This window comes from Oreochromis aureus, linkage group 3 (genome assembly GCF_013358895.1).
Source record: "Oreochromis aureus strain Israel breed Guangdong linkage group 3, ZZ_aureus, whole genome shotgun sequence".
NCBI lineage: Eukaryota > Metazoa > Chordata > Actinopteri > Cichliformes > Cichlidae > Oreochromis > Oreochromis aureus.
Genome location: NC_052944.1, coordinates 77207806 through 77279894, shown reverse-complemented (window position 1 = coordinate 77279894; position 72089 = coordinate 77207806). Strand labels below are relative to the sequence as shown.

The 72089-nt window shown below is 42.2% G+C and overlaps 1 protein-coding gene and 2 long non-coding RNA genes across 4 annotated transcripts; all 3 read right to left on the bottom strand.

The window, feature by feature from the left end:
• Window positions 1-13616: 13616 nt before the first annotated feature.
• Window positions 13617-14277, bottom strand: LOC120438292. The gene is made up of 2 exons (XR_005611780.1): window positions 14184-14277; window positions 13617-13735 (listed from the first exon to the last, which is right to left on the bottom strand). It is a non-coding gene; the product is annotated as an uncharacterized LOC120438292 (long non-coding RNA).
• A 23028-nt stretch (window positions 14278-37305) lies between these two features.
• On the bottom strand, window positions 37306-45914 carry LOC120438278. Its single transcript, XR_005611763.1, has 3 exons — window positions 45688-45914; window positions 41815-41952; window positions 37306-37366 (listed from the first exon to the last, which is right to left on the bottom strand). It is a non-coding gene; the product is annotated as an uncharacterized LOC120438278 (long non-coding RNA).
• Window positions 45915-52381: 6467 nt separating this feature from the next.
• On the bottom strand, window positions 52382-63096 carry LOC120438229 (zinc finger protein 708-like). 2 transcript variants are annotated; one of them, XM_039608667.1, is made up of 3 exons: window positions 63035-63096; window positions 56688-56793; window positions 52382-53772 (listed from the first exon to the last, which is right to left on the bottom strand). In XM_039608667.1, the coding sequence occupies exons 2-3, from the start codon at window positions 56703-56705 to the stop codon at window positions 52528-52530; spliced, it is 1263 nt and encodes a 420-aa protein (XP_039464601.1). In that variant the 5' UTR covers window positions 56706-56793; window positions 63035-63096; the 3' UTR covers window positions 52382-52527. The 2 variants fall into 2 exon arrangements, with proteins under 2 accessions (XP_039464601.1, XP_039464602.1); XM_039608668.1 differs by lacking the exon at window positions 63035-63096 and adding an exon at window positions 62575-62944.
• Between the last annotated feature and the right edge of the window lie 8993 nt (window positions 63097-72089).

Here is a 72089-nt window from a genome sequence, read left to right as displayed (position 1 = left end):
TCAAAGGAACATCAGCATCCCCAGATTTAAGTCTTCCACTTCTCCTGTTTGTCAACCTTTTATTTATTTCCCCTTGGTCCAACCACTCACATTCACTCCCATGCATTCACATGATATTTTTGCTGATCTGCAGCCTTTCGCAAGACGTCATCAGATGCTCCACATCAGCAAAATGAGCTCAATCATTCGTTTTATTTCGTTTTCCTGTTTAGAAAAATAGTTCTCTATACTTTTGACTGGATTGAATCGATACAATCCATTTTTAGACAGAGACTTGCCGCCAATCAATCTCTGATTGTAATCAATTATAATTCTGTAAAGCCCACCTGATTTTCGTACTTGGTAATTTTGTCAACGCCGTCCGTTCACTCTCTTCCAGGCCTGCTTAGAACAAAAATGAAAAAGAGAGCTGATTATTAGCTCATCAAAGTACAAAACAAAATCACCTGACAGGTTTTTTTCCTGAGTGCACTACTACAAAAATTTTGGGGCCCCTCTCAGACATATCCATGTCTTAATTAAACACCCTCTCTGGAAATAAAACAACAGCCTCAAAAATCTGAAACAATCTTAAATTTCCCCGTTCAACACATCGAAAACCTCGTCAAAAGATCAAAGACCGTTTGCACAATGTCACCCTTCCTCACTTTACCATGTGTTCATTCAGCACAAGATAAAAACCAATTTCAACCACATATCATCCTTAAATTATAAATTTCCTGTCCAAATCTGCCCCTCTGAACAGACCTGACCACCGTAATCAAATATCCTGATACTTTACCATTATATATTTCTCCCAATACTCTTCAACAGCCCCGATCTCTCTTGAACTGAACAGAAAGCCTCCGACACACACACACACACAGGAAGTGTCTTTGTCACTCACTCACTCCAGCTAATTTGCATAAACCCACAGCTCAACAGCCAACTTAACAAGAGGAATACATGTTTAAACCTTATCACATTATTGAATTATTTTCCTTTTCTTTCTATACTAATCACTTACTCTGATCAATCAGTGCAAGAGCACTCCTAAGTAATCACTTCTCTTTTGTTTTGTTTTTTCCATAACTCACTACCTTGTCATACAGCTTCGTTTGAGTTATTCCACAACAACTCTATTTTATCCAAGTGTGTTTTAAGTGTATTTTCTTCAACATTCACACCATTTTAACCCTCATGAAATTAGCAGGCTGATTTAATTACATATGTTTGTGTTCTTAGCCAAGTTTTAATCACTATCTATGCATTACCCTTCATGAGCTTATCTCTGTAAGGTTAGTGCATTTTCTGTTTGTATGTGTGGTTTTTATAAATGTTTCTTTATGATCTTTGTGATCTTGTAAATGTTTCTTTTGCAGTGTTTCAAACTCCTTTTGACAGGGTGTATTTTCTCTCTCTGGTTCATCACTGATCCTTGTTAATGACATTTCCCCTTCGTCTGTGCCCAGTGGCCTTACCTGTTAAATCCCGTCTCCTCCAGTGACTCCAAGGTCACTCCGGGACTTAGGTTCGAGCAATCGTGACTGCGCCTTGCCTTAGGTTGTCCCAGGGTTTCGAGGTGGGATCTTACCCGTCATGGGCTGTCCAGCCTTCCATGCCCGCCTACTACAGGAGCCAACTGGGCAAGGGTGTTATCAGGCCTAGGGGACACACTGGTTCTGGAAATTGAAGGAGTGTAAACTGCTTTCTTTATTAAACTTTCCAACAATAATTTCACATGTAACAGTTTGTGTATGTGCATTTTCAATTCATTAATGTAATTGTTAGTTCCTGTATTTATTTCTCTCAGTCTGTCTCTTTTCTAAAACCTGTAATTAATATAATTTTATTACTTTATTACTTTTTCTTAAAACATGCATCCGCTTCATCTTCTTAGAATTTAACTCTGTCTATTTCTCTGGGTGCTCCCCTGACATCATCAGTCACACACACACACCTTCCTCTCACACACACTTTTAAATAGAGCTCTTCCAAACATCAGGACAACTAACACTTCTCCACGGACAGGACCATTCTTTAGGTCAGTTTTATAGCATCAGTCACCCAATAATCTCTTAACTGGGTTTCCCAAGTATATATACTTATGTATTTTCAATCGGAAAAAATACACTCAACCTGTCATAACATCTCTCATGGATTTCTTGAATTAAAAGCACTTTCAAACTTTAAAACATCCTACTTTTCCTCACACAAGAAATATATTTCACACTCCTTTATTCCATACACACCTTTAAAAGTTCTAACCTCTTTAGTCATTCAGTAATCGTCTCACACACACTGCCTTTTCTCTCTCAAACTTCCATTTTCCACTCACTCAGACAAATCATGCAGAGTCACTCAAATCAAATACTGACAGCATTCACACGGTTAAAATCACACAAAATACGCTTTCATACGAGTATTTTGGACATGCCTTCCATGATCAGAAAGAGCAAGTCAAAAGAAAAAAGAAAAAGAAAACTGAAACCTCTCATCGTCTCGCAGCTTCTCCCCACACACATAACTGAAAATAAACCACACCAACATTTATGGCTCACGAACTATACATCTATCAAAATTCAGTCATTTACTATACATCCACACTAATATATTCACACTGTATTTACACTCTCATAATAAGCAAAACCAACCTCTTATATACAGGCATTTAGCAAAAAGCTCAGTCCTCTCGAAAACTGAAACCACCCTCTCTGCGCGTCACTGCTGCTCATTTGCATTTACACACACAATCAGTGCACATCCGGCTGTGCATGACTGACACAGAGACTGATCCTACTCATAGATCTCATATTTTATATTACAGACGTCTTAAATTACAACTGCACAGATTTTTTAGGCCTCTTAAATCCTATAAATTTCGACAAATTTATCCATAACGGTCCAACCGATAAAAGTCCCTGACTTTTTTGCGACCAATTTTAGCCAGTATTCCGTCCCTGACGGTGGCCCGATTGCTAATGCCCTAACCAAATTTATCGTAGCCAAAAAGCGCAAATAGGAGACTCTAACTCCTAGCAATTTCAGAGGTTCCCAAGTTCTCTCCCGCTGTCGACGGTACTATCCCTACTGTCCTAGTAGGTCTAAGATCAGCGTCCTGTCTTAGCGCAAGCGTTACCAAGGAGAAAATGCGCTTCTTAAGGGTCCCAGACTCCTCGTCCTCAAGTAATTTTAGAATAATTTGAAACAACAATCTACACCCAAAACAGGATTAAGATTAAGGACAACCCTCAACAGTTTTGGAGATTCCCGAGTCCTCCTCGAATGTTGCCCGAAACTATCCCTAGTCATCGCTAGGTGAAGGATAAATTTCTCTATCCAGCAGGGGCGCCACCTCCGAGAAAGTTCTTAAGGGTTGCATAACCAATGGGACTTGAACCCACACAATGACCAAATTCCCTATCATTCTAAAGTTCACTTCGCAGTCCAACTGCTTTAATTCTCTTTTCATTCCTTTATTCTCATTACTCAGTACTGTCACTTATACTTCCTTATCATTACTTCAACCGGTAAACTTCATGAAAACTTCAATTAAAATTTAAAACAGACATTCACCAGTAATTTTCAGTGAGTAGACTTTTAATTTGACATGCCCAATGTGACACCTTTTGGAAATATATTTCAACAGGCAGTGTCTTACCTTTAAATGCCCCGGGAATGCCTACTCACTTTCACCACTGATTACCGTCTGCCCGTCCAATTACCACGGACCCTGGATCTCTCCATCTACACCAAAATTAATTCCCTCTCTTCACCGGAACGAGCCCCCAAATGTTAGGGTTCAATGTTGAGAGAAGAATCCATAAAAACCACAGATCCAGGCGTGTGCAATTTAGACGGCATTTTAATGAACACATGTGTGAGTTCAACAACCCAATCAGTGTTGAACTGAACTTACAATCATGAGACAAAGTTTTATATGGGTACAATAACAAAGCCCCCTCTTTTACAAAAATAGACAATAGTACAGCTTACGTCAATCCAAACCACAAAATGTTCCATGACCTTTAACATTGCTCTAAAAACATTGTCTTGGTCGGTGCTTCCCTCTTCGCTGTCGCCGTCGGGTGCACTTCCTCTAAGTACTTTGGCACACTTCTGCATTTCTGCCCTACCAAAATAGATCTGTTATGGTGTGTGTGTGAGTGCGTGCGCGTGCAAGGGCGCGTGCATGTTGTGTACTGGCGACGTGTCATGACCTCTCACTATTTGTCTGTCTGTACTGCATCTGCTTTTCTGAACCTTAGTTGACCTTAACTTAAGCAACTTGAACTTTCCCCTATCAGTGATCCCTATAGGTGTACTCTACTGAATTAATGTTTTGATCAAAAGCCTCTACTAAAAGCTTAAATCAAAGATAAATGCATACTAACTCTTTGGCTCTTTGGCTTGCACTCGCTCTGCTTTCGGTTTCACTTCTGCAAAACATGCTCTGCAGACGCGTTTCGTTTCCTGTCTCATTTTGGCACAGAGAGTATTTTCCTGTCTCTGCCCTCTACACAGAGATCATAAAAGCATTAATAACTTTTAAATTATAGATTCAACTCAACCCTTTAAAATGGTTCTTCTTTGGACCTGTAATAAAGACTAATATAATACCAATATATTTGAACATCTGAATGCATCTGAATGCAACACCACATGAAATGGTAATGATGATTATAAAATAGCAGCAAATAATAGCAATAAAATATTTCTATTCCCCACAGCAGCTTCTGGATTTTTGTTCACAAGTCCAGTAATGATGTCATACAGTTCTTCCATAGCTGTAGCTTTATCAGCGTGTGGGGGAACGTAAACGGTAGATAGCAAGGAAACATTGAGACAATATTGAGTCAATATCAGGCGACATCATTGAATCAACGTTGAAGTGTGACGTTGACCTAACGTCACTCTTGCACCCATTTTTAACGTTGAAACAACGTCAGGTTTTGATGTTGAATCAATGTTGAAACCTGACGTTGATTCGACGTTATATTTTCTAATACTGTTGACATTGAAACAATGTCAGATTCTGATATTGAAACACTGTTGAGCTATGGTGTTGATTTTCCACCTCTTTCGCACAGTTGTTTTTCATTAAAACGACAGTTAAATCATGACTGGAAATTTATCTTTCTTTATAGTTATTTTAACCACTACTAAACTACTGCATGTTTCCATCAATACTTAAACCACCTAAACACATAATTGCACTTATTCCTCAAACTGGACACCCTTTATAACTCAAATGTCTCACAATGTATCATGTCAATATTAATATCCTAAAATAAGAAAGCATTGCATGTGATGTAACAGAGAAAAAAAAACTAAACAAAAAAAGGTCAATAGACATGTTTCGTTTGCTAAATACTTTATTAAAACACAGTTTTCTATTTACATTTATATTTTAACATAACTTTGTAGTTTTTACTCCGGGATGGGGACGGATGATGTGCGTCCTGCGCCACCCAAACGATCTGGGGCGTATCAGAGCCATTTCTGCACTGCTTGTGCAAAGACATAGGCTACGTTCACACTGCAGGTCTTAATGCTCAATTCCGATTTTTTGATCAAATCCGATTTTTTTGTCTGCTTGTTCACACTACACATAAAATGCGACATCAAACGCTCTCCAGTGTGAACGCTCAAAGCGGCCCGCATGCGCAAAAGAAGATGTCACACAGAACTCGCTCTGTTTAGACCCAGAGCAAACAATATTGTTTGACTGATTGCCCTTAATATAAAGACTTCGAACTTTATGTTTCCAGATTTTTGCTTTAAGTTATTTTGTTATTTACATAATAATGTAGATAACCTAATAATGATCGTTTTTGCTGTTTTAGAGGAGCGGTGCTTCAAAGGATAGTTGCAGATTTCTGTCAGAATCTGCAGAAAATACAGTAAAAATAAATTTGTTCACATTTCTCCAACATTGTCTTCCCAACAGTTTCACCGGATGGTAGGAAATCGTTCGCAATGTCCTATCGGGCGCTTCTCCGGCGCTGATAATCGGCGTCTGTCTTGTGTCAGTGACGTAAAAGACGGATTTAATGCGACTTGACCGTTCACACAGCAGTCGCTTTCTAAAACATCGGATACGTATCGGATTCAGTACCACATACGAAAGTGACCCAGATCGGATTTGAAAATATCGGATTTGTGCCGTTCACACTGTCATACCAAGATCGGATACGGGTCGCATAGGGGCGAAAAAATCGGATTTGATGCGCTTTCGCCTGCAGTGTGAACGTAGCCATAGAGTTTGCCCCCAACTGCTGCGTCAGGCCATCTAGGACAAAGATACACAAACACATACACGAACCAAAAAAGTGAATTAGAGCACATGAATAAGCTCTTGTTATCTGTCTTCAGCAGGGAGAAAGTATGTAAACTCCTAGGCTGATAAACATGAAAGTCACCAGGCATAAATCTGCAAACTGCCGCATTTGATTCCCAAAGAGCTATGACCGGAAAAAGTGATAAGTCTTAGCATGGTGTGCCATGTATCCTTTAAAACAAAATAAACATGGAGTCCTCGGGCTGTACAAACTACAACCTGAGGACTAAACAAGCCAAAGACCAAAGACTCCATCTCCAGATTAACCAGACATGAAAGTCTTGTTATTAAAAAAGACAAAGTAATATAGGAAAAACCGGACATAGGACATGTGAAACACACCCAGCAGATCAATCGATCCCTTTATTGTTCACTTTAGGCTCATAAAACTACAATAAACGGTAAAACTTACCAAATATGCATCTGCACAGCGCTGTCTCTTTAAATGCCCTTTTTTGCTTTGTCTGGTCCTTTGTTTTTTTCCCTTGCCCAGTTTAGTACTGAGGCCAGCTCGTTTGTGATGGCATAAGCCATTACACGGCGGACTCGCACCTCCAGTGTGGTCCCTCCAATCAAGGCAAAGCGTCTCATCTATAGACACATTTTAAGAGATGGAATTAGCGTGTCTCATGTCTTAAATGTTTATGCAAGTGCTTGTGTGTATGCCATTGTTATGCATTTAAATCACATCTGACAGCTATTACACTTTATAGTTACAAAGTGTACATAAGCTTTATATACTTACCATTGCCTTATTTGCCTCTTGCGATTGAAGAGCTGCCTCTGCATTGTTTAGCTCCTCAATGTTGTGCAAGGGCAAATCCAAAGGGAGTACCCCAGCATCTACCGATTCATTGGAGCCGGTATTGCGGATGGCTCTGACCTCCTCACAGAGTTCGTTAAGAGATCTCGTCAGGTCTGACAGCATAGTTAATATCTTTTGTGAGGTCGCATCTGTTTCAAAGAACAATTCCAGAAAGATTAATGGCTTAAGCAGTCAGAGGCGAAAAACTAATATATCCATAAGTGATGGTGTAACATTCTGCATTCAAGTATTGGTTGTTTTAACTGCTAAAAGTGTTTGCTAGTTTTTGCCTCTCACATATATACAGTGTTGGGAAGGTTACTTTTAAAATGTATTCTATTACAGAATACTGAATACATGCCCCAAAATGTATTCTGTAACGTATTCCGTTACGTTACTCAATGAGAGTAACGTATTCTGAATACTTTGGAATACTTAATATATTATCGTGCTGTTTACAACTACGTTAATGTACTATTGCTGTGATTTATTACTGTTACTGAAGGTCCGAAACGTAGTAAAGGGACCTCTGGCTAATACGTCGGGTTAGTGTCGGGCTGGTAGCCGAAAACTAGCTTTGCTTGCCGGAGACAGAGAGAGGCGTTGAAAGGCTGCTCCAACGGAACTTATTGTTTCCGGAGGAAAACACGAACACAGTGTACAGTTGAGTCTTAATAGCTTACTTACAAATGGGCTCCTCAGGCACTCTTCTTGGCTGCAGTGGTTATTATTGTATTTACATGCTTCCAGCTCCCGTTTTTGCTCCATGACAGCTCGGACTTTTCCTTTCTCTCCCTCCCTCGCTCACAGACACATAACGTGTATGGTAGTCCATTCTCCCTGCAGCACGGACTACACTGCCCATCAGGCTACATGCTTTAGAGCTATGCCTGTAGCATTCTGCCTTTTAGCATAGCACAACAACAACAACAACAAAAAAGCGCTCTCTCACCCAGGAAACACGCAGAGAGAGAGCGCGTCACCCTGTAACCATGGCAACCGTAACGCTGCCGCCTGGAACAACAGAACGTAGCTGTCAAACAAACCCAAACAGTCCTGACCCGCGACAATATGAAACAGGGAAGTACCGCCGTGTATTCCATTTATTTCACCAAAGTAACTGTATTCTGAATACCACCTTTTTAAACGGTAACTGTAACGGAATACAGTTACTCATATTTTGTATTCTGAATACGTAACGGCGGTACATGTATTCCGTTACTCCCCAACACTGCATATATATGATATTTGTATATGTAGCTTGCCATCACCAGTGCGTGAATGTGTGTGTGAATGGGTGGATGACTGAATGTGTAAAGCACTTTGGGGCCTTAGGGACTAGTTAAAGTGCTGTACAAATATAGGCCATTTACCATTTATACCATGTAAAATCTGAAATTCCAAGATGTTCGAACTTGCCTTGTAATAGTGGCCTCACAGAGTCTCTGGAATCTACAGAAAAACAAATCACAACACGATGACATTCAGGAGTATAAACTGGTGTTTTGAAGATAAGTGCACAATGACATTGTGATTCAGCTTTAAAACAATTATAAAAGCATACCATCTATAGGGAAGGCCTCGACATCAGACTCTGCATGCTGGGGAGATCGCAAAGCTGTGTCGTTTGGAGTGTTCTGCCGGAGTGGCGAAAGGTGCCGGAAGCTGGGAGGGGCATTATGATGCTTGCTGTCAGTGGGCTGGGGGGAAGACTGTGGAGTGGTGAGGGCTGTTTAGAAAAAGATAATTTTTTTAAAGTATTAAAGAATACAGACAACTTGTCCAAAAAGTTTCCATGTGTCACACACAGATATGTACACAGACACTAGACATTATTTTATTACCTGGTATTTTCACTCGAGGTGCCTGGGGAAACCGTTTTTTTGTGGGCTACTCATCCTCTGAGTCACTATATGTGTACTGGGGATTTGGTCTTAAGAAATAAGTAGAAAAAGTTCATAGGTAATTACAAATGTGCTTTTGGCATATTTTTTCCTAAAGTTACAGTTTGATTTATAATAACAAACATACAGGAAACCGAGATCTGCAAGAAGGTGCAGTATACAATGAATTTTTGAAGTGCACAAGTGTACAAATTTACACTTTTTGGACTATATTATGTGGTTATATTGCAGTATTCAAGCATCACAGATATGTACAAAAAACAAGATTATAAACTATTAACAATCAAAGATATGTTTGTGAATAAAAAAAAGTTACTTGTGTTTTCTTTTATGACTGGTCTGAGTTTAAGCTTCGGACTGAAGGTCAGACGTATCACAGTGTTCACTTAGTCCTATGTGTGAAGGGACAGTTACTGTGTGTATATATGTAAGTATTTAAAAACTGAATATACTAAAATTAACAGTATTTTGTCCAAGTCTGCCATTGTAGGAATTCATGGCACCGAGACAAAAACAGGCGCAGACTTTTGACGCTGCGTTTTCTCCGTTTTTCTCGTCCACACATAAATGCAAAAACGGCGTTTTCGAAAATATCCACCCTGGCATGCGTTTTTAGAAATCTAGATTTTCAGTGACCAAAAACGCTGTTTACGTGTGGACAAAAGGTGCAAACGCAATTGGTAGGTGAGCGTGCAACGTAAAGTTTGAATTGAGTGCGAATTGAAGCGGGTGCTCTCCAATCATTAAAAGTAACAAAGTCCTTGAACACATTTATACAGTTACCATTACGTTTATCAATCATATATCACAGATTTAGAATTTTTTGTAGTACTGAGCAACTACAGAGCGAAAGTCTGGTACAAGCGCAGAGGCGACGGCAAGAACAAAGGAACCCTCGAAGCGTTAAAGCTAGCTTTGTAAGGGAATACAACGAAGAAATTATGAAACGAAAGTGTTTTCTTTGTTGATAGACTTTGTTCGCAGCGCAATTTATTTGTTCCCGGATTGTAAGAAGTAGACACAATTTCGGGCTCCCACATTTTGTGGGAGCAATGTAAATAACAGTAAAAAACTTGTTAATGTACAACATTAACAAGTTTTTTACTGTTATTCAAATGCCAACATGGAAATAACGAGTAGAAAAAAATCATTCATTCTTACCTTATACTAATCATGGTGCAGGCCAGTGCAGTGCATGAACTGATGCCTTCTCCGGTCAATTCCGCTGAGAGTAAATCAAATGTCCCGCTCTACTGTACGAGACAATGGTTACCTGGAGGGGTGTACCAATGTGAGAGGGGTGCTGCGGAATAGTCCAAGTGATCGCTGCTTTAATTTCCCGGTCAACTATACATAAATTGCACGTAGACACGATTTTTTAAAGCTGGTGAACTAGACCAAGTCATTGATAACAAATGAGCAATAAATCTACTTTCTCTGGTACTTTATACCCGATCAGTTGCAATGCAATTTAATGCTCAACTACAAATCGATGGTTTTTGATGGTGACCGGAGCCGAATGATCGTCAACTTAAATAGACGTTTTCTCGAGGTTGTTGTTGTCACCTGGTCGACTACAAACAGATCAAATATCAATGACAAAAAAACAACGTTAAATCAACATTGTTACAACGTCCCTATAGTAAGACCGTCGGTTTACCACAGTATTTCAATGTTGTTACAACATTGGCATTTCAACCCCGACCATATACGACGGATCGGATGAAAAATCAACATAGATTCAATGTCGTCTTGCTATCTGTGGAGAGGAGAACTAAGCTGAACTCCCTCGGGAGGTAAAATGGCCTGACTTTAATGGTCAGTAGGTCGAGGCTCTGAGAGCAGTAAGTTTTTAAGATACACACATCTCTAGCCCCCAATGAGTTAACCATAAAGCACACCCCTCCTCCCCTTTTCTTGTCTGAGTCCTTTGTTCGCTCTCCCTGGTAAACAGTGAATTAATCCGGCGTGATGGCGCAGTCGGGGACGCTGGGCTCCAGCCATGTCTCTGTGAAGGCCAGCAGCAGTTCCTGATGTCTTGTTGGTGTTTAATATGTGCACGTAGCTCGTCAAGTTTGTTGTCCAGAGACTGGAGATTCACAAGCAGGATGCTGGGGAGAGGTGGCTCTGTCGCGTTCGGCACAAAACACCGGCGCATTTCCCCCTCTTTGGATTCCCTCGACGTCGAGCAAGTAAACAAAGGATCCCAGGTCGCAGAGCGTCCACGGAGTCGAAACCCGCTGTAAAGTCCGAACTGGCTGACGAACGTAGATCGAGAAGCGTTTGTCTGTCATGTATGATTGCGCTGTGCGCACAGAAATAGAAAGCAGTACAAAAAAAATAATAACATTTTTGCTCAGTGCAGCAATCTTGCGAAGCAACTGGAAGTCCTGCTTCCAGTTGCGCCATAAGATGGCCGTGTGATCTGTGCCAGAACACTCTGAAGAGAAGTGAATGCACTCCCCTCTTCATGCTACACAAAGTTGTTACAGACCTCCTAGGATGAGACATTTTTTCAATATGCCACCAACTATATACTTCTAAACACAAATGATTACATGTTTCTCAATACAAATGACAATAATAAAATATAAATCAATCACAGGGCTCAAACAACTTGTTGTGAGACCAATTCTTTATTTTTCACGCCAAACTGTTTAATAAGATAAACTTTACAAGTGTAACCAGTTAATTCAAATATAACTAATTCTTTAACATTATCAGGATTTCATAATAAAAACTACAGATTCCATCTGAACTCTGTGGAGCCTGATCTCAAGGTTTTTAAGTCTAACCCTGAAACCAGAAGAGGATCTCTCTTTCTTCAGATTCATTGTGATCCAGTGATTTCTGTCCTGCATGATCAGGCTGATGTTTGCACAGAGCAGATAATGAAATGAATGTTTTTGAACACTGGTAACAGTGAAACAGTTTATTTACAGCGTGGAATCGTTTGTGTTCGAAGTATGAACTGACATTCCTGAAGCTCTTGTCACACTGGTCACAGCTGAAGTTCACTTCCATGTGTGTACATTAATGTTTGTTACGATGACCTGATTGTGAGAAGCTTTTGTCACAGTGTCTGCACTTGTATGGTGTCTTTCCTGTATGGATTCGCTTATGTTTGTTTTTTAAGCTCACGTGCAGTGGTGAAGGATGACCCACACTGGTCACAGATGTGCTTTTTCACCCCACTGTGGAAGAGTTCATGTATTTTAATGTACTTGGTGTGTGGAAGCCTCTCCCACATTCTTTGCAGTAGTTCATTTTGTCTCCAGTGTGTCTATGTTGATGTGGTTTTAGGTCCCATTGATGATTGGAAGTTTTTCCACAAAGGTCACAGAGAAACTTTCCCACCACCAAAGTGACGACAGGGTTGAGAACTGGATCCATCTACGTCGCTCTGCTTCTAAACAATGACAGCATAAGTGATTTCTGACAATATCCAATTACTATTTACTGTTTACATTATAACACTCAGCTTGCCGAGCGAAAATGGCTTGACATGACAGTTTTCCAAACTGTTCATTCAGTATAACTCCATAGGTTTACTGATCAGACTTGTTCCAAATAATCAGGTTAAAATTACAGTATAAGACAAATCAATACATTCTCACAGTAACTGCACTTGTAGAGTTACTTTGTGGTGTGGATCTGTTGGTGTCTTTTCAGGTGATATGGAGATTTAAAAGTCTTCTCACACAGGTCACATTTATAAGGTCTCTCCTTAGTGTGGATAATCATGTGTTGTTTTAACTGTACATCTGTTGTAAACGGTTTCCCACACTGATCACAGCAGTAAACATCATTTCCAGTGTGAATCAGTAGGTGAATATTTCGGTACTGTATGTCGTTGAAAGTTTTTTCACAAAAGTCGCAGCTGTACAAAGTCGAGTGGGTAACTAGATGCCTCTGTAAGCGTTCATTTTGATCGAAAGCTTTACCACACAAGTCACAGTTGTACGGTTTAACTTCACTGTGGATGAGTTGGTGAGATTTTAAGTGTCCAGCCTGGGTAAAACTCTTCCCGCACTCATCACAGCTGTATGGTTTAACTCCACTGTGGATGAGTTGGTGTGTTTTTAAGCTTCCAGCCTGGGTAAAAGACTTTCCACACAAGTCACAGTTGTACGGTTTAACTTCACTGTGGATGAGTTGGTGAGTTCTTAAGTTTCCAGCCTGGGTAAAATTCTTCCCGCACTCATCACAGCTGTAAGGTTTAACTCCACTGTGAATGACTTTGTGTGTTTTTAGGCTTGCAGCCCAGTTAAAAGACATTCCACACAAGTCACAGCTGTACGGTTTAACTCCACTGTGGATGAGTTGGTGAGTTTTTAAGTGTCCAGCATGGGTAAAAGACTTTCCACACGAGTCACAGCTGTACGGTTTAACTTCACTGTGGATGAGTTGGTGAGTTTTTAAGTGTCTAATCTGGGTAAAATCCTTCCCGCACTCATCACAGCGGTAAGGTTTAACTCCACTGTGGAAGAGTTGGTGTCTTTTTAAGTCTCCAGCTCGGGTAAAACACTTCCCACACAACTCACAGCTGTAAGGTTTAACTCCACTGTGGATGAGTCGGTGTCTTTTAAAGTCTCCACCCCGGGTAAAGTCCTTCCCACACTCATCACAGCTGTAGGTTTTCTCTCCCTTTCTTCTGTGAGGTTTTTTGGCCTCCTGAGAGCGCTGACTTCTCGCTCCATGTTGGTCCTGCAGTGACAGAGATACAAACAGAGGCAGTGAGTGAAATGCAGTCATGGAACAAACTGAAACTCCCTCCATTAGTGGAATCAAACATGTCAACAAACACATTGTTGGTGTGTTTCCACCACCTTTTGGTGATAGTGTCACATTACAATGATGTGCAATAAGAGTTGTACTGAAACTGACATTATTGAAGAAATACTGATAAGTGGAGAAAATCTTTTACTTCATACATTTTTTTGAGTTCAACTGCTGATATTGTTATTTCAGTGTATTCTAAAAATATGATCTTTGTATTTTCTTCTAACTTCTTTGGTTTTTGGTTGTGAATGTAGATTCTGTATATATGGATGAGACAAGATGGAAAAGATAAAGCTGCTTTTAATGTGTTTTGAAAAACCAACCAGCTGTGCACACAGTTTCAATAACATTGTAACTGTGATATTTTTCTCACCTTCTGTGTTGAAGTCATCATTTCCTCTATAGTGGCTGAGTTGAGTCCAAATGGCTGAAATTGTTCCTCTGTTGCTCCACCAGACTCTTCTGCTGTTACTCAGCTGGGACACAAAAAGTACATAGACGTATTTTATCCCTGACAAAAAGAAGCAGAGCAAATAAACATTACTACACTCCTCAGTGACGACAGTACCTATGAAGCTTCAAGGTAAAACCCCAGAAGCAACTACAAAAAGAAAGTCATCAGTTGCTTACAAGAACTTGAAAGGGGAAAAGCCACTGACTGCCCCATATGTCACCGCCTTTTCCCAGTGGATGCTACACCCTGTTTATATACTTCCATAAATCCACAAAGGAGTCCCGCTCAGACTCATCGGTAGCAGTATAAACTCAGCCAACTACAACATTTCCAAGCACCTCATTACCATCCTATGGGGGCTTGCAAAAATCATAGAGGAAGTGGCATACATCACGAGGGGGTACCTGTTGACGGTGTTAACAACACCCTTACGACCACTTGGTGAACTTGCAAACACTTAGGATTTAGCTATACCTGACCTTAGATGTTTCTAAAACAAGAAGGACATATTGATTTGCTCTCCTGATATGTAGACTGTAGTGTTGATATTTTAAACCTTTAAGGAGCACAAAATGTATTAATCCTACTAACACATACACGCATTCAATGAAGCTCAAGAAGACCAGATAGTATTGTTTCTGATTTTATGGTTCACTTAGTGGGATGAGAAGCAATATATGAACTAGAAAATTTGCATTTCCTGCGAAAATGCTGTTTGGATGTCTTAACGCTGAAGCTGAAAAGATGAAAAAGATGAAAAGCTGCAAAAAGTTGTATGGTGGTGAAAAAAAAATGTCTCCCTGAGCAGGATTTGAACTGGCCCTCCTGGACTCAAGGCAACTACTCATCTCACTGACCCAAACTCATTCTCACAAAGAAAAGGTAGACAGACTGACAATTCTGCTGAAATTAGCAGAAGCTGCTGAGAATTGTGCTGATAAGAGGTGAAAAGGCTGAAAATTTTGCAGAAAAGAGATGAATCAGCAGAATTTCTGCAAAAAAGAGACAAAGAAGCAGAACATTGCACTGAAAAGAGGTGAATCAGCAGAATTTCTGCTGAAAAGAGGCAGAACAACCTGGTTCTGCTCAAATTCACCAATCAGAGGTACTGCCTCTGTCTGCCTCATCAGGCTGTGTACTTGTATGTATTTCTGCCATGGAGCGTTAACAAGAATCTGAGGTCCATATTAGAAAAGCTGCTAAAATCATAAAACTTTGCAGAATTGTAATAAATTAGCTAAATAAATTACAGGTCTGTGATAGTGTATAAATTTGTAGTGAAAAAAAAAGCTGAACAAGGTGGGATTGAACCCAGGACTTTTGAGCTGAAGACCCGTGTCATTACTGATTGCGCCACCTGGGAAGGGGGCGGGCGGCTCAAAAACACAGACATGACCAGTCAAAAAATAGGTCGCGGTGAGAGGTGAAAACGCCGTTTTTTTTGGATTTACAAAACGTCGTGTAACTCAAAAACTAGGAGGGCTAGCAGCATAATTCTTCTACTTGGTGAATCAGCGGACTTTGGTGTACGTTGACTGCCATTTTCATTGCTCTTTGTACCTCCGTCGTGGAGATATGACGAGAGAAGAAACGGCTTCATTTTTGGAGTTTGAAAACTGAGAGGAGGACAGATTTCCACCCCTCAAACAAACGTAATTCATTGCTCAATGGTAAGATAATTGTCCACATAACTAGTGGATTAATATTATATTAGGAAAGATGATTGAATAATAGCAGGGGTGAACAGAATGTAGCAGAGGGATTAAATGAGTGAGACTAACAGATTCTTAGGTTCTTGTTCCTGATCTCAATTTCAGTGAAAATAATAGTGATTATCATTTTTGCCATAATCAAGCAGCCCTATATGTGACATATTGAAATCGCATTTGAATTTGCGCTTGTTTTTTGCTTTCACTTTGCAATCGTGCGAACTGTGTATAGAGAACGACAGTACTAATTGGTGAGTGACGATAATTTGCGCACCAATTCCTCTGACATCGTCTTATCAATCGTTAGTTTACTATGCAAACATGACAAGTGAAATCTCCCACAGGAAGCTTAAACATGTGAGAGGTTGATTGCGCACAGAATCGCTGAGCATTACGTGAGTGCGTGTGTAAACGCAGCAGGATATATATTTTAGTTCTGCTGAGCCAAATAAGACTGGTCAGGGAGAAGAAGTGACAGCCAAAGAAAAGCTTACCACAAAACGGAAAAGTTATGACAAATCAGACTATAAGGCAAAAAGAAAGTGCAGCTTTATGGTTTCATGGACAAAAGAATTTCTGTGGCTGGAATATGACAAGCTAAAAAAACAGGGGTGCACATAAGTGGTCCGCAGGTGAGCATTCGCTGTCAAAATAAAATACGCGCACAAGATAAGAAGTTGTAACGCGTGTTTGCGTCCATGAGATTTTCTGGAGGAGGACAGACATTTGTTTAGAACTCTTAAAGATGTCGAAGAAACTCCTTTAAGCAATTACTTTGGTGTTCCTCCACCTCCAAAGAAATGTCAGATGGAGTCCGAACCACAAAAGAAGCGCGTATTCTAGGAAAAGTGGTTGCAGGAGGTGAGCTGGCAAAATTTAGCAGTCTTTGCAAACTTCAAAAAAGCAAATTGCCTAGATCTTGGTTCCACTTGCCTCTTACCTGTGATTTCAGTGGAAATTTCAGATTCAGGATCTGACACAGACTGATTCCTGTTGTACAGTTCTTACAAGTTAATAGAAATTTCTGTTCCAACCAAGTATTTGAGTTGATGATTGTAATTTTTATACAATGTTGTAATTTGTGTTTCAACAATTTTTTGATGAATGTTTTGTTTCAGTTACAATATTATACATTAAAGTATAATATTGTAACGGAAACAATGACAGTGGGGGTCTGCCTGTCATAAAATAAGGAGTAAGAGCTGCCTCAGCCAGATAGACAGCCTGGGGAGGACAGGCCTCGCCCCCCACTCTATGGCTGTATTCCAATTCAGGAGAGGTGTCAAAATCCATAGGATGCATCCTCCTGAGAACACATGCTACAAACGTACTACAAATGCGGCCTCAAGAGGATGCAGCCCATGGATTTGGACATCCCCAGAGTCTGCAACCTTGAAAGCGGGATGGAAGCCGCACTGCTTGATGGATTTTCGGAGCATTACGGCTATCGTAGTCAGGAGCCTTGCGGAGTGATACGTACTGTGCTTCAACATAATATTACCGTATTGTGTGTATAAACTTTTTTTTTTTTTCAGTTTTGTGGATATTATATATGGCTATGCTCAAGATGTGTCAGCCAAGTTCCACTAGAAATTGATGAGTCTTTCTAGCGCAGACCAGGGCTCGCAAAATTTCAAAATCCCTAGTAGCCCTCCGGGCAGGCACTCTTCAGTTTTTAGTAGCCAAAAATAAATTTAAGTAGCCCAAATAAAAAAAGAGGACAATTTTTTGATTGATGTTTTGTTTCCTTTACAATATTATACTTTAATGTATAATATTGTAAAGGAAACAAAACATCAATCTAAAAATATTTAAAACACAAATTACAACAACAAATTACAATCATCAACTCAAATATTTGGTTCTAATTGAACAGAAATTTCTATGAACTTGCAAGAACTGTGTAGAACATGAATCAGTCTGTGTCAGATCCTTAATTTGAAATTTCCACTGAAATCACGGGTAACAGGCAAGTGGAACCAAGATCTAGGACATTTGCTTTTTGAAGTATGCAAAGACTGCTGAATTTTGCCAATGATAGTTCACTCTTTGCAACATCGTACGCTGTTCTAAACAGCTTTTTCAGGACTTCTTGTTATGCTTTGTTTATTTTTAGTATGTTTTTTGCAATTGGTGTTTGTTCTGGGAAAGATACTGCAAACTGAGCAATAATGCATTTCTTGTATTTCTCATGGGTTCTGATGGGGTCTTTCTTAAAATGACTGGTCCCAGTAACAAAGGCGCTTGTTGACTCAGAAATCGAGGGAAACTCATAACACACCGAGCAGAACATTCTTTTGTCCATGAAACCAAAAAAGCTGCGCTTTCCTTTTGCCTCATAGTTCCGTTTTGTGGTAGGCTTTTCTTTGGCTGCCCCTTCTTCACCCTGACCTCTCTTGTTTGGCTCTGCAGAACTAAAATACCTGCTTAAATCCATCTGCTCTTGCACACATACTAACATAACGATCAGCAATTCTCTGCGCAATCAACCTCTATCACATGTTTAAGCTTGCTGCAGGAGAGTTCACTTGTCATGTTTGATAGTAAGCTAACGATTGATAAGACGATGTCAGAGGAATTGGTGCGCAATTAATCTGTGACTTACCAATCAGTGCTGCCGCTCTCTATACACAGTTTGCGCGATCGCAAAGTGAAAGTGAAAGCAAAAAACAAGCGCAAAATTCAAACGCGATTTCAATGTGTAACATATTGACAGTGGCTCATCGATACCGATGACATAATTACTCAGCTACATTTGCGAAAGAATGCAAAAGCATTGACATATCTTTCCTTCCCATGATAGCCTGACAGGCAGGGCTGAGATGGATTTTGGTAGCCCGACTTGAAAAATCGCTAGCCCCGGGATGTCGGGCTAGCGATTTTGCGAGCCCTGCAGACCCACTGCTGGTGCAAGACGATTCTACTACAACAGCAAAAAGCATTGGACAACAAGTAGAGCTCTTTGATCTCGTGCACGAGGGAGAAAACTATGACAAGCGCCATTTCTTCGCTTGACCCAGAGGCTCTCGTCTGCTTCATTGTACCACTGCTCGTTATTGTGGTTACATAATATTCAAAAGTTCATTAACATATGACATCTTACATAGGTATACAAAGGGCTGCTCGATTATGGCAAAAATGATAATCACGATTATGTTCACTGAAATTGAGATCTCGATTATTTGCCGATATTTAACAATAACAAATATTCAACAATATTGAATAATGGCTTTAAAGATTGTCAAAATGTAATAACCAAACATCAAGGCAAGCTGTGTAGCCACACAATTGCATCAAACTGACATTAAGGTATGTCAATTTGCAGTGTTGCTCTGTGGTGCAGCTACGACGCCGTAGCAAAGTTTCCACACTATGTGTAGTTGATCCACGTCTGACTCCGCGAACCCATAATGTTTCCATACCACAGAAGTTGTTTTACCTCTTTTCAACCAACGGCATTCTTTCTTCAGCACCCATTATCCTCTCCAAATAACTTCTGCTTAGCTTTCCAAGCTTTCCTGGGGTCCTCTTAATTGTTGTGACGCGTGTTTGAAATGCAGAGAGGTGCGCTCGATTTGCTACACAGAGCAGCGCGAGAGTAAAGCACGAGGGAGGTGCTAATAATCGTCTCAGTCATTTTTAATGATCGTTGAAAGCCGAGATCGTAATTTTGATTAAAATCAGATTACCTGAGCAGCCCTAGGTATACATGTGACCAAAGAGTACCAGTCTGTGCATAGTGTAGGCATGTGTGTGTTCGTGTTCCAGATGTGACCCTTTGAAGACTCCCCAAAGCAGGTACCAGGAGTCCAGCGGTCCACCTAAACAAAGAGCTCTTATACTTAATCAGATATAGAGTACGTGTCCTTCTATACCCAGGGGTCAGCAACCTTTAACACCCAAAGACCCACTTTGATCCAGTTTCCACGCAAAAGAAAACACTGGGAGCCGCAAATACATTTTTCAATATCACAATAATCTTCCAATTTAGAACTACAATTTAAAAAAAAAAAAAAAAAAAAAGAACCAACCACAATTAAATTACACTTCAGCTAAATACTTCTAAATGAGCAAACATAAATTCTCTTTGGAGGGTGTTTGAGTCTTAAAGCTTTTAGGAGTGATGGCTGTGATTTGAGACATGAGAGATTTGAGACGTTTAGCGCAAATCTTGTGTAGTTAGCAGTGGTGCAACGGCTCAAAAATCTCACGGTTCGGATCAGATCATGGTTTTAAAGTCACGGATTGGATCAATTTTCGGATCACCCCAAAAAAAAAAAAAGACAAAAATTCCACTCGCCGTTTACTTATTTAAGTATTTTTTGCCTATTAAAAATATTCAACTGAAGACTGATTCCACGCACTTATATAAAAACAAATTAAGGTGCAATATGGACATTATGGGCCATGCTGGGCAGCCTCTGCATCCTCTGCACACGGCCATAAACAACCAGAGGAGTCTGTTCAGTGACAGGTTGCTTCTCCCAAAGTCAAGGACAAGCAGACTTAAAAAGTCCTTTGTCCACACGCCATCAAACTGTTTAACTCCTCGCTGGAGGGGAAACGGGGACAGAGGAGGGGAGAACAAGTAGCTGTAGTGCCTTTTCACTGTGCAAAGTTTTTGTTAATATCCAACGGTGTAATAGACTCACAATACTTAAAATGTGCTGTTCCCTTGTATTCATATTCCTATTTATTCTATTTATCCCTTTTGTATTCTCTGCATTTATAAATGTGTATATTTGGCATATTTCTGCTCACATTCTGTAACTTCTGTCGGTGCTGTGCTACTGGAAACTGAATTTCAGTTTGAACCCACCCGAGGGATAAATCAAGTTTCATCTAATCTAATGTAATCTATAGGGCAGTGCAGGGCTTTGTATCTACCACTCCGCTGTGATATGACGAGCGGTCACGGTCACGTGGCTTTCCGTAGCGCTGAAGCTCCACCCATTTGTAGTTTGAGAAACAGAAGATGCCTGGGACAGTTCAGCCATAACTTTAAACTTCTCCTGCTCATACATGCTTGGAACGATCTTGTCACTGAAGTGGACGCGCAAGGAGACATCATAGCGTGGCTCAAGCATGTTCATCACAGTTTAAACTCCTTGTTTTGCACAACAGACGACGGCCTCCCGTCTGCAGCTAAACACCCCATTAGCTTTAGTAATAGCTTTAGCCCGGTCGGACTGAGCAGCAAAGTGCTGCTTAAATGCCGCAAACTCCTCTGCTCCTCACTTGGACCGCTAGCGCTGACCATAACTACCACTTGACAGACTGACCACGCGCACCATAAACATACTATTTTTTCCTTTTTCGAATCTTCGGATCACGTGCGTACCGAACCGTGGAGTGGGATCGGTTCGGATTTGGGATCAACCGTGATCCGTTGCACCACTAGTAGTTAGTGTGTAGAGTAGTTAATAGTTTTGTTGTGTGTCTCATAGTGGACAGAAATTGTGTTTTGGAGTAGCACAAATATTTTGTGTGGCATCAAATTTGATGCAGAACAGCTGATTGTTCTGTAAATAGTTTGAAATGTATCTTAATATTTCCTTAGCTGCATTTTTTTAAAAAAGGTCATTATTTACTGTATTTTGCAGACAGAGTTACAGACTCTCTCCCAGACCACAGAGTCATAATAGTCAGAGCTTTTGTGTTTTCAAAATTGGAGTTCAAGTTATTTTTACTTCCACTAGTGTTAACATACTACACAGTTAATGAACAAGATTTATTTATTAATTTTTATTTTCAGTGGGCTAAAGCAGTTAATTAAAAGTAGTCTAACATAAATGTAAATGCTGTAATTTGATTATTTTAATAAACCATGTAACTTAGGATTAGATGCCGGCGTGACCACAGTGCACATGTCTGATGTCGCTCACAGTGGCGCAAGGGACCGCTCAGGGACTTTGTGTGTTCGCTCAGACGTGAAAAATTAGAGGGAAAATTGGGAAAAACTCCAGCCAGCCAGAGAATCCCCCGCCATCTCCTCCCTGTGCCCCAAGCAGCAAATGGGCGGTAGAAACCGATCGGTGCCTATGCCATTCACAAAATCTACTGGCATGATGTCGGGGCAGCATGAGTACGAACATTTTTCTTTGCCGATGCCCGTGATGTCGCCCCAGGATGTGCTACCACACATCTGTTCGACCAAAGCCAGTTAATCTGCGACGCCAGTTAAGCTGAAACACCGGTCTCTACTCAAAATGGCCAGCCCTGAATGCATTTGGAGATCTGAAGTCCTGATTTCCTCCCCCACGCTTCTACCCGTGGCTTCCTGTCCTGTCCTGGGGGTTGGTTGTTCTCCTGCCCTGCACTCCATCCTTTTGTTCATATTCAAAGACTATTTTTCTATATCTATTCTTACCCCCTAAAAACCGCCATATTATAATGTTGCAAGCAATCACAAACTCTACAGTCTGTCTAACTCCAATGTATACCAAACAATCTATTATTCTCAACAGAGCTAAAATCAACATAAACTGAACCCACATTAAAGTTAGCTCGGTGCTTACCTTTAGATGAGCCCACAAACCGAGAGAAACTCCGTGATGAAGCTGGAAGTCTTAAGAAACAGACCAGGGAGCAGAGACCCACGTGGTTCACGCTGATCTGAGCTACAATCCAGGCAACAAAGGGTGTGCAGATCGATGCAGATATCGATCCAAACGTTGGTAGTGGTATATGTTCCTAAGTTTACTACTTTACTCCCGTTTCATGAAAAAGCAGCTCTCTCTGCCCGACTCTCTTCTCCTGCGTACACACTTTGCTCCGCCTCCTTTTCCGGCTCTGCCGTGATTTGTTGCTGTGCGGTCGCGTGACTCAGCTGCACAACGTAACTATGTGAGGTGTTATTTCAAAATTAGCGCTTTGGCGGACTTTGGAGCGTGATATCACGGGGGTGGGCGTGGAAAGGATTTTGGCCCGATCCGCCATTTTCGGGGTCTAGCGCAAGTGAAAAGGGAGCGAAGACACACACAACACCCATGGTTCGTATTTGCTTTGCGGTCGGCTGCAATGTTCGATCGCACGACCGGCAAGAGAATACCAACCTGGAAGCAACATGAGGCAGCTTGTGTATCGATATTACCAAATGAAGGCGTCTAGCCTGGACAGCAGCTGTGAGATGAGCTGATATCCAGTTCTCTTCCATCTCCAAATATATGTTGGTGCTCCAGACATTTTCATTCCGGTAAGTTCTCAATATGTTCATATTACTCTTTATAGCCTATTAGTTTTATTTTCCATGCACTCTGAGGTCATATCAAATTAGAACAAACATCCTACTGAGTGATTTTGCAGAACTACCTTCTATTTATAGTTTCTAATTATTTGGCATTATTGCAGCAAACCAGCCTATGAAATGGATGAAACACATCGTGACTGGGTTCCAGCGCTACACAAGGGACCTGCTTCAAACATACCACCATGCCAATCAGATTACTTCTTCCATGTGAGGGTGAAGAGGTGACCCTTCTGGATAAGATGGTGAAGGTTTGCTGCATTTGTTGAACAGTGTTATAGTAAAACCAGGGAAAAATGAAACTTCCTCCTGTTAAATATTCTTAAGTCTTTTGCTGTATAAATAGTGGGGTTTTCTTTTTCAAAAGATTCAGTAAATAATGTTAGTAGTGGGTGATATCATGTAAACACTGTCATGATTTTATGTAAACATTTTGTATTTTATAAACTATAAATGACATGGATTCTACACTGTAACTGATGTGATGTTCTCTAAAGTGGTTTTAATAATAAAAAAAGAGGCAAAAATTAGAAAAAATTTAAAAAAAATTCTTTTTTGAGGACGGCTCCTTTTACCTGTCACTACGGATAGACCATCCGTAGTGACTAGGGATGGGTACCGGTGTCCGGTGCCATGATGGCACCGGTTCTGACATAAACGGTAGTAACCAGACCGAAAAGCAGCGCACATTTCGGTGCCTTATTTCGGTGCTTTTTTTTTTCCTGAGCCAATTCTAGCCAATCATTTTACGTTTCCGAGGAAAGTAGGCGGGCTCAGGTACGTACGTTCTTTTAGAGCAGAGCTACACATTAAAAATGCCCAAGGCTAAGCGTTACAAAGTCTGGCTGTACTTCGCAGCAAAGCATGCAAACTCAGCAGCCTGCTACAAGTGCTTTAAGCTGATACTATGGTACTGTCAAAGGAGGTAACACCTCGAATCCGATGAAACACCTGGCGACGCATAGCGTTTTTTTTAAAGCCGTGTTTAGCTTGCTGCGAGACCTCACACCGAGCACATCTACTGCGGGTGTGGTGCCTGTTATCGGACCCGGAGTTAGCAACAACCCCCCAAAAACCCGAAGAGTAGAGTCCTGGCCCCTAGCCCTGCCAGTGTAGCAGAAATGATGACAGATGATTCAATTCAATTCAATTCAATTTTATTTATATAGCACCAAATCACAACAAAAGTCGCCTCAAGGCGCTTTATATTGTACAGTAGATAGCACAATAATAAATACAGAGAAAAACCCAACAATCATATGACCCCCTATGAGCAAGCACTTTGGCGACAGTGGGAAGGAAAAACTCCCTTTTAACAGGAAGAAACCTCCGGCAGAACCAGGCTCAGGGAGGGGCGGTCATCTGCTGCGACCGGTTGGGGTGAAAGAAGGAAAACAGGATGAAAGACATGCTGTGGAAGAGAGACAGAGATTAATAACAGATATGATTCGATGCAGAGAGGTCTATTAACACATAGTGAGTGAGAAAGGTGACTGGAAGGAAAAACTCAATGCATCATGGGAATCCCCGGCAGCCTACGTCTATTGCAGCATAACTAAGGGAGGATTCAGGGTCACCTGGTCCAGCCTAACTATATGCTTTAGCAAAAAGGAAAGTTTTAAGCCTAATCTTGAAAGTAGAGATAGTGTCTGTCTCCGAATCCAAACTGGAAGTTGGTTCCACAGAAGAGGGGCCTGAAAACTGAAGGCTCTCCTCCCATTCTACTTTTAAATACTCTAGGAACAACAAGTAGGCCTGCAGTGCAAGAGCGAAGTGCTCTAATAGGGTGATATGGTACTACAAGGTCATTAAGATAAGATGGGGCCTGATTATTTAAGACCTTGTATGTGAGGAGCAGGATTTTGAATTCAATTCTGGATTTAACAGGAAGCCAATGAAGGGAAGCCAAAACAGGAGAAATATGCTCTCTCTTTCTAGTCCCTGTCAGTACTCTTGCTGCAGCATTTTGGATTAGCTGAAGGCTTTTCAGCGAGTTTTTAGGACATCCTGATAATAGTGAATTACAGTAGTCCAGCCTGGAAGTAATAAATGCATGAACTAGTTTTTCAGCATCACTCTGAGACAGGATATTTCTAATTTTAGAGATGTTGCGCAAATGGAAGAAAGCAGTCTTACATATTTGTTTAATATGTGCGTTGAAGGACATGTCCTGGTCAAAAATGACCAAGGTTTCTCACAGTGTTACTGGAGGCCAAGGTAATGCCATCCAGAGTAAGAATCTGCTTAGATACCATATTTCTAAGATTTTCAGGGCCGAGTACAATAACCTCAGTTTTATCTGAATTAAGAAGCAGAAAGTTAGCGGCCATCCAGGTCTTTATGTCTTTAAGACATTCCTGCAGTTTAACTAATTGGTGTGTGTTACCTGGCTTCATGGATAGATAGAGCTGCGTGTCATCTGCATAGCAGTGAAAATTTATGCTATGTCTTCTAATGATGTTGCCTAGGGGAAGCATGTATAATGTAAATAGAATTGGTCCTAGCACTGAACCCTGTGGAACACCATAATTGACCTTAGTGCGTGAAGAGGACTCTCCATTTACATGTACAAATTGGAGTCTATTAGATAGATATGATACAAACCACTGCAGTGCAGTACCTGTAATACCTACAGCATGTTCTAATCGCTCTAATAGGATATTATGGTCAACAGTATCGAATGCAGCACTGAGGTCTAGCAGGACAAGCACAGAGATGAGTCCACTGTCAGAGGCCATAAGAAGATCATTTGTAACCTTCACTAAAGCTGTTTCTGTGCTGATGGCAGCAGCAGCTGTTCTTCTCTGTGTGAGTAGCTTAATGTTGTTCTTGTGTAATTCACGTTGAGTAGGCTAACCACATTATTACATTAATGCATGTAAGGTGAACTAGCAAACACCGTCGTAGTTACATGCGGCTGTCTTCTTGTTTGATGGCAGATACTCCCTTCACCCTGGCCAAAAAGGCTAAAATGACCAAAGAAAAAGTGGAAAACAGTTAAACATGAGAGGTTTTTGGACCAATTTTGTGTTTTTTCCATTGTTTAAGCACTGCTTCCAGCCAAGAGTGATGCCATATATGCCCTACAGCTGCAGAAAAGGCTTACATTGTTATCTTTTTACAAAAAAACAGCTAAACATGAGAGGTTTTTGGACCAATTTTGTGTTCTCCATTCTTTAAGCACCGGTTTGAGCACCGTTTAAGCACCGGCACCGTTTCAAAAGTACCGGTTTGGCACCGGTATCGGATAAAACCTAAACGATACCCATCCCTAGTAGTGACAGGTAAAAGAAGCTGTCCTTTATGTTTATGTTTTGATCAAGAGCCTTTTTTGGGCAGCAGAAGAGGAGAAGTCTATCTTATGGCCAAACTCTGGCTGTATCTTGGTCACATTACCCAGCAAAACCCAGTATGCAGGTTCATCTGTAACAGTCCTTGTGCCACAGATCCGCACTGTTGCTTCTACATTAAACAGAAGAGCAGTGACATGGCTGCAGGTCTCCGCGACTCCGGCCATACAGGTGCAGTGGGCGGCTTCAACCTTCCCTGTGATGCTCACAGTGACCCATGGCTGAAATGCTGTTCATTCAGTCTTTGAGAGTGCAGCACCTGAAACACACACAGACAAAGTTAATTTAAAGACAAGAACTATGAGCCAAGGCCAACATAAATGTGTTTTATTTACTTTATCATAAATGTAACAAAGTTTTTAGAAAGTTAGCACATGCATGTAATTTTTCATTTCTTTATGTGTCCATCTATGAAACGCTGCATTTTATAGGGTAAATCTGCCTGTTTTCTGTCAGAAACCTGCCTGCAGAAAATGAACCTAAAGTATGTAATGCAATGATGTAATTACTTTAGAGATGGAGAAAGCATAAAGTGACAATCATGAATCACTTAATATGATAAGGAGATTCTGCAGGTCATTAATCAATGTATAAAATTAAAATAAAATGTATTTTAGTGACACAGGACACAAACACAGAAGCAAGATGTATATTTAAATTATTTATAATAAATATGAATAAATAATTGCAATTTGCAGGAGCTGCTACTGGAAACTTTATAATTCCCTTCTAAAACATGAGAAAGTGATTGAAGATATTTTGTCATTAATCAAACGTTTCTGGGATAAAGCCCTAACTAGTCATCTCTACTGTCAAAATTGGGAACTCTTTAAATTTGAAGCCAGTAAATATTTAAGAGAGTATGGCTCATCAGCAGCAAAACAAAGAAAAAAAAATGAAGAAATTAATGTAATTACTAGGATATCTGCTCTCACTCAGATCCCACCAGAGAACCCATCTGAAGAACATAAAACTGACTTAGCTTTGCAACAGAGTAAGTTAAATGATATTGTTACAAATTGGGTGATAACACCACCACACCACATAACACACTCTATATTCTTAGTTAACAATTTTGTTTTGTTTGATTTAACCATATTTCACATGTAATCTGCAATATGCAAACATCTACTATCCCGGGTTTATTTATGTTTTGCACTTTTACAGACTATATAATATAACTAGTGATGTGACGTTCTGTATTGAGGCTTCGAAGCTTGTGTCAAGTAATGGAGGGGGCGTTTCCGCGATGCGCATATCGAGGCTTGCTTCATTTATGGGAGGAGCTGAAAATGATGACGTCCAAAGCCTCGCTGCCCGGCTAAACCACGTGACTGGTTCATGAAGTGGCTCAAACTTTGCCATGAGCTATGACAGCGATATAAACCCCTCAGACTTCATTCAAAATGTGGGTGTTTGATGGAGAGTTGCGGTTAGTGAGAGTTTGGAGACAGTTTGGAGGTTTAAGAGAATGAGGAGAGAAAGTCGGGGGAGAATGGAGCCAGCTAAGAGGAGGAGGATGTCCTCCCCTGTGTGGGAACATTTGATCTTATTCCTCCCAACAAGGTGTGTACATTTCTACAGAAGATGTATTTTCATAATACTGATGGTGCAATACAATTTATGTTAAGCTGTCTTTACTTTTGTAAAAGGTGAAGTGTTTGCTATGTGCCAGGGAGCTAGGATATAACAACAACACCTCATCCATGCTGAGGCACTACAGAGCTTTGGCTGGATCTCTTAAGATCTCACTGTTGGGTTTGTAAGGCCATGTTACTCCTAAATATTTATGCCGTTCAAAGAGAAGTCATATCTAAGCTATTCAACCTTAGTGTTCTCCTTTTTTAAAAAGAATTGATAAGAGAATCGATAAAGAATCTAATCGATAAACAGAGTCGAAAATGGAACCGGAATCGTGAAAATCTTATCAATACCCATTCCTAGCCTTGAGGCGACTTTTGTTGTGATTTGGCGCTATATAAATAAAATTGAAATGGATTGCATTGCAGTAAACTTAATGTGATAAATTAGGAATTAGTTCACTTCTCAAGAGAGAAATGAAAAAGGGGGAGAACTGTCATGTAATTAATATCCTTTGTATCCTTATTTTCTTATTATATTGTTTTATGTACTATATTAGTGAAGGCGTGTAGAGCAAGGCCACTTTTGACTCACAAAAGCCGGACTGAAAAACAGGAAGTTTTAGTGCACAGGCATATTAATAGATAAGACACAGAAAAGAGGAACTTGGCCATATAAGCAATGTTTGAAACTGTGTGACATGGAAAGTACCCCCCCCCCAAAAAAAAAGAACTTATATAAGGCACAGTTTATGATTCTAATGTTAGAGATCCTGCAACTGGCGTTTGGGCTGTGCAGGGGTCTCTCTCTTCCGGAAGATGATTGAATAAAAAGAAATATGAATATTTAAACACACTATGAGTCGACACACTATTTGACGCACATGGACCAGTGGTCGTTTGTCTCACACCTCAATCACGAATCGGGACAGTAATAAAAAAGTAGATCTTTTAGCCCAATTCTACTTTTTTTTGCATAATCTATCATACAATATATAATCAAATGGAAAAGTCTCTTTTTAAAACTTGTTTTATTAGTTTTAATCTTTTAACTTTATACATCAAGCAAAAAATTTAATTATATGCAACATTCTCTGACTGGAAAAAAATTGTTTAACATTTAAACCTATTTTCTGCACATTCCAGCATATAAAATAAAATATTTTTTTGTGTTTACAGTGAGTCTTTCAAATAGATGCAAGTAAAACACAGCAGAATATAAATAAAATCAAAGACTAAGTGGTCCTGTTGGTCTATTTCACCTGTATAGCAGGAGAGGGGTAGGCGGAGGTTTGCCCTGGAGCAGTCAGTGGAAGAATCAAGCGAGTTTCTCTGTATATTTCCCATATGTGGTCGCACACTCGCTGCTTGCTCGGAAGTTTAGGGGGTTTTCTTCCCACGCACAACAGACGCTATGTTTTTGTCACTTTTTGTGAAATCAAACTCAAAGTAAGGTCAGTACTTACACGCTTTAAACACTGCACGCTCATACTCTCTCCTGCACTCGATATATTATCCGTTGTTGATCTGCACACAGCTGTTGTCACGAATGTCGCACTCGCTTATGTCATTCTCATGAGACGTTCTCGCAAAAAAATCATGGTGGGGAGTATCTAAGTATTTATAGCATTACAGCATTACAGAATGGAAAAAGACACAATGCTGGAGTTATTCTGCATTTTTATGCCGTCAGCTGCCTCTTCTTCTCTTCTTCTCTCCCCTCTCTCTTCTCGGCTTTTCTCTCGTTTGTTTATCACCCACTTTGCGCTAGAAAGAGGAAACCAGCGGTTGTCGCGCTAAACAACAGCAGCACGTTTAAGCAGCTTGATCAGCTGATGTTTGCTGGAGCCACAGCTGTAAAAGCTGCTGTTGATGATATTGGTTTGTGAGTGGTGAGAAGGAAACATGAAGATAAAACCAGGAGATGTCTGTACTGAATCATCAGAGCTGAACAGGTTTCTGAGAGACAAATAACACCAGGATCCTTTTCTACGTAGCTGACAGCTGGTAACTGTGCAGTGGCAGGTCAAGCAAAGTTTTGCCAGGGGGCCAGGTAGGGCGTTAACAGGGAAAGGGGGCACAAAGAAATACGTTTCTTTCTTATTTTAAAATGTCTAGCTTTTAATAAATAATTATCTGAATCTTACAACCAAAGTTTTATCTGATGTAAAATGTATAGAAATCATACATATTCCAAGAAGACGGTGTACATCACTGTCACAGCAGTGTTTGTTTTCATTCAAAGGCTTTATGGCTTTAATAACTGGTGATCTCCAGTCAAAATGCCAATTTTTTGTCACAGTCAAGCCCTGACTGCAATGATGGTTTTTGGTACCCCAAAATGTGTATTTAGATACGCGGTGATCAGCTGTTCGGGAGTCTACCCAGGACTGAGTATAAAAGTAGAGGAGATAGTGCTTTTGCTGTAGCAGCTCCAAAACTGTGGAACAATCTGAATTTAGAGATAAGACAGGCCACTTCTGTTTCTTTTTTTTTTTAATTTAATTGTTTCGTACTGTTTTATCATGTTTTAAATATAAGGCTGTTTTCATTTTCATGTATTATGTGCTTTTTTTTCACTGTTTTCTTTTATTCTGTTGTTCTTAACTTATTTCTTGTACAGCACTTTGGTCCTGTGCTGGGTATTTTAAAGTCCTTTATACATAAAGATGGTTTGGATCGGATGAAATTAAATACATCTTGTTTTCTGAGAATTCACTGTTGTGATCCAGTGGAACTATTTTGCTCCTCCCTTGTTGTTCAAACCAAGTATTGATTTGATTTAGATGCATCTTTTGTTAATTCACTGCATTTTGTTGATTGATGAAAATATGGTGATTTTTAGCTAGCAGGGCTCAAATTAGAACAGAGGTCAGTCGTATTTGTAGGTCGGTTATTGCCAATAACCTTTAACTATTTAAATACATTTTGCTAAAGTGACTTTAATGTCTCCTTTTTTAGAACAAAATAAGAGAAAACAGATAACCGCTGTTGTGATACCCTTGATCTCTCACCTGGGTTTGTTGGTTTTGTCAACAAACAAAGAGTACCAAAGCACTTTAACCAAAAGCATTTTTTAACTAACTTATCTTTCTTGTAGAATTGTTCTCCAAATAAAGAACTTTGTGCTGACAAAATCGTTAGTTATTAATTTACCAATCAATATTGTCTGTAAGGAGGGCAATCCCTCGTGTCTACAGCCATGCATGTGTGACTCCTGTGATTAAAGAATCTTTCTTTCAGCTTAACGAGTGAACTGTCAGCAATATAACATAGCTAACATTAACAGTGCAGTGCTTGTGCCGGGATATTCAGGACTGCAAACCGAGCAGCATCACTGACTTTCAGCTTCTGTTTGTGGATATATGACTGACTCTAATTATCCATAATATCGTCACATTTTAAAGTCAAAGCTTTAAAACCAAGTTAACGCAGAAACATCACTAATGTCACATAACTTTGCCGACATGTGGCCAACAGTAGTGATGGCCCACTTGAACCTGAGGCTCCGGTGTGTTTGTCATAAAAAAACAACACATTGCTTCAGAAGCACTGTGTCTAGGCTTGATTCGTTTGGGCAGAGGAAGGTGATCAGTGATGTTCGAAGCTTCATTTAGAAAGTAACTGATTCAGTGATTTATAAGGAAGTCAATCGTGGGATTTATGGAATGTTTTGATGGTGAGAGACAGCAAACCACTGATTACTCTATAAAGAGACATGGAGCCAGCAAGGAAGATACTGTCACTGCGTTAATTGATACTGTCACTGGGATCGAACTAAAGGAGAATATTATTAATAGTAGAAATATCCTGTCTGAGTGATGCTGAAAAACTCATTCATCCATTTATTACAAGTCTGGACTATTGCTATTCGTTATTATCAGGATGTTCTTTTTTGCGTTGGGACACAGGTAGGATGCGATTGGTGCTGTTTTATCCATGTGTGAATGCACATGCCCAGCTCCCAAATTGTACCCAAATACTGTACCTCCCTCCATCCAACCATACACTTCTTTGGGTTTGCCATCAGTCCTGCCCGCCTAAGGGTCTCTGGGACCGTGACCAACCACTGCACATGCTCCACCACTATGAATCACTATGAATGACAACATAGTCCGGGGAAAATGGAAAATGGCCGGGGCTTTAAACAAGTCTAACAGAAGTGTGACAAATTGGTACGAACCATACAGAGTGGAGAAGGCCGTTTTTAATAAAAATCTTAATAATGGATTACATTTATACAGCACTTTTTTTTTTGTCCAAGATGGCGCCGCGTATGGATACCCTGGTACTTCAGTGCGTTACTTCTGTTTTGTTTTTGTGCATAACTTGTGTGTCTGGGCACTCCTCTGGATATTCTTACACCAGAGAAGAGCTTCTTAACTACCGGACTACAACACCTGTGGATTTACTTCCAATATTTGGCGCATCTGCGGCAGATTTACTACAGACTTTGATCAGGAAAGTGAGACGCCGAAGGAGAGGAAAGCGAGCCGGCGCACTCGTGCGTCTGAGGAGACGCGGACTGCTCTTCCTGGGATCTTCCTTTACAACGTACGCTCACTCCGGAATAAAATGGACGAGCTGGCCCTGATGAGAAGCATGAACAGAGACTTTGCCTCCTCCTGTGTTTTATGTTTTACTGAGTCGTGGCTCTGTGAGGACATCCTGGACTGCGCACTCAAGTTGGAGGGTTTTCATCTGCTGCGCGCGGACCGGCAGGCCTCTTTCTCTGGTAAGACCACAGGTGGAGGTGTCTGCTTCTACATTAATAGTGGCTGGTGCACAGATGTAACAGTGATTGCTCAGCACTGCTCTTCCTCTCTGGAATACCTTTTTATTCACTGCAAACCATTTTATTCTCCACGGGAGTTTGCTTCATTCATCTTGGCCGCTGTTTACATCCCGCCAGATGCGGATGTGCAAGCAGCTCAGTGCGCACTCGCGGAGCAGATACTGCACCTGGAGCAGACATAGGACTCTCTCATTATTGCTCTTGGGGACTTTAACAAAGCCAATCTGTGCCAAGAGCTTCCCAAATACAAGCAGTATATTAAATGCCCGGCCAGAGAGGAGAGGATATTGAACCACTGTTACAGCACTGTTATCACGCGGTGCCCCGCGCTTCACTTGGACTTTCTGACCACGTCATGGTCCACCTGATCCCCGCGTACAGACAGAGGCTGAAGCTCTCCAAACCTGTTGTGAGGACTAAAAAAGTGTGGAGCAACGAGGCTGTGGAGGAGCTTCGCACGTGTTTGGAGTCTACAGATTGGGACACAATGAAGGCTGCTTCTAACAGCTTGGATGAGTTTACGGACATTGTCACCTCCTATATCCACTTCTGTGAGGACAGCATTGTGCCATCACGCACCAGGGTGAGTTATAACAATGACAAACCCTGATTTACTCCTAAACTCAAAAAGCTGTGGCTGGAAAACAGAAAGGCGTTCAGAAGCGGAGACAGGGACTGCTACAGAGAGGCCAAGTACAGGTTCACTAAAGAAGTGGACATTGCTAAACATCAGCACTCTGAGCAGATGCAGCAGCAGATCTCAGAGAATGACTCGGCCTCTGTGTGGAAAAGTTTTAGGAATATCACCAACTACAAGCCTAAAACCCACCAATTCACTGATGACTTGCTCTTGGCCAACACCCTTAACGACTTTTACTGCCGTTTTGACAAGCCATCAAGCAGCCCCAGGCATGTCATGTGCCTGCCCGCTTCAAGTCCTCCACCATAATCCCTGTACCCAAGAAACCAAGGATCACTGGACTAAAGGACTACAGACCTGTGGCTCTGACATCTGTGGTCATGAAGTTATTTGAGCGCCTGGTTCTCTCCTACCTCAAGACCCTCACGGCCCCCCTCCTGGACCCCCTGCAGTTTGCATACAGAGCCAACAGGTCTGTAGACGATGCTATCAACATGGCTCTACACTTCATCCTGCAGCATCTGGACTCCCCAGGAACCTACGCCAGGATCCTGTTTGTGGACTTCAGCTCTGCCGTTAACACCATCCTTCCAGACCATCTCCAAGGCAAGCTTTCCCAGATGAATGTGCCTGATCCCATCTGCCGGTGGATCACTGACTTCCTGACGGACAGGAAGCAGCATGTGAGGCTGGGAAAGAATGTCTCGGACTCCCGGACCATCAGCACCGGCTCCCCTCAGGGCTGTGTTCTTTCTCCTCTGCTCTTCTCCCTGTACACTAACTGCTGCAACTCCACCCACCAGTCTGTCAAGCTAATCAAGTTTGCAGATGACACCACCATTATTGGACTCATCTCAGACGGGGATGAGTCTGCCTACAGGAGGGAGGTTGAACGTCTGGTGTCCTGGTGCAGCCACAATAACCTGGTGCTGAATTCCCAGAAGACAGTGGAGATTATTGTGGACTTCAGGAAGCACACAGCCCCACTCCCCCCCATCATCCTGACTGACACCCTCATTACCTCTGTGGACTCATTCCGCTTCCTGGGTACCACCATCACCCAGGACCTGAAGTGGGAGCCCACCATCACCTCCGTCATAAAGAAAGCCCAGCAGAGGATGTACTTCCTGAGGCAGCTGAAGAAATTCAACCTGCCAACACGGACGATGATGCAATTCTACACCGCAATCATGGAGTCCATCCTCACCTCCTCCATCACCGTGTGGTACGCTGGAGCCACTATCAGGGACAAACAGAGACTGCAGCGTGTTGTGCGCTCTGCTGAGAAGGTGATTGGCTGCAAACTCCCATCTCTGCAGGATCTGCACACCTCAAGGACACTGGGGCGTGCAGCTCGGATCACAGCTGACCCTTCTCACCCTGGACACAGTCTGTTTGACCTGCTCCCCTCAGGCAGGAGGCTCCGGTCCATTCGCACCAGAACCTATCGCCACAAGAACAGTTTCTTCCCCCCTGCTGTTGGACTCATGAACAATAACCATATGACTGTTCGCACCACAAACACATGACCCTACACTGTTCACTGCATCATTCCATGTTTGGCACTGATCACCACCTACACTCATGTACATATCTTGGTCAGAGGGCCTGGTGGCGCCAGTGTTCGGCAGCCTCGCCTCTGTCAGTGCGCCCCAGGGCAGCTGTGGCTACATTGTAGCTTGCTATTGCCAGTGTGTGAATGTGTGTGTGAATGACTGAATGTAGTGTAAAGCACTTTGGGGTCCTTAGGGACTGAGTAAAGCGCTATACAAATACAGGCCATTTACCATATCTATCCTCTTAGCACTTTTAATTCTTACTTTTATGTCTATTTAAGCGTTGTATAACAGTATGTTTGTACTGCAGCAATTTCCTAATGTTGTAAACCTGCTCAACATTTGGCAATAAAACCCTTTTTGATTCTGATTCATCCTATGATAACAGAATTTTCAACATTTCATCATTTTGCACAATTTGTCTCTTCTGCTCAGGCAACCTGTTAGGCCATGAACACACTTTCACGACAGCCTGTGTTTCAAAAAGGTGCACAACACATCTGCAAACCGCTATTGCAATGCAGGAACATCAGCTTTATTGGAACGTGTGAGATGTTAATCACAATGTATCTTCAATTCTCTGTTCAGTGTGAGTGGAAAACAGCCAAGTCGCCTCCTCTGACAAACCTCCACATGTACCACTGAAAACAGTTAAAATAGTTTGAATCAGAAATCAGGGCTCAAACTACTTGTTGTGAGACCAATTCTTTATTTTTCACACCAAACTGTTTAATAAGACAAACTATACAGAGAGTTAATCAAATATAACTAATTATTTAACATTATCAGGATTTCATAATAGAAACTACAGATTCCATCTGAACTCTGTGGAGCCTGATCTCAAGGTTTTTAAGTCTGACCCTGAAACCAGAAGAGGATCTTTCTCTCTCTTCAGATTCATTGTGATCCAGTGATTTCAGTCCTGCATGATCAGGCTGATGTTTGCACAGAGTAGATAATGAAGTGAATGTTTTTGCACATTGGTAACAGTGAAACAGTGTGTCGCTCTGCTTCTAAACAATGACAGCGTAAGTGATCTCTGCCAATGTCCAATTACATTTTACTGTTTACATTATAACACTCAGCTTACTGGACAAAAATGAGTCTTAATTTTTCCAAACAGTTCATTCAGTATAACTCCATAAGTTTATTGATCAGAATTGTTCCAAACACTCAGGTTGCAATTACAAGATAAAAATTGAATACATCCTCACAGTAACTGCACTTGTAGAGTTATTTTCTGGTGTGGTACTTTCGGTGGTTTCTCACGTGATGTGGAGATTTAAAAGTCTTCTCACACAGGTCACATTTATAAGGTCTCTCCTCAGTGTGGCTAAACATGTGTAGTTTTAACTGTGCAGCTTTTATAAATAGTTTTCCACACTGATCACAGCAGTAAAGATCATTTCCAGTGTGAATCCGACGGTGACTATTTCGGTAGTGTTTGTCGCTGAAACTTTTTCCACAAAAGTCGCAGCTGTACGCCTTAATTCCAGAGTGGGTAACTAGATGCTTCTGTAAGTCGCAATTTTGAGTAAAAGCTTTACCACACAACTCACAGCTGTGTGCTTTAACTCCACTGTGGATGAGTTGGTGTGTTTTTAAGTTTCCAGCCAGGGAAAAAGACTTTCCACACAAGTCACAGCTGTAAGGTTTAACTTCACTGTGGACGCTTTGGTGTGTTTTGAAGGTTTGAGAGTGGGTAAAAGACTTTCCACACAAGTCACAGCTGTAAGGTTTAACTCCACTGTGGATGCGTTTGTGTGATTTTAAGCTTTCAGCCCGGGTAAAAGACTTTCCACACAAGTCACAGCTGTATGCTTTAACTCCACTGTGGGTGAGTTGGTGTATTTTTAAGCCTTGAGCCCGGGCAAAATCCTTCCCACACAAGTCACAGCTGTAAGCTTTAACTCCACTGTGGATGATTTGGTGTATTTTTAAACCTCCAGCCTCAGTAAAAGACTTTCCACACAAGTCACAGCTGTAAGGTTTAACTTCACTGTGGATGATTTGGTGTTTTTTTAAGATTCGAGCCAGGTAAAAAGACTTTCCACACAATTCACAGCTGTAAGGTTTAACTCCACTGTGGATGAGTTGGTGTGTTTTTAGGCTGTCCGTCCGGGAAAAATCCTTCCCACACTCATCACATCTGTATGTTTTCACTCCCTTTCTTCTGTGAGGTTTTTTGGCCTCCTGAGAGCGCTGACTTTTTGCCTCATGTTGGTCCTGCAGTGACAGAGATACAAACAGAGGCAGTGAGTGAAATGCAGTCATGGAACAAACTGAAACTCCCTCCATCAGTGGAATCAAATATGTCAACAAACACATTGTTGGTGTGTTACCACCACCTTCTGGTGATAGTATCACATTACAATCAATGTTCCCTCTAATTTTTCATGTGTCTGAGCGAACACACAAACTCCCTGAGCCATACCTTGGACCACTGTGAGCGACATCAGACCTGTGCACTGTGGTCACACCAGCATTGAATCCATCCAAGTTACATGGTTTATTAAGCTAATCAAATTACAGCATTTACATTTATGTTAGACTACTTTTAATTAACTGCTTTAGCCCATTTACAATGAAAATGTAAAAGAAAAATGTAGTCATTGACCTGTGTAGTATGTTAACACTATTGGAAGTAAAAATAACTTGAACTCAAATTTTGAAAACAACTTTCTTCTTTTCCTTTTTAAAAAAAAAAAAAAAAAACTAAAGCTCTGACTTGTATTATGAGTATGAGTCTGTGGTCTGGGAGAGAGTCCTGTAACTTTCTGTCAAAATATACAAAATATAATGACCAATGTTGGGCAATTAATTATATAGTTACTTCTTCAAAAAAGTAACTAGTTTGGCAAACAACAAAGTTTTTTGCAGCCATTTTTTAAAATGCAGCCAATGTGTTCTTAAAAAAAATAAACATTTCAAACTATTTACAGAACAATCAGCTATTCTGCATCAAATCTGATGCCACACAAATTCAGTGGGGTGTCCAGAGGGGTGCCCCCCCCCCAAAAAACTGGCCACCCCAGGTGCCACCCCAAAGTGAAACAATAAAATTCAATCAAATATCAAATGTACGAATATGTTTTCGCAGTGAAGCTCAGATATCCGAGTGTAAGTGAATGCAACATTGGCTTCTGCACTATGAGCATCACGTTAGCAATGGTAGGAGAGCCAAGCACAAAAGACGGCACCACAGAAAACAATTTTTCAGTGAAAGAAAATGAGGAGAGAATAAATGTCCCATTAAGTAATATTAAGTTTGTTGAGTTTAGTAAACTTCGGTGAAATCGTAATACCAAGGCAAAAATAACACTTAAAGAAGTATTGCAACTGTCAAATATTTCAGACGGTAGGCTACTGGGGGGAGCTAGCATAAGAGTTATGAGTTATAAGATATAATCCAAGTCGTAACATTGCCATATGGAGCTGCAGATTTGGTTGCAGGTTAACATAGCTGGACTGGCCATCGAGCATACCGGGCATTTGCTCGGTGGGCTGATGACTTATTTATTTATTTTTTTTGTAACGGCATGAACAATGAAAGGTGGTGGATTGGCCAGATGCTGGCGGAGCTTCCACAGAGGCCAGGAGGTGAATGAGGGAAAGGGGAGGCAGGAGGAGGAGAGACCCGAGGCGGCCGCCGGTTCGAGTGTCAGGTGAACTGAACTTCAGGTAAGAAGTTATGACCTGCAGTCTATCTGGGTCAGATATAAACCAAGTTTAGGTGGAGTTTATTTTCGTTGTGCTGAGTTTTACAGTCAGACGCAGTTTGTCCCATACTTCAGCTAGAATGAAACAAATACACAAAGCTGGATTAATTCTGTGTCTTTGCTGCACAGCTGCTTCTTCTCTCACTCTCTCCCCCTCCCTCTCCTGTTGCTACTTCAATCATGAAACTGATCAATAATCAGCTGATTGGCTTTTCTCTCTTGTTTGTTTATCGCCCACTTCTATCATGAACTTCTATCGCTGCACAATCGAGAGCCTGACCAACTGTATAACAGTCTGGTACAGGAACAGCTCTGCCTCGGAGCGGAAGGCGTTGCAGAGGGTCGTGAAAACTGCCCAGCGCATCGCCGGAGCACCACTTCCTGCCATAAAGGATATCTACAGGAAGCGGTGTCTGAAAAGGGCTGGGAGAATCATCAAAGACCCCAGTCACCCATCACATGCACTCTTCACCCTCCTGCCCTCGAGGGAGGCGCTACAGGAGCCTCCGGCAAAGTTTTGCCAGGGGGGCCAGGTAGGGCATTAACAGGGAAAGGGGGGCACAAAGAAATAGTTTTCTTTGTTATTGTCATTTAAAATATCTAGCTTTTATTAAATAATTATCTGAATCTTTCGAACAAAGTTTTTATCTGATGAAAAATGTATAGAAATCATAGATATACCAAAAAGACAGTACACATCACTGTCACAACAGCGTTTGTTTTCATTCAAAGGGTTTATGGCTTTAATACCCATGGGCTGGTCTCTAGTCAAAATGCACGATCTTTTGTCCCCGTCCAGCCCTGCATGTTAATACCGGCAGTGTCACAATGCCAGCTGACTGTATTTCATCATCAGCCATTGTTGTTCTTTATACATCAATATTACCAAAGTTTACCATAACATGATAGAAAGTATTTACTTGCTTTCAGGTTTTATTCAAATGTTAGTCTTTTCATTTGTTTCCCCACTTTTTTCCTGTTTCAAAATCAAACACCAGTTTGTGAGAAGATTGTCTTCTTTTTTTAATAGGCAGAAAAAGTTTTGCATTGACATTGGCTAATTTGCCAATTGTATGGTAAAAATGTTTCTATTTTAATATTCAAAAATGTTTTGCCCAAAATATATGTGCACCATATCTCAGTAAAAATACTATGCAAATATTGCTGTCCTTGAATGCTGAATAAACACTGACAAAGCAAAAAATAATTTCTGTCCACTATGAGATAAAGGAGAACAACAGCCTGATACCTGCAGGCCTGACAACAGGAGATGTATCTACTTTTTCTGTCAATTGTTCCGTCTGTCCTGCTCACATCTCCAATGGTTGTACACGTTGTCATTAATGTGGCTTCACTCCACATCAGCCACGCCGTTTTGCTAGCTAAAACACCGGTGTTGGCACATAAGGACGCTGTCATAGCCTGTCAACCACGTTGATTGGCTGTGTACATACGAATGTGAATCGCGTGATTGGCTGGACTATGGGCAGTGTTGGGAAGGTTACTTTTAAAATGTATTCTATTACAGAATACTGAATACATGCCCCAAAATGTATTCTGTAACGTATTCCGTTACGTTACTCAATGAGAGTAACGTATTCTGAATACTTTGGAATACTTAATATATTATCGTGCTGTTTACAACTACGTTAATGTACTATTGCTGTGATTTATTACTGTTACTGAAGGTCCGAAATGTAGTAAAGGGACCTCTGGCTAATACGTCGGGTTAGTGTCGGGCTGGTAGCCGAAAACTAGCTTTACTTTGTTGTCTGGGTCAACTTTGCTTGCCGGAGACAGAGAGAGGCGTTGAAAGGCTGCTCCAACGGAACTTATTGTTTCCGGAGGAAAACACGAACACAGTGTACAGTTGAGTCTTAATAGCTTACTTACAAATGGGCTCCTCAGGCACTCTTCTTGGCTGCAGTGGTTATTATTGTATTTACATGCTTCCAGCTCCCGTTTTTGCTCCATGACAGCTCGGACTTTTCCTTTCTCTCCCTCCCTCGCTCACAGACACATAACGTGTATGGTAGTCCATTCTCCCTGCAGCACGGACTACACTGCCCATCAGGCTACATGCTTTAGAGCTATGCCTGTAGCATTCTGCCTTTTAGCTTAGCACAACAACAACAACAACAAAAAAGCGCTCTCTCACCCAGGAAACACGCAGAGAGAGAGCGCGTCACCCTGTAACCATGGCAACCGTAACGCTGCCGCCTGGAACAACAGAACGTAGCTGTCAAACAAACCCAAACAGTCCTGACCCGCGACAATATGAAACAGGGAAGTACCGCCGTGTATTCCATTTATTTCACCAAAGTAACTGTATTCTGAATACCACCTTTTTAAACGGTAACTGTAACGGAATACAGTTACTCATATTTTGTATTCTGAATACGTAACGGCGGTACATGTATTCCGTTACTCCCCAACACTGACTATGGGATAAGGTGGCATCGTTCTAATCCCATACGGGAGCAGCCAGTCCCTTACTGACTAACACTGCAAAACAGAATTGTTGAAATTTTTATTTCAATTCAGATTTTTTTTTTTTTTTTTGTGCGCAATGCAGATTTTCTGTGCGCAGAGACCTTGTCAATAGTGTGCAATTGCGCACGTGCGCAGCTTAGAGGGAACATTGATTAAAACTGATGTGCAAAGAGAGTTGTACTGAAAATGACATTATTGAAGAAATACTGATAATTGGAGAATATCATTTACTTCATAAATAGTTTTGAGTTCAACTGTTGATATTGTTATTTCAATGTATGCTAATAAAATATGATCTTTGTATTTTCTTCTAACTTCTGTGGTTTTTGGTTGTGAATGTAGAGTCTGTGTATATGGAGGAGCCCAGGATGGAAAAGATAAAGCTGCTGTTAACGTGTTTTTAAAAACCAACCAGCTGTGCACACAGTTTCAATAACAGTGTAACTGTGATATTTTTCTCACCTTTTGTGTTAAAGACATTGTTTCCTCTGTAGTGGCTGAGCTGAGTCCAAATGGCTGAAATTGTTCCTCTGTTGCTCCACCAGACTCTTCTGCTGTTACTCAGCTGGGACACAAAAAGTATATAGACGTAGTTTACCCCTTACAAAAAGAAGCAGAGCAAATAAACATTACTACACTCCTCAGTGATGACAATACATATGAGGCTTCAAGGTAAAACCCCAGAAGCAACAACAAAAAGAAAGTCATCAGTTGCCTCCAAGATCTTGAAAGGAAAAAGCCACTGACTGTCCCGTATATCACCGCCTTTACCCAGTGGATGCTACACTTATATATATATATATATATATATATATATATATATATATATATATATATATATATATATATATATATACATACATATATATATATATACACACTTCACCAGTAGGCAACGGTGAAGTGTCTTGCCCAAGGACACAACGACCGAGACTGTCCAAGCCGGGGCTCGAACCGGCAACAAGGTGAACTCCCAATTCTTGAGCCATGATCGCCCCATTATCATAACTCTGGATTTACTGGCCTGTAATTAAAATGTAAAAACTTTGAAGTCTGAACTTTCAATGTGGGCTAAAATAGAGACTCAGCGTGGCTGCAGCTTGTTGCTATGTCAGCTTACATCAGTCATGTGATTTGGAGGTGTATTTATATTCATCTTACAAATGTTCATTAGATTAACCGCACTTATACAGACTGTATATAACAACCAACTCTCCAGCCATGTTAATGGATTGCCTATATTGGCTGGAAATATTCATTTCCAGAGAAAGGACACAGACAGGAGATGCTTACAGGATGTGATGTGACAACACTAATGAACTATTGATGTGTCATATTTGTCCAAGGCGTATTTCATTGTTATGGAAAAAGAGCCTGCCGTGGTGGTAATCCCCGAACCAAATGGTGGACACCAGAGGTGAAGGGAGCCACCAGGCTGAAGAAGGAGTCCTATCGGGCTTGGTTAGCCTGTGGGACTCCAGAGGCAGCTGACAGGTATCGACAGGCCAAGCGGAATGCGGCTCGGGCAGTGGCTGAAGCAAAAACTCGGGTGTGGGAGGAGTTCGGAGAGGCCATGGAAAAAGACTTTCGGACTGCCTCGAAGAGATTCTGGCAAACCGTCAGGCGTCTCAGGAGGGGAAAGCGGTGCTCTACCTGCACTGTGTATAGTGCTGGCGGTGCGCTGCTGACGTCGACTGAGAAAATTGTCAGACGGTGGAAGGAATACTGAGGACCTCCTTAATCCCACTGACACGTCTTCCGAGGAGGAAGCAGAGTCTGGGGATGAGGGAATGACCCGCCAATTTCTGGGGTCGAGGTCACTGAGGCAGTTAAACAACTCCTCGGTGGCAGAGCCCCTGGTGTTGATGAGGTCCGCCCGAGTTCCTGAAGACTCTGGACGTTGTAGGGCTGTCCTGGTTGACACGCCTCTACAATGTTGCGTGGAGATCAGGGGCAGTACCCTGGACTGGCAGACCGGGGTGGTGGTCCCCATCTTTAAGAAGGGAGACCGGAGGGTGTGTTCCAACTACAGGGGGATCACACTCCTCAGCCTCCCTGGGAAAGTCTATGCCAGGGTGCTGGAAAGGAGAGTTCGTCCGTTAGTCGAACCTCGGATACAGGAGGAACAATGCGGTTTTCGTCCTGGTCGCGGAACACTGGACCAGCTCTTTATCCTCTCGAGGATACTTGAGGGTGCATGGGAGTTTGCCCAACCAGTCTACATGTGTTTTGTGGACTTGGAGAAGGCATTCGACCGTGTCCCTCGGGGTGTCCTGTGGGAGGTGTTGCGGGAGTATGGGGTGTCTGGCCCACTGCTACGGGCCATTCGATCCCTATACAACCATTGTAAGAGTTTGGTTCGCATTGCCGGCAATAAGTCGGACTCGTTTCCGGTGGGTGATGGGCTCCGCCAGGGCTGCCCTTTATCACCGATTCTGTTCATAATTTTTATGGACAGGATTTCTAGGCGCAGCCAAGTGGCGGAGGGCTTTCACTCGGTGGCCTCAGAATCTCATCTCTCTGCTTTTTGCGGATGATGTGGTTCTGATGGCTTCATCGGTGGGGGCCTCCAGCTCGCACTGGAACAGTTCGCAGCCGAGTGTGAAGCAGCGGAATGAGGATCAGCACCTCCAAATCTGAGGCCATGGCTCTCAGCCGGAAAAGGGTGGAATGCCCACTCCGGGTCGGGGATGAGTTCCTGCCCCAAGTGGAGGAGTTTAAGTATCTCGGGGTCTTGTTCGCGAGTGATGGGAGAAGGGAGCCGGAGATCGACAGACGGATTGGTGCTGCGGCTGCAGTGATGCGGACGCTACACCGGTCCGTCGTGGTGAAGAGGGAGCTGAGTGTAAAAGCGAAGCTCTCAATTTACCGGTCGATCTACGTCCCGACCCTCACCTATGGCCACGAGCTGTGGGTAGTGACCGAAAGAACGAGATCGCGGATACAAGCGGCAGAAATGAGCTTCCTCCGAAGGGTGGCTGGCCTCTCCCTTAGAGATAGGGTGAGAAGTTCGGCCATCCGGGAGGGGCTCAGAGTAGAGCCGCTGCTCCTCCACATCGAAACGAGCCAGTTGAGGTGGTTCGGGCATCTGACAAGGATGCCCCCTGGGCGCCTCCTGGGTGAGGTGTTCCGGGCATGTCCCACCGGGAGGAGGCCCCGGGGCAGACCCAGGACACGCTGAAGAGATTATATCTCTCGGCTGGCCTGGGAACGCCTTGGTGTTCCCCCGGATGAGCTGGAGGAGGTGGCTGGGGAGAGGGAGGTCTGGGCTTCTCTGCTTAGGCTGCTGCCCCCGCGACCCGACTTCGGATAAAGCGGATGAGGATGGATGGATGGATGGATGGATGGAAAAAGAGAATATTAAAATCATGATGACCAATTGGAGTGGTGATTTCTATGACTTTGTGTATATAATTTGGCATTTTGTACAAATGTAGGCCAATAATAACTATATGATATAATTTCATTCATTTCAAAGGTTTATTTGCATGAAGCACAAACAGACAAAATTGAAAAGTACATATGTATTGTGCGTGAAACGAATTCAAACGTGCTGCAGATGTGTGTCACAAGTTGATCTGGCTGTAGGCTGTGGCACTTGGCCAGAGGTGGCGCTGGTTGACTCGAGTCCATGTTAGTGCACACAAAGTAAACTGCACGCTTTAGTTTTGGGCATAAAACGCTGAAACCGGAGAAATAAGACGTGCGAGGGGAACGATAACGACGACAAGAGTCTCCCGATCGTTTATTCTCGCTGTCCTGTGAACAACACCGGCGTGGTGTTAATTGTTTGCGGTTTTCGCGATCGTGTCGAGCATGAGGATATAACCAGGTAAACTCGCGACATTTTTAAACATTTTGTTGTTTAATGGCATCAGGACTGACGGATTGTGTTTGAGATAACCTCACAAGTGTCACGGATGACATATTTGGCGTTTTTTTTGCTGTTTTGTCGGTAGCAGCTCCTGAAACGCAAGACTGCCACACATCTGTTTGACCAACGCCAATTAATCTAAACGCCAGTAGATCTGGAACACCGGTCCTTTTAGGTCCTATTGTAAAGGCTGATTGCCATTCCCCAGGCTTGTACCTGTGGCTTTGTGTCCTGGGGGTGGGGGTTAGTTGTTCTCCTGCCCTGCACCCCATCCTTTTGTTCATATTCAAAGACTATTTTTCTGTATCTATTCGTACCCCCTAAAAACCGCCGTATAATAATGTTGCAAGCAATCACGAACTCTACAGTCTAACTCCAGTGTATACCAAGCAATCTATTGTTCTCAACAGAGCTAAACTCAACATAAACTGAACCCACATTAAAGTTAGCTCGGTGCTTACCTTTAGATGAGCCCACAAACCGAGAGAAACTCCGCGATGAAGCTGAAAGTCTTAAGAAACAGATCAGGGAGCAGAGACCCACGTGGTTCACGCTGATCTGAGCAACGATCCAGGAGACAAGGGTGTGCAGATCGATGCAGATATCGATCCAAACGTTGGTAGTGGTATATGTTCCTGTAAGTTTACTACTTTACTCCCGCTTAATGAAAAAGCAACTGTCGCTGATCGACTCCACTCCTGCACACATACTTTCTCCGCCCCTTCTCCCGACTCTGCAGTGATTTGTTACTCGGTTTGGTCACGTGACTCACTTGCACAACGTAACCGCGCGTGGTGTAATTTCAAAATTAGCGCCTATCTCCTTTTCCTAAACTCTTTTCTTTGGCCTCGACGAAAACGTCATCGTGTGAAGGAGAATTGCTAAAAACTCAGGAAAAGAGAGGAGCGGTGCTGAGAATTGGAACAGCCTTACACTCGTTTCTCTGTAACAATGTGACACCGGATGTCCGCCTGTTGAAACTACATTGTGCTGAAGATGGACTACAAAACAAACATCAGCTAAGGACTCAGGGAAAGAGCATCTACCCATGTATCGTGATTAACCTCGCATTGCTTTTAAATGTTGGGCAATGGCTGGAAGACCTAAACAAGGCCCAGAATTTGAACAGAAAAAATGTTAGAATGCCAGATATAATTGCGCTCTTCGCTTTATAACTAAAAATGAGATGATGAGAGCAGATTCCTTGGCCAGGAAAATGCTGTGTAATAATATGACAGATTTTTGGAAAGAGGTGAAAGCAGAAGCGGTTTTAGATACGGGCGGTTGCCCGGGCTGGCATCGTGGTGGGGGGCGGCATCACGGGCATCGGCAAAAAAAAAATTAAAAATGCTCGTACTCATGCTGCCCCAACGTCAGCCAGCGCATATTGGGAATGGCATGAGCACCGATCGGTTTTCTATCGCCCATTTGCTGGGAGTAAGGGCGCCCTTCATTTGCGAGGTGCGCCTGCTGCTTGCGGAGCAGAGAGGGCGGGGCGACGGGGGATTTTCTGACCGGCTGGAGCAGCATCTAATAACCAACTCACAAAATAAAACAAAATAAAAACTAACCAACAAACACCAAAACACTAGACATTATGAAACAGACTTATAATTTGCACCAATGTTTTTTCGAAATTCTATACACGAAAGTGAGCGCGAGAGCCCTCGGTGCGACTGCTCGCTGCTGAAGTCAAAGTAAACTTTATTGTCATCTCCGCTACACACAGTCCAGTATATAGAGAGACGAGCAGGCTGCTGCTTCCAAATAGAGCACATTTCATTTATAATGTTAAAAATCTACGCCCATTATGTATTCATGAATTGAATCCTGGGTTGTGTGAAATCTCAGAAATAAACACTAGACAAAATGTATCTGTGAACTAAGTTGTAGGTCCATTAGGTTATGTTGTGGTGATCCTTGGGTTGAGTGATTTGTGTTCATACTGGCGTGAAACATTAAAACCAATGGAAGAGGGACAAGAAAAGTTCAAAGCTATCAGGTGCTCAGTTTAGAAAAAAGAGAAAAGAAGAGGAGGAGAAACGAGCAAAAGATACAGGTAAGCAGATGTGTGATTGGATAAATGGCAGGTCATCCTGAAACAATCAGAATCAGAATACTTTATTAATCTTAATTATTGTTAATTTTAACAATATTGTTAATTATTGTTAATTAACTTAATTATTGTTCTTACACTGGTTTGATTTTGACAGAGAGGAGGGCTGGGAAGTCGTAGTTTTTGTTGACCGCAGCACAACGAGTTTCCCCTTGTTGCATCAGAGCCTGTGATTTTTAAGAGTTTGAATCGCGAGCCGATCACATTGCTCTGTAAACTTTTCAAGCACTGTAATAAACAAGCAAACAATCCCACCTCTCGCATTATTGCGTAAAGTTGACAGCGAGTCAGGCAAATAGGCAGGCTCAGTCCCTGGCCTCTAGCGACTATGGAAGTCGCTACACTCCTCCTCCTCTTTCTCTTTTTTTAAACTTTATAAACGGGTTGTGTGTGAGACTTTAAATCAATAAAATATAAAATATACATTTTAAATTTTTATTGATCTCTTTACCCCTGGTCCTAAAGTGTATATTTATTTTCTTACTCTTCTTATATTTATTGTTTGTTTACTTGCACTGCTGTAACTGGAGCCTCACTGTCTCGTCTCTCTATATACTGGACTGTATGTAGCGGAGATGACAAAGTTTACTTTGACTTCAGCAGCGAGCAGGCGCAAGTTTGAAAAAACATCGGTGCAAATTATAGGTCTGTATCATGATGTCTGGTGTTTTCGTGTTTGTTGGCTTGTTTTTATTTTGTTTTATTTTGCGAGTTAGTTATTAGACGCTGCTCCAGCCAGAAAGAGAATCCCCCGCCGCCCTGCCCTCCTTGTGCGGTAAGCAGCAGGCGCACCTCACAAACGGAGGTGCAAATGGGCGATAGAAAACCGATCGGTGTCTATGCCATTCCCAATATGTGCTGGCATGATGTCGGGGCAGCATGAGTACGAGCAATTTTTTTTTTTTTTTTTTGCCAATGCCCGTGATGCCGCCGCCCCGGGCAACCGCCCGTGTCGCCCGTATCTAAAACCGCTACTGCCTAAGGCAACAGCATTTTCTCAATTTCAGCCAATTCCTTTTGCACAATTTGTCTTTTATGTTCAGGCAACATGTAGGGCCATGAACAGACTTTCACGCCAGGCTGCATTTCAAAGTGGTGCTCCATGAGAGTCCTGCAGACGGGCAGGAGGGAGAATATATCTGCAAACCACTGTTGCAATGCAGGAACATCTGATTTATTGGAATGTGTGAGATGTTAACCACAATAACTCTAAAACACACTGTCTGAAAACTTAATGCCCATAGCACGTTTTTGAGAAAAATCTAAATCTTTGTCCTTGAAGATCATTTCAGAGTTTTTAATGAGCTGCAGGATCCGTGTTCAGTGTGAGTGGAGAACAGCCAAGTCGCCTCCTCTGATAAACCTCCACATGTACCACTGAAAACAGTTAATTTAACTTGAATCTGAAATCATGGCTCAAACTACTTGTTGTGAGACCATTTCTTTATTTTTCACACCAAACTGTTTAATAAGACAGACTTTACACAGAGTTAATCAAATATAACTAACGCTTTAACATTATCAGGATTTCATAATACAAACTTAAAATTAACAAGAAAACAGCTGCAAACATGTGGATCAAAATGAATTCATTAAAAAAACATGTGGACTTCAAGAACACAGTAAATACACTAAAGTAAAAGGAGGAGCCAAAATAGAGGTTCAATAGAATTTGATTTAACTAAAAGTAGTCACCTTTGATCTTTAAAATGATCCTGATCTGTGCTGCTGTTTGTAACTGTCAATATTTCTTTGCTGCCACTGTGAATAAGATTGTGGTCTTTGCCTTACACTGACTCACATCTTCTGGTATTATATGGAAGTACAGGACAAAATCAGTTTAGCTTAAGTCTCTTGTTTCTGAAAATAAAGTCACAGCAGGGGTTGTTTCAAACCAGGTTGACAGATTTTGTTCATTTTGGAAGTTTTGGGAAAGACTGCTGTGAAATTATTTGCAGTTTTGGGAGAAAATCATGTAAGAGAAGGGATTATTACAGCGAACAAAATTAAATATGAATAAAGGATGAAATTTAACTGAGGTTAAATGAATGAAGATAAATAGTTAATTTTGGAAAGACTAAGAAAGTTTAAATAAAAGAAATTGATATACATATCCATATCTGTAATTTTGATACAATATCAGTTTGGTAAAAAAAAGAAAAAAAAGAAGAAGACATTTCATTCCTATAACTTTAATAATACAGTAGTACAACTACTAAACACTACTGTGTCCTAAGGGAACAAAGATTAAAACGTAAGTGATAACATTTTAAAGAATTAAAACCCGTCAAAGGAAAAAAAAAACCCTTGATATACAGGGTGGGCCATTTATATGGATACACCGTAATAACATGGGAATGGTTGGTGATATTATAGTCCTGTTTGTGGCACATTGTGAGGGGGGCAAACTCTTATATGTGAGGGGGCAAACCATGGTGGCCATTTAGAAGTCGGCCATCTTGGACACAACTTTTGTTTTTTCAATAGGAAGAGGGCCATGTGACACATCAAACTTATTGTCACAAGAAAAACAATGGTGTGCTTGGTTTCAACGTAAGCTTGAGTTATTTCTAAGTTTTAAGTTTAAGTTTGACCACTTATAAAATTATATAAATTATACAATCCATTATAAAATGGATTGTCAATGCAACCCTCAACACTGCAGGAGAAATGCCAACACAGGCATCCAGTATCCGTAGTTTCAGGTGCTGCACATCTCGTATCTTCACACCATAGACAATTGCCTTCAGATGACCCCAAAGATAAAATTCTAAGGGGGTCAGATTGGGAGACCTTGGGGGCCATTCAACTGGCCCACAACGACCAATCCACTTTCCAGGAAACTGTGCCAAAATATGCCGAAATGCCATTCTCCAGTGACATGTGGCGAGTGCTACGCTGTGGAATCTTGCTGAATGAAGCTAGGACAGCCACTGATGTTTCTTCATTAGTGACAGTTTTCTTGCATCCACATTTTAGCAAATCCAACCCTGAACCAGTTCCACGAAACTTTGCAAGCAGTTTGCTGATTGTAGCATGGATGGAGATGGGTGGTCTCGTAGGGTGCCTTGCATTGAAATCTGCTGCAATGACCCGTTTACTGCGTTCACCAGATATCAACATTTTGATCGGCTCTTCACGTGTTAACCTCTTCGACATGTCAATGGCTGTGAACAAAGCGAAACCATTGTTTTTCTTGCGACATTACCAATTTACCATTAATTTACCAAAAGTTTGATGTGTCCCGTGGCCCTCTTCCTATTGAGAAAACAAAAGTTGTGTCCAAGATGGCCGACTTCTAAATGGCCACCATGGTCACCACCCATCTTGAGGAGTTTGCCCCCTCTCATATACTAATGTGCCACAAAAACAACTTTAATATCACAGACCATTCCCATGATATTACGGTGTATCCATTTAAATGGCCCACCCTTTACATATCTATACATGCAGCTTCCTAATCATAACATTCAGGATTATTCACTGCAGGTCCAGAAATCAGAGCTACCTCATTAGACCCAAGTGTGACGTCAGCTGACACTCTTTACAGGAGATTCCATCTGAACTGTATACTGAATCTGTAGAGCCTGATCTCAAGGTTTTTAAGGCTACGTTCACACTGCAGGTCTTAATGCTCAATTCCGATTTTTTGATCAAATCCGATTTTTTTGTCTGCCTGTTCACACTACACATAAAATGCGACATCAAACGCTCTCCAGTGTGAACGCTCAGCGGCCCGCGCATGCAAAAAAGAAGATGTCACACACAACTCGCTCTGTTTAGACCCAGAACAAACAATATTGTTTGACTGATTGCCCTTAATATAAAGACTTCAGACCTTATGTTTCCAGAGTTTTGCTTTCAGTTATTTTGTTATTTACATAATAATGTAGATAACCTAATAATGATCCTTTTTGCTGTTTTAGAGGAGCGCTGCTTCAAAGGATAGCTGCAGATTTCTGTCAGAATCTGCATAAAATACAGTAAAAATAAAATGTTCACATTTCTCCAACGTTGTCTTCCCAACAGTTTCACCGGATGGTAGGAAATCGTTCGCGATGTCCTATTGGGCTCTTCTCCGGTGCTGATAATCTGCGTCTGTCTTGTGTCAGTGACGTAAAAGACGGATTTAATGCGACTTGACCGTTCACACAGCAGTCGCTTTCTAAAACATCGGATACGTATCGCATTCAGTACCACATACGAAAGTGACCCAGATCGGATTTGAAAATATCGGATTTGTGCCGTTCACACTGTCATACCAAGATGGGATATGGGTCGCATAGGGGCGAAAAAATCGGATTTAATGCGCTTTCGCCTGCAGTGTGAACGTAGCCTATGTCTGAGCCTGAAACCAAAAGAGGATCTTTCTCTCTCTTCAGATTCATTGTGATCCAGTGATTTCAGTCCTGCATTATCAGGCTGATGTTTGCACAGAGCAGATAATGAAGTGAATGTTTTTGCACATTGGTAACAATGAAACAGTTTATTTACAGTGTGGAATCGTTTGTGTTCGGAGTATGAACTGAGAATCCTGAAGCTGTTGTCACACTGGTCACAGCTGAAGTTCACTTCCATGTGTGTACGTTCATGTTTGTTACGATGACCTGATTGTGAGAAACTTTTGTCACAGTGTCTGCACTTGTATGGTGTCTGTCCTGTATGGATTCGCTTATGCTTGTATTTTAAGCTCACGTGCAGTGGTGAAGGATGACCCACACTAGTCAAAGATGTGCTTTTTCACCCTACTGTGGAAGAGTTCATGTATTTTTAATGTACTTGGTGTGTGGAAGCCTCTCCCACATTCTTTGCAGTAGTTCATTTTGTCTCCAGTGTGTCTACGTTGATGTGGTTTTAGGTCCTGTTGATGATTGGAAGTTGTTTCACAAAGGTCACAGAGAAACACTTTCCCGCCACCACAGTGATGACAGGGCTGAGAACTGGATCCATCTTTATTACTCTGCTTCTAAGCAAAGACAGTATAGGTTATCTCTGCCAATATCAAATTACATTTCACTGTTTACATTATAACACTCAGCTTACTGGGCGAAAATGTCTCTTTATTTTTCCAAACAGTTCATTTAGTATAACTCCATAAGTTTACTGATCAGACTTGTTCCAAACACTCGAGTTACAATTACAAGATAAAAATCAATACATCCTCACAGTAACTGCACTTATAGAGTTAATTTCTGGTGTGGATCTGTTGGTGTTTTTTCAGGTAATCTGGAGATTTAAAAGTCTTCTCACACAGGTCACATTTGTAAGGTCTTTCCTCAGTGTGGCTAAACATGTGTTTTTGTAACTGTGCATATGTTGGAAATGGTTTCCCACACTGATCACAGCAGTAAACATCATTTCTAGTGTGAATCCGTAGGTGACTATTTCGGTACTTTTTTTCACTGAAACTTTTCCCACAAAAGTGGCAGCTGTACGCCTTAATTCCAGAGTGGGTAACTAGATGCCTCTGTAAGTCGCTATTGTGAGCAAAAGCCTTACCACACAACTCACAGCTGTGTGCTTTAACTCCACTGTGGATGATATGGTGTGATTTTAAGCCTTGACGATGGGTAAAAGACTTTCCACACAAGTTGCAGCTGAATGCTTTAACTCCAGAGTGGATGAGTTGGTGTGTTTTTAAGCTGTCAGCCAGGGTAAAAGACTTTCCACACAAGTCACACCTGTGAGGTTTAACTCCACTGTGGATGAGTTGGTGTGTTTTTAGGTTTTGGGCCTGATTAAAAGACTTTCCACAAAACTGACAGTAGTGTGCTTTTACTCCACTGTGGATGAGTTGGTGTGTTTTTAAGTTTTGAGCCAGAGTAAAAGACTTTCCACACAAGTCACAAATGTACGGTCTTACTCCACTGTGGATGAGTCTGTGTGCTTTTAAGCATCCAGCCCGGGTAAAAGACTTTCCACACAAGTCACAGCTGTAAGGTTTAACTCCACTGTGGATGAGTTGGTGTATTTTTAAACCTCCAGCCTGAGTAAAAGACTTTCCACACAACTCACAGCTGTAAGGTTTAACTTCACTGTGGATGACTTTGTGTTTTTTTAGACCTCCAGCCAGAGTAAAAGACTTTCCACACACGTCACAGCTATACGCTTTAACTCCACTGTGGATGAGTAGGTGTGTTTTTAAGTTTTGAGCCAGGGTAAAAGACTTTCCACACAAGTCACAGCTGTATGGTTTAACTCCACTGTGGATGAGTTGGTGTGTCTTTAAGCTTTGAGCCAGGGTAAAAGACTTGCAACACAAGTCACAGCTGTATGGTTTAACTCCACTGTGGAAGAGTTGGTGTCTTTTTAATTCTCCAGCCCGGGTAAAATCCTTCCCACACTCATCACAGCTGTATGTTTTCTCTCCCTTTCTTCTGTGAGGTTTGTCGGCCTCCTGAGAGCGCTGACTTTTTGCCTCATGTTGGTCCTGCAGTGACAGAGATACAAACAGAGGCAGTGAGTGAAATGTAGTCATTGAACAAACTGAAACTCCCTCCATTAGTGGAATTTAATGTGACAACAAACACATTGTGTGTGTCTTTCCACCAACTTCTGGTGATAGCATCACATTACAATAGACTTGTAGTCAAGACCGCCTAATCCGAGACCAAGACAAGACCAAGACCAAGTTGAGACGAGACCGAGACCGAGTCGAGACGAGACCAAGACCAAAACCAAGACAGAGACAAAAAAAGCCTTTAAACTGCAGCCAGATGCTGCTTCGTTTACCGGTGTCAGGCATATTTATGTGTTTTTGCTTTCGCACAGCCCTCCTCACCGCTGTCTACTGTCTCACTCACTTACTGAGAGGACAGACGCACGCTCCACTTGACTGTCGCGTCTCTCACCCTCTCTGTTTTTCACATAATGATATTATCCTATATCCTCGCATGTGATTGGCAACAATATGGAGGGATTGGAGCATAACTGAGCCACTGTGTGAGAGCTGAGCAGCGAAAGGAAATTAAGTGAGGGTAGAAATGACTGAAAGATTATTAGGCTCTGTTTTGAGTTTTGTTCAAAAAAGAATGACTTCATGTAGGAAAAAAAATAAATATCACATATGCAGGACACCTTAAACTAGTTTTTTAATTAAGCAGCAAGGCAGAACAAAGTCGGGCCTGTATCAAGACACGAGGACTAAACCCCAATTCAACCAGACCCAGAACTGATCTGGAATTAAAACAGGACTACAACAGTTCAAAATCAGGACTACTTAGGACTTAACCAAGACAGAACCAGAATCAGAACTAGATGATAGTCGCACTGAAAATCATCATAGACCTGCACTACACTTATTTTTTTAAAATTCTACCAAAGTACGCCATTTAGATTCTGAAAAGTTTATATAATTATTTAGCCTTGTTGTGCAAACAAGCCTGCATAACTTAATAAATATAGAATTTGAAAAGTAACAAATGGTATCTAAAAAGAAACAGGTACTAGATACATGTTCTGATGAGTTTTGGCAAACAACCATTTGACTAACATGTGTGTCTCACCTGCTCTTGTTCCCTCTCTGTTCTGTCCTCATTCTCCTCTCTCTCCCTCTCTGCTCCTCTCTCTCCCTCTCTGCTCCTCTCTCTCCCTCTTTGTGCTGACAATCAAGCCAAACACCAACATCATCAAATATACAGTTGAAACCAGATATTTACATACTCTTCAGATCAAAACACAAACACTTTTTTAATTGTAACATCAAATCAGACTAAATGTTTATTTTTTTAGATTGATAAATATAAAAAACATATTTGTTAACTTTAAGAGTAAACAGAGAAACTATCTGTATTTCTTAATTGCAAATGGCACCAAATTGTATTCAAAATTAAGCCACACTTATGGAGCTCCACAATTCTTTTCCTGGTGTTTTGGTTGACATCTCTTGATTTTCCCATGTCAAAGAAACAGGCTCTGTGTTTTGCCTTATATGCATCCACAGGTGTGCCACCAATTTACTCACATGGACTCTACTAACCTATCAGAAGCTTCTTCAGCTCAGAATGGAATCGTCTGGAGTTTTTCTTATTAATTAACAATAAACTTAGTGTATATGTTCTCCTAAATTTGATGAAAGGGATATAAATAGACAGCTCTGTCTCTCTTTATTCTGTCATTAAACTAATTCAAAAGATTAGTTTATTTATCTAAAACAAAAGTTTACTCTAAATTAATGTTTAACAGTAAAAAATAGTTTTTATGTTTTCTCCCTAAAGTGTATGTAAATATCTGGTTCCATCTGTGAATACTGCTGTGTATTGAAATTCCTCTTGTTTTGCATAGATATACTGAACAACATACAAAGCATAATATATAAAATAACATCTACCTGAGTTTTTTCTTTGAAAGAAGCTTCTTATGTCCATTGTTGTGTTCATCAGTACACAATTGAAACCGATTTGGAGAGTTTGTTTAGCCGTGGAGGGTAACAACTGAAAATATGAAATGTAAGCTAAGACTCTCTAAAAAATCAGCATTGTTGTTCGGCTTTTTATTTATCCATTTGTTGATTCACTCAAGAGCAAGTAAATATAACCAACTGATCAGTTTGATATCAATCTTTTGTGATACACCGTCATATTTACATTATTAGTTCAGTACGAATGATTTGCTTTGGTACCTGGTCAAACTTAAGCTGTCCTCTGTCTGCAGCAAACCTCGCAGGCAGCAGCTTCTCCCCTCGCTCACATGCGTGCTGTGCTCAGTCGCCTAGTGCCTGAGCTCGGATCATACCAAAATTAGGGGGAATTTACGACGGTGCCCCATGCTTCTGAAAAAATGACCCGGGCTTAAGCCTAGTAAGCCACCCCCCCGCTCCACTAATGGTTGACTCCAAATCTCCCTAACACTATGTCGATTTGAGAACGGAAGACCGAAACAGGGAGACCAAGACCGAGACAAGACAAAAGTCCGTCGAGACCAAGACAAGACCAAGACAAAAGTCCATCGAGACCAAGACCGAGACCAAGACAAAAGTCCGTCGAGACCAAGACGAGACCAAGACCACGTAAAAGTGGTCTCGAGACTGGTCTCGAGACATCCAACTTTACATTACAATGATGTGCTACAATGGGAGTTACAATGAAAAATATTGATCAGTGGAGAAAATCTTTTACTCATAAAAAATTGTGAGTTTAACCGATGATACTGTTGTTTCAATGTCTGCTGATAAAATATCATGTTTGTATTTTCTTGTAACTTCTGTGGATTTTGATTTTGAATGTAGATTCTGTATATATGGAGGAGCCGAGGATGGAAAAGATAAAGCTGCTGTTAACCGGTGTTTTAAAAACCAACCAGCTGTACACAGTTTCAATAACAGTGTAACTGTGATATTTTTCTCACCTTTTGTGTTGAAGTCATTGTTTTCTCTGTAGTGGCTGAGCTGAGTCCAAATGGCTAAATTTGTGCTTCTGTTGCTCCACCAGACTCTTCTGCTCCTGTTACTTATCTGGGACACAAAAAGTATATATATTTTATACCTGACAAAAAGAAACACAGCAAATAAACATTACTAAGCTCCTCAGTGGCAACAATACCTATGAAGCTTCAAGGTGAAACCTCAGTAGCAACTACAGATAGAAAGTCATCAATTGCCTACAACAACCTGAAAGTGAAAAAGCCACTGACTGCCCTACATATCACTGCCTAAGAGTCACGGAAATGGCTTATGTATAAAGAAGGTTAATAGTTGGTTCTAGCAGTTAAAATGTTCTTGCTTGTACATTTCTTTGGACAATATTATATAGGTGCATTCTATCTCGTGTAGTAGACATATTTATCTTGACACAAAGAATATGTTTTTGTTGCACTGCTATTATCGCAAGGTTTAGGTGTGATCATATAGGCTGTGAGGCCCACTTTTAATAATCACGCTAAGTAGTTCAATTAGCTATCCTGCAGAAGCCTGGTTTGTCTCTACTAACTGTACAAGGTATTTTCTATAACTGTATGGAACATTGTGAAAATTTGTAATGTATGGTGTTCTAATTATTTTATGTTTTAATTTAGAATACACAAGACTTTAAAGTCATTCTTCTAGGACAGTGGTTCTTAACCTTTTTGGAGGTACCAAACCCCACCAGTTTCATATACGCAATAAGATTTTTTTCAAATTCAAGACATACATGTTTTTTTACTGGGCCGTGTATGTCACAGCGGAGGCTCTGCCGAATCCCTGAGACCGACTCACCAAACCCCTAGGGTTTGATCGAACCCAGGTTAGGAACCACTGTTCTAGGACCACCGAAGTGACAGGTGGCCATAGGTAATTTATTTATTTTTTGTTAAAGTACAAGTGTTACTTTTAACAGACTGAAGCACTTAAAGCCTTTGTGTTCTATGTTTGTAGCTTTCAAGACAATCATGCAGCAAAGCGCCCGTCTTGAAGAACCCATGCTTGTGTTGGCATTTCTGAGCTACAGTGAAAACTCGTCTTAGCCAGTGCTGTTGAGAAGCTCATTAAGAAGACGGCAGCTGCAGAGAGTGATGGTGAAGTGGAGCGACACAAGAGGGCGCCATTGTATAAGCTCACTGTTCACAAGCAGCCAAGCACAGTAGACAGCAACGTTATACAACTACAGGGTGGACCATTTATATGGATACACCGTAATAACATAAGAATGGTTGGTGATATTAAAGTCCTGTTTGTGGCACATTAGTATATGTGAGGGGGCAAACTCCTCAAGATGGCTGGTGACCATGGTGGCCATTTAGAAGTCGGCCATCTTGGATACAACTTTTGTTTTTTCAATAGGAAGAGGGCCATGTGACACATCAAACTTATTGGTAATGTCATGAGAAAAACAATGGTGTGCTTGGTTTCAACCTAACTTGTTTCATGAGTTATTTACATCTTCCCTTTGTTCACAGCCATTGACATGTCAAAGAGGTTAACATGTGAGGAGTGGATCGAAATTGTGTTGATATCTGGTGAACGCAGTAACCGGGTCATTGCAGCAGATTTCAATGCAAGACACCTACGAGACCACCCATCTCCTATGCTACAGTTAGCAAACTGCTTGCTAAGTTTTGTGAAGCTGGTTCAGTGTTGGATGTACAGTGAACGAATTGCGTACAAATAGCATATGGACTTTAGTGTTGTTTCTTAATACATATTAAGTGTAGAAGATACAGAAAGGCTACAAATGTCCAACAGATTTCAGATTTGCCAGAAGTGAGAACAGAAACAGCACTTCCTTTCAAAAGGAAGTCAAAAAGTGTGGACTATTCAATTCAATTTTATTTATATAGCACCATATCCAAACAGCATTCACCTCAAGGCGCTTTATAATGTACAGTAGATGATACAATAATAGATACGTAGAAAAACCCAAGAATGATATGACCTCCAATGAGCAAGCATTTTGGCGACAGTGGGAAGGAAAAACTCCCTTTTAACAGGAAGAAACCTCCGGCAGAACCAGGCTCAGGGAGGGGCGGCTATCTGCTGCGACCGGTTGGGGTGAGAGAAGGATGCAGGTTAAAGACATGCTGTGGAAGAGACAGAGATTAATAACAGATATGATTCGATGCAGAGAGGTCTATTAACACATAGTGAGTGAGAAAGGTGACTGGAAAGGAAAAATTCAATGCATCATGGGAATTCCCGGCAGCCTACGTCTATTGCAGCATAACTAAGGAAGGATTCAGGGTCACCTCGTCCAGCCCTAACTATATGCTTTAGCAAAAAGCAAAGTTTTAAGTTTAATCTTGAAAGAAGAGATAGTGTGTCTCCCGAATCCAAACTGGAAGCTGGTTCCACAGAGGAGGAGCCTGAAAACTGAAGCCTCTGCCTCCCATTCTACTTTTAAATACTCTAGGAACAACAAGTAGGCCTGCAGTGCGAGAGCAATGTGCTCTAATAGGGTAAGCGAAGATGGGGCCTGATTATTTAAGACCTTGTATGTGAGGAGCAGGATTTTGAATTCAATTCTGGATTTAACAGAAGGCCAATGAAGGAAAGCCATAACACGAGAAATATGCTCTCTCTTTCTAGTCCTGCAGCATTATGGATTAACTGAAGGCTTTTCAGGGAGTTTCAGGACATCCTGGTAAATAATGAATTACAGTAGTCCAGCCTGGAAGTAATAAACTAGTTTTTCAGCATCACTCTGAGACAGGATGTTTCTAATTTTAGAAATGCTGTGCAAATGGAAGAAAGCAGCCTTACATATTTGTTTAATATGTGTGTTGAAGGACATGTCTTGGTCACTAATGAATCCAAGGTTCCAAACAGTGTTACTGGAGGCCAAGGTAATGTCATCCAGAGTAAGAATCTGGTTAGATACCATATTTCTAAGATTTTCAGGGCTAAGTACAATAACCTCAGTTTTATCAGAATTGAGAAGTGGAAAGTTAGCGGCCATCCAGGTCTTTATGTTTTTAAGACATTCCTGCAGTTTAATTAATTGGTGTGTTATCTGGGTGTCATCTGCAGAGCTGAAAATGTATGCTATGTCTTCTAATGATACTGTCTAGGGGAAGCATGTATAATGTAAACAGAATTGGTCCTAGCACCAAACCCTGTGGAACACCATAATTGACCTTAGTGTTTGAAGAGGACTCTCGATGTACATGCACAAATTTGAATCTATTAGATAGATATGACACAAACCACTATAGCGCAGTACCTATTAGGGCTGGGTCATATCATATCGGTCATGGTAATACCGGTATAATGTTGGGCAATGACAAGAAGATGAAATATCGCAATACAATATGGGTAAAACGTGCATGCGCAGTCCCTTTGTTTTCATACGCACATGGCGAAAAAGGCACGGCGGCGACGGAGAATGAGAAGGGTGAAAGCAGATTGTTGAATGAAACGGATGAACCAGAATTGCTTTGTAAAAATGCTGCAACATCAGTGGTGTGGAACTGGTTTAGCTTTCGTCCGTCAGATACACAACAAAGCACTATTTTTGGTAGAGCATGCTAGCAGATCGTCGTTATTACTGTTTTTTTGAAAATCAATCAGGCCACTTAAAGTCAATCCATTGATTTTTCTGAAAATCAACACTGCCTCTTATAATCCCGTGTGCCCTATGTTTGAATTCTGGTTGTGTTTACTGACTGATGTTTTAGTACAACTTTGCTAAGCTACAAACCCGCAACACTTGACAGGTTGTTGGAGATAGAGCTCGGTGATATATTGAGGGTTTTTTTTAAATATCGATATATTTTTATACGAGATATAAGATGTGACAATATCCTTTATACATTCTGACATTGAGAACAAAGTCAAATCATGCAGCATTTGCAACAGTCTAAAGCCTCACCAAAAAAAACAACCCCTGAAACTACACCAAATTCCTGATCTTCCCTGGTCCATCACAGCCACAGACATGTTCAAATGGGACAACCGCCACTACCTTGTGCTCGTGGATTCATATTCTGGATGGTTTGAAATAGATAAACTTGAAAACCTAACATCTGCCTCAGTCATTAACAAACTCAAACGCCACTTCCCAGTACTTGGGATACCACAAAATTGTACTCTGAGTGCTAAGACTCCTTGAAACATCAAAAAGAGATGGAACTAATTTCTATTTGAACCTGTTACATCTACGCAACACACCATGAGACAACATTCTTGGCTCACCAGCACAGAGGCTGCTATCAAGGCAAACACGGTCAACCCTTTCTGTGTGCAAAAAACTGCTAACACCAACAGCAAAAGTGACAACCACTATCAAAACTCAACTCGCAAAAAAGTGTAAAATTCAAAAACAGCACTACAACAAGTCCAGCAAGCTGCTCAGTCCATTAGCACCAAACCAGGTGGTGAGAAAAGCTCGCTACAACACAAAATGTACTGGACACATCTCGACGAGCGGATGAAACTGAACCCAATAAAACACAAACCAACAAACATGAAACAGTTCAAGTTTACCCACCACAACCTCGCACAAAACAGAACAGGTGATAACACCTACAAAATGCCAAGTATGCTCTGATGACAACTTGTACCGAACCAGATCTGGTAGAGTGTCTAAACCGAATAGTAAATACGTGGATTAAAAGCACACTGGTGCTGTATTTTCTGTTTTGAAATGTGTTTTATTTCGTGTTATGTTATTGCATACTTGTTGCAGTTATGACAATGATTACCATGAATTTCATTTGACATTTGAACCTTCATTTTTTTGTGTAAATCATAACCTGATAGGCTCTTCCATTACGGTGGAGTTGTTTGATTTGGGTTTGCCTGAGAAGTGCAAAACTAAGAAAAAAAACTGAAAAGGGGGATGTAGATAACAGTAATGTTATGTTTGTCCATACTGCCTTCCATTGCTGCTGTTACGGAGGGTTCCAGCAGGCGTTGCTGTGGTTCCAACTCGGCTATGTGTACTTCCTGTTACGAGTGTATGAATATTCATGTTGGCTGCTAATAAACGCCTGGCATACAGTTACAGGGGACTGATTATTATAAGCAGTTATAAGAGTATTTTGGATTAGTAGTACTGCTGTGTTTGTTGCATCATATTGCTGTAATTGTTTATATGCTTTATATATTTTAAAGTTGATCTATAGTGTTACATCATATTCTATAAGGATGTTATATGTTTGTATACTTTCTGCCCAGTTTGACCCATTTAGCAGAAATCAGCCTGTTTAAGGCTCTGATATCTATTCTGATATCCATTATGACTCAAACAAAGCTAAAATTAAAACAAACAGATAAAAAAGAAATTTCCTCCTTCATTTCTGTGAAACAATGCTGTATGAAACCTTTCCAGCAGTTAGTATCACAAACTGTCCAGCTTTGTGTGTCTATCAAAACACTTTTTACAAATCCTGCTGGAATACGTCCGGTTACAGCTGCAGTCAACGCAAGATGGAAATAATAGAACAAGCGAGCAAACATAGCCCTTTGGCACCCGTCTCAGTGGGCATCCACTAATCTCTCACCGTGGGGTTGCGCTCCCCCAGGTTTGTACCTGTGGTTAATGATGGGCAGATGAAGCTTCATGAAGCACTGAAGCTTTTCATCCAATTGGTTCACTAAATATAAACGTTCAATAAAACGTAGGAGGGGAACGATAACGATAATGACGACTAGAGTCTCCCGATCCATTACTCTCGCTGTCCTGTGATCAGAACCGGCGTGGTGTTAATTGTTTGCGGTTTTCGCGATCGCGTCGCGCATGAGAATATCATCAACTCGCGACGTTTTTAAACATTTTGTTGTTCAACAGCATCAAGACTGACGGAGTGTGTTTGAGTTTACCTCACAAGTGTCACAGATGACCCATTTGGTGTTTATTTGATGGTTTGTCGATAGCAGCTCCTGAAACGTAAGTCTGCCACACATCCGTTCGACCAAAGCCAGTTAATCTGGAACACGGGCCATTTTTCGTACCAGTCCAGCCCTGGATGCATCTGGAGACGGTCCTATTAAGTCCTATTCTAAAGGCTGATTTCCTCCCCCACGCTTGTACCTGTGGCTTCCTGCCCTGTCCTGGGGGCTGGTTGTTCTCCTGCCCTGCACTCCGTCCTTTTGTTCATATTTAAAGACTATTTTTCTTTATGTATTCTTTTCCCCCTAACAACCGCCATATTATGATGTTGCAGGCAATCACAAACTCTACAGTCTGTCTAACTCCAGTGCATACCAAGCAATCTATTATTCTCAACAGAGCTAAAATCAACATAAACTGAACCCACATTAAAGTTAGCTCGATGCTTACCTTTAGATGAGCCCACAAACCGAGAGAAACTCCGTGATGAAGCTGGAAGTCTTTCCAAACACAGGAAACAGATCAGGGAGCAGAGACCCACGTGGTTCACGCTGATCTCATCTACGATCCAGGAGACAAGGGTGTGCAGATCGATCCATATATCGATCCAAACGTTGGTAGTGGTATATGTTCCTGTAAGTTCACTATTTTACTCCCGTTTCATGAAAAAGCAGCTCTCTCTGCTCGACTCCTCTCCTGCACACACAGCTCTGCTGTGATTTGTTGCTGTGCCATCATGTGACGTAACCACATGCCATGTGGCACATGGGGTATTTCAAAATTAGGGCCTATCTCCTTTTCCTAAACTCTTTTCTTTGGCCTCGACGAAAACGTCATCGTGTGAAGGAGAATTGCTTAAAACTCAGGGAAAGAGAGGAGCGGTGCTGAGAATTGGAACAGCCTTACACTCGTCTCTCTGTAACAATGTGACACCGGATGTCCGCCTGTTGAAACTACAGAAGATGGACTACAAAAAATAAAAACATCACGGACGTTTTTTGTTGTTCAAAACCTGCTGGATTTGCTGCAGTGGCTCAGTGTCAGTTTGTGTCTGAAGTTATGACATCTGTGTTTTTAAGAGTTTCACATTCAGGAGAAGCACAATTTACTGCAAATTGCCCCATACGGTAAAAAAAACAAAAAAACAAAAAACTAATTAAATTTAAAATATATTTATATATTTTGAAATGTATTTTAGCACATATATTTTTGGCCATTGTTTTTTTTATTTTAAACTATATTTCAAAATATACAAACAATGGCCAAAAACATATGTGCTGAAATACATTCCAAAATACATTATAAATATTATTTATAATATATTTTGAAATGTATTTTAACTTATACATTTTTAGCCATATTTTATATTTTGAAATATTTATTTATAATCTTTCAAATATATATATATATATATATATATATATATATATATATATATTTAACCTTATATATTTTTCTCAGAAACACATGTAACAGCTAAAAAAATCTTTATTTAATGTCTAAAACATACATATAGCATATCAATCAAGTAAGGAACATACATTTTATAATTTTATTCTCATTACATACTTTAACATTCTGAAAGAAACACACACACACATACATATATACATATTGGTATTAGGGGTTTTCATGTCTTTTTTTTTCAAATTGTCATTTATTAAAGTTATAAATACATATTTTAACTCAAAAGTAGCTATTAAATTTAATGTTGCTGAAACAACAAAATAAAATCAGTCAATGAAGTAGATTCTGGGGTAGGATCTAACGTGATGTCCACGAATGCACCACTAATATCCACACCTTCCCAGTTGACAATAGACAGACCACGTGTCTTTCGCGCATTGCATGCCGGGAACTCGTGGCAAAACAATCCAAGTACCGCATCAAACGCAAGCATTTGCAGCACCGCAAAACGTTCATTCTCCCATTCCAATACCTTCTTGGTTTTTCTTTGCCACCCAAAAAAAGGAATGTACAAAACGAAGGAGAATAATGCCAGGCTGTACAAAGATGGACTCGACGAAAAGGCAAAGAAAAGATACGAGGAAAAAATCAAAGGAGTGAAAGGGTCAGACCCTTACGAGCACACAGAGTGGACAAAAGACGTTAGCGTACTGCCCAACTTTCACCATGCTCATATTTATAATTATACGGTTCTTTGAGTCAGTACATACACAAGCCCGGGTACAGTTTACCGACGGATGGGTACAAGACCTTGAAATACACCGTGTAGAACACAAGACCATCGTACGAACAAAGGTAAGTTTACCAGTCTCACAAATCGTCTTCATAAATACACATTAGTTAACCGTTTATTAATAGGACCTTTGAACTCAATGGTAATTAATTAGTAGTGGAAATAATTTCTGGTAGGCATTACAGAAATGTAGCAGTGACAATTATATTGTATGTTGTAATCGTACTGGGCAATTACTGATACAAAAACCCTGTTTTATCCTGTGAATAAAAGTATACGTTTTTGTCAGTGTACCGTGGTAATAACAGAAGCGAAACGCAATATTCTGTCAGGACAATTCACTATTTATGCACAATAAACAAAGGAGCATAGCGCAACAATTTCTGTTCAGTGCCAGGCTTGCTTGTAACCTATATCACCAATTATGTTATGAAAAATGATGTATTAACTACAACAAAACACTGACCTTTGTGGGAATGCTTGGAGCAGACTGGGAAGTTATATTTGGTCTTTGAATGGCTGCAATCCAGGCCATCCGTCGCCTCTTTGTTACTTCGGAAACATGGCTCGAACAATTTTTCTTCAACGACGTAATCCGCAATCCGATAACAACCAATCTCTTTACCCGTCAGCTTCCTGTGGCTGTCATACGACCAGCTATTGCAGTTAATAATACAACAGCTTCTTGCCATTTTTTGTGTTTCTTTTTATCGCTGTGTAACTGATTTCAATTGAAAGCCTGCGTGCGCTAGTACCTCTTGTCACGGGCTCCCAGAATCCTTTGCGGTTTTACCCCTGAATGACAACAAATTTTCAATCTCTGTTAGCAGGCTTATAAGAAACAGCTGCGCTGAGCCGGCAAGATGTCGGGTCAGGCATCTTCTTTTAAGCCGTTGTGCGCTAATCCCGGTGAACTTGTTTGGACCTCTACTTTTGAATACCAAATAGGTTGCTGTTTTTGCCTATAGTTTTTAAGGACTAGATTCACCTCTTAAAACCTTTGAACTCACCCAATCTGACATTTAAAGGAGAAAAATATGACGCGGGAAAAAGCAGAAACTTCAGCTAAGCCAGCGGTAGCCTCCAAGAACTCCGCACCCACTGACCACGAATATGCAATGGAGATTTCAACACCGTCAGTCAAAAGAAAAACTCCACCTACGCCCACCAAAGCACCCCAAAACCTAGCAAAGGTAATGTATCCCAAAGCGTGGAAACCAGCAACTCCATAATAGAAGCCATTAACAAGCTAACAAACAAGATCGATGACTTCGGTGTGCAGCTAAGTAATCACATGATAATGGTGGCATTTCAAGCTAGCTGAAATGAACGCAGCCAATATAAAAGACTGTAAGGCTGAACTGTCTGGTTTGGAAAAAGACATTCCTGCTCTAAACAAAGAAAACGCAGAGCTGAAAGAGAGAATGTTGGAGTTAGAGAACGATACATGCGTCGCTGGAACTTGAAAATCCAGGGCTGGAAAGAAAAAAATGATGACGATACACAGGAAAATGGAGAGAGTAATTTTTCCAGAGTTAACATCATTTTCATCTAAACGAGTCATTATTGCACGTTTTGGAACCTAATCACTTCAATTGGCCGCTAGAGTTGGAGCCAAAAAACAGAGAAAATTCTATTGGAGTAATATAGAAATACCACGCTCATTTTTGTTCCTTAGGTTTCGTTTCTGTCGCCATTTTCTTTCCCGCAGTGGAACGGAGGCGACTGTCAGTATAAGCCAGGTAAGTGAGCAAAGTGCTAAATAATGATTTAATATAGAATAAAATGTGGAGTTTTTGTTTATGTGAAGGGTAATGCATGTATTATATTACAGCTTCTGACTTTGTGGGTCTTACATGCTACATAATTGCCAAAGTTGATGCTAATGTTAGCTTCCAACAAAATTAATGTTGTTCGACCACTCACAGACAGCTATATTTTAATAAACTTAATTTAGCATTGCTGAATAGCGGTTTTTAGGTAGTATAATTGACCAGGGAAGTGTGTTTTTAACAAATCCTGTGCACCAATGTTTTATCCAAAATGGTAGGTGAGCACATGTTTTTTACTCAGAATTGAATTGTGTGCATGGTTGCAGTCTGTAGCCCCTAGTGTATTAGATTAGCATTATACAAACTTCCTATTGCTGCAATGTAGAGTTTTCTATGCCGTACGTTTTTTTACATGCTTTTTCATCAGAACAAAGCATCGTGAGATTGTAAGACCTACAAGGAATATATGTGTGTGTTTTGTTCAATTTTGTAAGTATTTGTAATAAATGTGATTATTAAACAATATCCTTTTCATATCATGAAGGATGCAAGCTGTGCGTGTAAAGTATAGAGTACAACAAAAGTACATCTGTTTTGAGGGCCAACTGACCTACACATCGTTTTTGGAATGTGGTGAGGAAAAAATCAAAGTTTCCAGTGTGTTTCATAGATTGTGTGAATTAGTCAAGCTTTGGGGATGGTGCTATTATAGCTGCTATACCAAATGTTTAGGCTTTTTTTCTGGTTCAGTTTATTTAATTTCACTTTTTTTGCCTTGTTCTGGTATTAATTTCAAATGTATAAGGCAATTTTATAATGTTCACAGTTACCAAGAAGTTCAACATTCCAAAGTTGGACTTCAAAGTTTTTGATGACTCAAAGACTGAAGTTGATGAGGATTTTTTTGATTTCCTTATGAAAAAAGAAAACCTTGGTGTGCTAGAGATTTGTCAAGCACAAGGTCCAAATCCACATGGTAAGTACCTTGGAATGTCATCATCATCGTCATTTTTAAACTTTTAATTGGCAGCGTAGTGGGGAGAGAAACCACAGTCCAGTTTATTTCCTGGTTGCAAGTGGAGAAGGTGTGAGCAGTTACATAAGCACAGCCAGTGGTCCTATCAAATTACTTGGTCCAAATATTAAGATTGGCCAAACGTTTTTCAGGATCCCACGGGAATGGAATAATGATGAGTTTCTATCCCTGATGGAATTTTTAACAGTTTAATGTTCCATCAGCTTGGTAACAGCATTTTAACTTAAGCAAAGAAAAATCTAACATCTGCAGATAGGTAAATGTCACTAGAATCACTCAATCACTGCTTTAAGTCCTGGCTAGTAGAACATGTTCTGTGTAAGGCAAGCTAATAAATTTACTGAATTGTTTTCAAATAATTCAATATTTTGGTGGGTACTACAATGTTTGTGATTGTGCAAATAACACTAACCGTCATACAAACTTAAACAAGAAGGCAAGAAGACATGAAACACTAAACATATAAAGGCTAATTTACATCATGAAGCCCTGCTGTCACGGGGTGCCGAGGCAGGCCGTGTGTGAATATTAATGGACCCAAAATGCAGACTGCTTCAGTTGTGAGCGAGCTTTATTAACAAAAGGGAAAACCAACGAGAACGAGGAGGAGGAAAACCAAACCCTAAGAATAAACTAAACTGGGAAAAGCTACACAAAAACTAACCTAAAACCTTGAGGTGAGAAACGTAGATGCAGGGAGAATACACCAGGACATGACGGGGAGCAACACAGACGAACCAGCAATCACTAAGACAAAAGACACGACTAAAATACACTCAGAGAACACAGGGAGATACACACAGGTGGGGACACAGCTGGGAGAGATTAACCTGACGAGACAAGGAGGCAAACTGAAAACACTCACATCAGACGCAGACCTTCACAATAAAACGGGAAACACATACACACAAAGACAGACTAGGAAACGCGGACTTAACACAGGAGTAGACGGCAGAACAGAACAACACTAAACAGTAGGAAGAACAGAACCAAAATGACACTAATAGAAAACACAAAACGCTGGGTCAAAAGGACCCAGGATCATGACAGTACCCCCGTCAAAGGCTGGCTCCAGACAGCCCAAGAAAAAAAAAAAAACAGCCAGAAAACAGAAAACAACCGGACCAGGGCGGGCGGCGGGGTCCAGGACGGAGGGCTCGAGGCAAAACAAAACAGGAGCACTAGAAAGTCCACAACAAAACGCGAGTCCAGCACCAAAAGAACAACAACAAAAGAAACACACGGAGCACAAGAAAACAGAGTCCAAAACAGAAAGTTCAGGGGCGGCCAGGGGCCGACCGCACAGGAGTCCAAACAGTTCGGGGCCGACCGTGCGGAAGGCCACGGTGGCGATGTGGACCCAGGTCAGGGGGCCGGCCCGGGGGCCGACAACCCAGGAGCCCGGACAGTTCAGGGGGCCGGCCGTGAGGACGGCAGCGGCGACGACCCAGGCGGAGGCGGTCCGGGGGCCGCCCACGACGGCGATGTCGCCTGGCCAGTGGCCTGGAAGGTGGCCAGTCAGCTGCGGACCCCGACGGGGTAGGACCAGGCGACGCTGCAGACCCCGACGGGGCTGGACCAGACGACGCTGAAGACTCGGAGGCAGGACCAGGCGAGGCTGAAGACTCGGAGGCTGGACCAGGCGAGGCTGATGAGGCCGCAGGTGACGGCGTGGAAGCCGGAGACGAAGAGGCCGCAGGTGACGGCGAGGAAGCCGGAGACGAAGAGGCCGCAGGTGACGGCGAGGAAGCCGGAGACGAAGAGGCCGCAGGTGACGGCGAGGAAGCCGGAGACGAAGGCACTGCAGCTGGCGGCGTAGATGGTGAGGCTGCAGCTGGCGTGAATGAAGAGGCGGCATCAGGCATGGAAGCCAGAGACGGAAGCGCTGCAGGCGGCGGCGCTGCAGGCGGCGGCGTGGAAGCCGGAGGCGGCGGCGTAGATGGTGAGGCTGCCGCTGGCGTGGATGGTGAAGCTGCAGCTGGCGGCGGCGTGGAAGCCGGAGACGGAGGCGCTGCAGCTGGCGTGAATGAAGAGGCGGCAGCTGGTGTGGAAGCCAGAGAGGGAAGCGCTGCAGGCGGCGGCGTGAAGCCGGAGGCGGCGGCGCTGCAGCTGGCGGCGGCGTGGAAGCCGGAGGCGAGGCGCTGCAGCTGGCGGCGGCGTGGAAGCCGGAGGCGAGGCGCTGCAGCTGGCGGCGCGCGGAAGCCGGAGGCGGCGGCGCTGCAGCTGGCGGCGGCGCGGAAGCGGAGGCGGCGGCGCTGCAGCTGGCGGCGGCGTGGAAGCCGGAGGCGGCGGCGCTGCAGCTGGCGGCGGCGTGGAAGCGGAGGCGAGGCGCTGCAGCTGGCGGCGGCGTGGAAGCCGGAGGCGAGGCGCTGCAGCTGGCGGCGGCGTGGAAGCCGGAGACGGAGGCGCCCAGCCGTGTGGGAAGATGAGGCTGCACCTGGCATGAATGGTGAGGCTGCAGCTGGCGCGGAAGCCGGAGACGGAGGCGCTGCAGCTGGCGGCGTGGGAGACGGAGGCGCTGCAGCTGGCGGCGTGGAAGCCGGAGACGGAGGCGCTGCAGCTGACGGCGTGGAAGCCGGAGACGGAGGCGCTGCAGCTGACGGCGTGGAAGCGGAGGCGCTGCAGGCTGGACGGGTCCTTGGATCCTCCAGCGGAGACCAGAGACGAAGGCCGGGCGGTCCCTCGGACCCTCCAGCGGAGACCAGAGAGGCGAAGGCGGAGCGGTCCTCGGACCCTCCAGCGGAGACTAGAGACGAAGGCCGGAGCGGTCCCACGGACCCTCCAGCGGAAACTTGAGACGAAGGCCGGAGCGGTCCTCGGACCCTCCAGCGGAGACTTGAGACGAAGGCGGAGCGGTCCCTCGGACCTCCAGCGGAGACCAGAGACGAAGGCCGGAGCGGTCCTCGGACCCTCCAGCGGAGACCAGAGACAAAGGCCGGAGCGGTCCCTCGGACCCTCCAGCGGAAGCCATCAGCAAGCCAGCGGTCATGGAGGCCACTAGCAAACACGAAAGTAGAGGGTGCTGTGCTGAGCACTGGCTCTGCTCAGACAGCGCTGACACGGAGTTATTCTCTGAGGGCTGCTTAATCTTCAGGGGTCCAGAACCAGCTGGGGACTGAAACCTAGCTTCTGGGAGGCCCTGGAGTGCATAACGGTGCCTGAAGCAGCTAAAGTGCGAGAAACCCTGGCTGGAACTTAGACTTTCTCCCTGCATGGAGTGAATGAGTGAAACTGGTAATACTGGAACCTGTACTGCAAGTAACGGTGACACTGGAAGCACGGGGGCCTGAACTACAGGAGCCTGACCTACAGGGGGCACTGGAGACCGAACCGAAAGTGACACTGGAGACACTGGAGGCACAGAGGCCTGGACTACAGGCGGCACAGGGGCCTGGACTACAGGCGGCACTGGGGCCTGGACTACAGGCGGCACTGGGGCCTGGACTACAGGCGGCACTGGGGCCTGGACTACAGGCGGCACTGGGGCCTGGACTACAGGCGGCACTGGGGCCTGGACTACAGGCGGCACTGGGGCCTGGACTACAGGCGGCACTGGGGCCTGGACTACAGGCGGCACTGGGGGCACTGGAGACTGAGCAGAGTGTGGCACCGGAGACTGAGCTGACGGTGAGTGAGCGACTGACACTGGAGACTGAGTGGAGAGTGGCTGCGTAGCAGCTAACTGAGCTAAGAATGGCTGAGCAGGCGATAAGCTGTTTACATTGTTATCCGTCGCACAACACACTGCCCCGGAACAAACAGTTCCACAATCCACAATGGAAAAGAGTCCTCACTCACCACAGCCGGCGATTTAGAAGTCCGAACGTCCGGCTGTGGGGGGGCGCGCCCGGCGGCGCGATCGACATTTCTTCCCCGCAGCCGGCTCCGACAGGCCGGGTAAACTCGCATCCTGCAGGTGAGGCTGACTCGGCTGCTCCGGGGTGGCTGGCTGTTGCTGCTGGACAAAGTCCGATATTTCCCGAGCTCGCGCCGCCTCCCGGGCTTCATACAAGTTGGCCAATAAGTCCGAACATCCTCTGACCTGGCGGAGATAGGGATTTCCTCTGAGGATTTCCTCAATGCCATTTATCCCCACGATCCTAGCTCTCATGTTCGAGGTGTGGGTTATCCACTCGACCAGGCGTTGGACTCGCATCAGATCGCTCTCCCCGGTAAGTCCGCTGGATCCATGTCGTGGCTGGTTCGTACTGTCACGGGGTGCCGAGGCAGGCCGTGTGTGAATATTAATGGACCCAAAATGCAGACTGCTTCAGTTGTGAGCGAGCTTTATTAACAAAAGGGAAAACCAACGAGAACGAGGAGGAGGAAAACCAAACCCTAAGAATAAACTAAACTGGGAAAAGCTACACAAAACTAACCTAAAACCTTGAGGTGAGAAACGTAGATGCAGGAGAATACACCAGGACATGACGGGGAGCAACACAGACGAACCAGCAATCACTAAGACAAAAGACACGACTAAAATACACTCAGAGA